The sequence below is a fragment of the Cricetulus griseus genome, chromosome 2, assembly GCF_003668045.3.
Source record: "Cricetulus griseus strain 17A/GY chromosome 2, alternate assembly CriGri-PICRH-1.0, whole genome shotgun sequence".
NCBI lineage: Eukaryota > Metazoa > Chordata > Mammalia > Rodentia > Cricetidae > Cricetulus > Cricetulus griseus.
The window spans coordinates 380,140,392-380,212,140 of record NC_048595.1 but is presented as its reverse complement, the minus strand read 5'-3'; the positions used below and the strand labels follow the sequence as shown (position 1 = coordinate 380,212,140).

At 46.9% G+C, this 71,749-nt stretch overlaps 1 protein-coding gene and 1 long non-coding RNA gene across 3 annotated transcripts in view; one reads left to right on the top strand and one right to left on the bottom strand.

Annotated features, from left to right (window-relative positions):
- The window catches only part of Arfgap3 (ADP ribosylation factor GTPase activating protein 3), a 44,952-nt gene extending 30,991 nt beyond the window's left edge, over positions 1-13,961 (top strand). Inside the window, exons 10-16 of one of the 2 annotated variants that reach the window (XM_027396113.2) lie at positions 639-767; positions 1,534-1,656; positions 4,574-4,705; positions 5,831-5,954; positions 6,894-6,984; positions 10,896-11,017; positions 12,927-13,961. In XM_027396113.2, coding sequence (XP_027251914.1) covers positions 639-767; positions 1,534-1,656; positions 4,574-4,705; positions 5,831-5,954; positions 6,894-6,984; positions 10,896-11,017; positions 12,927-12,944 — 739 coding nt within the window. In that variant the 3' untranslated portion in view covers positions 12,945-13,961. Of the gene's footprint in view, positions 1-638; positions 768-1,533; positions 1,657-4,570; positions 4,706-5,830; positions 5,955-6,893; positions 6,985-10,895; positions 11,018-12,926 lie in introns of both variants that reach the window. The other variant, XM_027396112.2, reaches the window with a different exon arrangement.
- Positions 13,962-64,676: 50,715 nt separating this feature from the next.
- Positions 64,677-69,856, bottom strand: LOC118238412. Its single transcript, XR_004768618.1, has 2 exons — positions 69,605-69,856; positions 64,677-65,421 (listed from the first exon to the last, which is right to left on the bottom strand). It is a non-coding gene; the product is annotated as an uncharacterized LOC118238412 (long non-coding RNA).
- Positions 69,857-71,749: the final 1,893 nt, after the last annotated feature.

Genomic DNA, 71,749 nt, shown 5'->3' with positions numbered 1-71,749 from the left:
CATAAGTTGTCCTCTGACCTCCACATACATACATGTCATATGCATGTCACCCATCCCACACACATCGGGTTATATACACCCGATAACAAGAAAATGGTTTTAAAGCTCATTTCAAATGTTCTCAGTGGCCCGATACATAAAGAGACACTACAGGAAATTATTCGAAATACTAATGATTTATATCTTTGTGAAATCAATTTTAGATATATATTCATCTTTTTAAGTTAAAAATTAATTGCATGTATGCTGTCTCTGCATGTGGGAGTTTGCATGTTTGTGCAGGTGCCTGCAGAGGTCAGAAGAGGGCATCAGATCGCCTGGAGTAGTCATATTCCTCTTAAATGACACAGACAAGTTTACTAACCTCATAGTCTGGTATGTCCCAGGGAAGTATAATCAGACGTCAGTCAAAGGGAGGCATTTGCTATGGCAGCAGACAATCAGAAGAACAGCCAGGAAGTCCTGAGTTTGTATTTGAGAAAGACTGATGGCAGCACTCTGTCAAGTGTGTCAACTAGAGAAGAACAGGGAGATGCCTGGGGCTGAAGGGGGAATTCCATGGCTCTCGTCTGCCTATGATTTTAACCTAGAATTGTGGTTTTAAAGCTGAACTAATGAGCGTATGCTTTTCCCCATAGTGTTTCCTCATTACGACTGGCCTACAAGGATCTTGAAATTCACACAAAGAAAGATGAAAAACTGAACCTGAGCGGCCAGAAGAAGGTGGAAGCCGAGAGACTGGGCATGGGCTTTGGAAGCTCCAGGAGGTGGGATCTGCTTGGTTGGCTCAGCCCGGTGCAGTTTGCTCATGGTGCAGGGGTCTAAGGGCTCGTTTCAACCTCAGACCATTTCCTTGGTGCTCTTCCCTTCCTGGTTGTTTGGCTTTGATTTGGTATTTAGTGTATTATGGTTGGGGCTGAGCTTCCTGGGTAGAGTGTGCACAGAGCCCTGGTTTGGATCCTCAGCACCATATGGTTTGGGGCTTCACTCAAGGTCATTCTGAGCACAGGAGCCCCTGTCTGTCTCAAAACAAAAAACAAATACAAAATAGTCAGGGTAAAGCTAAGTATAGTGGTGTGTGTCTCTAATCTTAGGAGCTCGATCCAGAAAGATCAGCAACTTCAAGGCTAGCCTGGGCTATATAGCAAGTTCCAAGACAACCTGGACTACATGAGAAAGTGTGTGTGTATGTGTGTGTGTGTGTGTGTGTGTGTGTGTGTGTGTGTGTGTGTGTGTGTGATGACAGATGGCAGGCATGGTTCTTAGAGAGAAGGAAATGGGTCTGAGTTTCCATGAAGTTGCACTGGAGTGGATGCCTCAGGCACACCCCACCATGTCATGGCTATCTTCTTCCCAGTCCTGCCCTCAGAATGACTTCTAGCTTCCAGAGCTCACATTGGGTTTCCCAGCCCTCCTGGTCAGCTTGTGTTTGTTCAGAGGACGGCTTAAAGCATTCCTTTGTTTGGTTAGACAGAAGGAAGCCTTTAGGAAGCCAGTGATGTAATATTTCCTTTTTTATTTTGTCCTCTCAAGTGGCATCTCCCATTCCGTGACTTCAGACATGCAGACCATCGAGCAGGAGTCACCCACACTGGCAAAGCCAAGGAGGAAGTACCAGGAGGACCCAGAGGAGTCATACTTCACCTCCAGCTCCAGGTGGTCTGAGCCTGGCCAAGGCCACGGCTGCATTAGGGGTTGGCATTAGGAGCCAGTACAGATCAATACCCGTTACCGTTTGAAAGCTCTAGCTGATGCGAGTCTGCATGGGACCGAAGGCTGGGGACACAGTATAAGGGGCAGTGTTTACAACTAGGAAAACATTTGTTGATACAGTCAGCAGCTGAGGATTAAAGTCAGAGGCTGATGAGATGTTTCTGTACTGTGAGGAGTAGAGAGGGGCAGAGACTGTCTCCAAGGCGAGGGCTGGAGCATGCACACACCTTCAGTGGCTTCTGTGTTTGAACACTGGCTTCTGAAAACTGCCAGAAGAGTCCAGAGTGAAATAGTGTTTGTGTATGTATTTATTCATGAAAGCCATGACTGTTCTCTGAGGGGATCCCATGGTACTAGCACAGCCTGGTTCTGTCCTTTTGTGTCTACTGTCTGCTGGGGCCTAACATGTGACTGGCATAAAGCTGAATGTGGTGAGGACAAGTGTCATCTTGAATAGTTAGGGTCACCCAGAAGCTGACTTCACTGGAACTTGGGATGGCTTTGACATAACATGTGGGTACAGAAACCGAGTAGCCTGGGTTGAGTGCTGGCTGTGCCACGTAAGAACTGCATAGCAATGGCCAGGTTATTAAAATGCTCCATACTGCAGCCTCCTCTTTTGTAAATGAAGGATCCTGATGGTGCCTGCCTCCAAGGGTCCATAGGAAAAGCTGCGGCACTACCAACAGTGTACGTGGCCCTACTGTGGCTAGTTTCTACTTTAGCCTAGGAACTCGTCCAAAGACATATGGCTCAGTGAGTGGCCAGTTGGGCAGCTGCATTAGCCATCTGGAGTTGGTAAGGATGGGACACATCTGTCAGTGTTAGTGCTGCCACAGTCCCACAGGCTTCCTGGTGTCCCATGGCCACAGACAAGGTTATCATGAGCAGAACAGGCATAGGTTATGCTATCTTTTATTTTGTTTTGTTTTGTTTTTGGTGGGTTTTTTTTTGCAGGGGGGGGCAGTTTCAAAGCAGGGTTTCTCTGTGACTTTGGAGTCTGTCTTGGAACTAGCTCTTGTAGACCAGGCTGGTCTCGAACTCACAGAGATCCACCTGCCTTTGCCTCCCGAGTGCTGGGGTTAAAGGCGTGTGTCACCAGCGCCTGGAAGGTTACGTTATCTAAAATCTACTGAAATTGTTGATTTCCCTACCCAAGCACTAGGGTAAGGAGTTGTGCAAACAGCTCTTTCCTTTTCTTTAAGAACAGCTCTGAGTTACTTGAGTCCCAGTATTTTAGAAAGAGAGCTGGCTTCTTCGTGGCTCCTTGTTGGCATAGTCAGAGGCTTCCTGCTTCTCTGCCTGCCCCCTCCAGCCTCCATAGGCTTCAGCAGCATGTGTGGGTCTGTCTATACTGTGCCACTTGAGAAAACTGAAATACATCTTACACACGAGAAATTCAAATTTGTGACTGAACCTGGAAACTACACATCGGGTCATTCCACATACAGTTTTAATGAGGGTTGGGCTGGGGTCTGAGGACTCTTGCTTTCTCCTCACCTGTTGGTGACTTCCTGCTCATCAGTGATATAGGAAAGGACAGAATTACTTTCATGGAGCGCTAGTTCTGTGCTTGGGTAGCAGTGTTGGTGAGAGAAAAGGTTCTGGAAAGGTCACCTTTCCCATCCCCACAGCCTCAGGTCATGGAGGAATTGTGTGGGGCTTATGTGTGCCTTGGAGCCTTCCAGAAACACCTCTTCCTTGGCTCAATCAGAAGGGTCAGCCCCAGAGATCTCTGTGCCAGGGACTAATTTTGGTTTAAAATCTGGGAGTAAATGGTGTTTAGATGTAGAGCAGAGACTTGCAGGTGACTTGCAGGTTATTTAGGGACACTGTAGTTCACTTGATGACTACAGTGACAGAGCAGGATTGCATTAGGTGCTTTGGCACCAGAGGTGAGGTGAACACACTCTGAAAGCCAGCATGTCAGTGCCACAGAGTCCTTTTACTGCCTCCAAATTATTCATTAGCCATTAGAACTTGCATATTATGAATTATGGAAGAGTGCTGTTTCTATTAAGCAAGAGGGACATATCCTTGCATGGCTTTTTTAATAGTAAATTCCATTATTTCCAGACTATAAATGATGCATTATTATAATACTGAATTCAGAATAATGAAACTGGCCTGTTTGCTGAGCCCCATGGAGTCCAAATGGCCTTTGTTGGGGGATGTGACTGACAGACGAGAAGACAGTGTGCTAGGTGTTAAAGGCTTTTCCCAGGGACCTGCAGTGATGTGTTCAGAAGGGAGGAAGGTGCAGTGTAAGGGCCAGGATGAAGGAACAGCTCATGGAGAAATAGGACCCAGAAATCAAAGCCCACGCTGGGTGAAGGTCAGGTGGCATCTTCTTTTGCAGTTTAAAGGCACCCTGATGCCCCTCCAGTCCAGATAATGTTTTGACTCAAGTAGATGTAGAATGTTCATGTCTTGGTGATCTCCAGAATACGGGGTGGGGGGGCATTGTTGAGAAGGACCTGAGTGTCCCAGCCCCTCCCATCTAGTGCTGACACTGCACCCCCTACCCCCATCATGTGCTTCTGAGGGGCCAACCTCTGTGCTCTGCCTTACGGCATCACAGCTGTCCAAGGTGGCGGCAGTCTCAGCAACAGAAAAGGGCCCACCTCTTCCTGAAGCCCTCACAGTGAGGTGATCTGGAACACAGTTAGTTGCGGGGAAGATCTTGGAAATGGACACTTCATGTCAGCTCATGTTCACTGGCCACATTTAATGTCATGGCTACCCTTCATCTCAGAACATGACTGGGCAGGGATGTCAGGGCCCCAATCCCAGAAGAGGCCCTGAAAGGAGAGAACATCCGTAAGTACTCCCTGGTCACTGTTTCCTCCTGTTACAGCAGGTACTTTGATGACCCTATGGAGTTACGAGGCAATTCCTTCTCTAGCTGGGATGACAGTGCTGATTCCTACTGGAAGAAGGACAGCAGCAGAGACCCTGAGCCTGCCATGAAAAGCACAGGCTCCTCAGACAGGTGGGAGCTGCAGGCTGGGAGACAGATGCCTCTGCCATAGGACTACTGGGTGATATCTGTGTCATGAGTGTCCTGTGCTGCTTTAGGAAGTGGCTGTGCACTGGGGGTACATGCCAGAAACACCTGTGGCTGTTAGAAAGCAGGTGTGAGAGCTGATTCCCTGGGGATTCTCAGTCCATTGGTCAGGGTGACCTCATGAATTAGGCACCTTACCCCATTTGAAGACTATTTGCAAACTGTAAAAGAGTCCCTATTTCCTAAGAAACAGTTCTGCAGTTTGGTCTCGTGTGTGTGTGTGTGTGTGTGTGTGTGTGTGTGTGTGTGTGTGTGTGTTTGTGTGCTGGGATATGTTTCTGGTTATATATGTGTGTGTGTATGTGGAGGGGGGAGTGCTGTCTGTGTGTGGGTGTGTATACATATATGTATGTGTGGTTCTAGGGATATGTCGGCAGTGTGCACACATATGTGAGTGTGGGTGGGAGTGTGGTGCTGGGGATTAAACCCATGCCTGAAACACGCTTGGCAAAGCCCACTGCATTGACCTACACATGTGCCCTTCTGAATTTAATTTTGTTGTTTTATTTTGAGATGGTGCTTCACTGAGTTAACCCAGGCTAGCCCCAAACTTGAGACCCTCCTGCCTCTGCCTCAGATTACTGCTCATGCCACCACACTTGGCACAGTTCTCACACATCATTTTGACTAACACACAGTCTGGTAATGACCACTAAGGACAAGGCACAGGACATCCTGGTACCATGTGGACTGGTCATTCAGTAACTGGCCTTGCCTCTGAACTCTGAACCCCACTGTCCCCTGACTGCAGCCATTCAGGCTGAGGTGGCCTCCCCGTCACAGCTCTCCTGTTAAGTACTTGCTCTACAGTTAAAACAGGAGCCCATCATTTCATTTATTGTCTACACCAAGGAGCTTTACACATGTAACCCAAGGTCACCCCGTAACTGGGATGTCCTGTTACCCCATGCATTTTATACACACTGTGTGATGGACAGTGTTGTCCTTCTGCATCCACAGTGTAGGCAGTGTTGTCTAACACAGCTGAGATGGGAGACTCCACATAAGTGGAAGTGTAAACTGACCAACTCTGGATGTTTTTCATTGTAGGTCAAGTGCTCGCTGGAAGCCAGACTATGAGCCTGTTGGCAATACGGATGAAGCCCAGAAGAAGTTTGGCAACGTCAAGGCCATTTCCTCAGACATGTACTTTGGAAGACAAGCTCAGGCAGATGTAAGGGTGCAGAGAGTGACTCCAGGAACCCTGAGAACCAGGAAAGAAGCTTAGCTGTGGGGACCATGAGAAGATGGGGCACTGAGGGAGAAGGGACCTGGCCAGAGGCTCCCAGACAATAACCCTGGAGCCAGGACCACAGCCCTGGTCTGTCTGAGCACCCTAAGTAGCTGTGGAGTCAGTGACCCAGCCTCATTGCTCCTCACCCCTTTGGGAAAGTGGCCATCAGTCAGTAGCTTTTAAGTAAATGTAGGTTTTTATGTAGCATCATTTGCTTTTGACAAGTTTAACATAGTTAAATGAAGCCTGGAAATGTTTATGGGTGGATGTTTCATTAGCCAGCTGTTCCCTGCCTCAGAAATGAACACATTCATTCTGGAATCTGGCTAAGCTGGGGCTAAGCCCACTTCCCTCTACTCAGGGCAGAGGGGCTGGTGGGGATAGAACTCTGAGGAGGGATTCCTGGAGGTACTGATTGGTCTCATTGCGGAGGCCTCATTGCCAGAGGGGCCTCCAGCTCTTCAACTTGATTTACCTTTAAATTTGTTTGTGGGCTGGGGTGCAGCTTTTGGAGGAGGCTTGCAAGGTATACTTGAGGCCCTAGGTTCTATCTTCAGTACTAGACACACACACACACACACACACACACACACACACACACACACACACACACACACACACACACATTTGAAGGCCTTTAAGTGGTGCACCATGCACTGAGGGGTTTCCTGGAGTGGCTGAGCTCTGGCTGCCCCTCATACTGACCACATTGGCAGTGATGTGGGACCACTGCCCCACCCACCCGTGACCTATGTCATTTCAGAACATACACTTTCTTCCATCTCCAGGGCCTGGCTAGGGGTGACATAGGAGGTAGAGAGCCCAGGGGAGCAAACCCATTCCAGTTTTTGGAGTCTAACTCTGCCTTTTTCTGTCTAGTTTGAGACCCGGGCACGGCTGGAGAGGCTCTCTACCAGCTCCTCCATAAGCTCTGCAGATCTTTTCGATGAGCAGAGGAAACAGGCAGCAGGTGAGAGGCCCATGGGGCTCCCTGGCACATGCGTCTCCATTCCCAAGATTCCATACCCATCACCCTACACCCTTGCCCCTATGTGAGCAGCGAGTGTCCCATGAGAGGAGACCAAGTCATGAAGTTTATGCCCCAGCACCCTTGTCACCTGGAAATTTAGTATCCAGAACATTGTTCATACAGGAGGCAGGGGGCTCCTGGGAGATGCCAGCCATGTACTAGCTGGGGTCATGGCATGGTTAGCTTCTATCTCCTGTCTGTGGAGTAGTTGGCCCTGAGATACTGTGTAAGGTACCAGCCAGAAAGGGTCCTGCACCCAGGAGTCCCCTCACAGGCCCCCGAGCCCACAGGATCACACAGCACTAAGGAGTGAGATCCAACACAGCTTGGAAATGGGCAGGTAGAGAGGAAGAGCCAGTCTCTGCTGCCCCTCTACACCCTGCCCAAGGTGTCTGATCATCCCAGAGCTGGAGTCTGTGTGAGCCCCAGGGTAGACCCTTCACTGTCCACTCAGAACTATGCCATCTGCTTTTACCTGTGACTCCCTATTCCAGAAGCCAGAAGCGTCCCCCCCACCCCACTCCACAGGCTACAGGGAGAGTGTGAAATGGTAGCAGCCTCTGCAGTCGTTTCAGAGAAAGAACCAATAGGTCTTTTACTGGTCTCAGGAGCCAGTGCTGCAGGCAGAGAGCTCTGCACCCTGGTTTGCAGTGTTTACTTCACAACCTGACTGGCTTTTAGCCTATAGAAGGCCTGAGCATTTGTGTGGGATGACCATCCTGGCAGTCACACACATATGGAGTGGATGCAGCTTCAACAGAGAAGGTGTAGGGTAGTCTCAACTGCCTGGAACTTTCTGTGTACAGGTTCAGGCGGGCATGCGTAGCCATTATGGCCCTCAGATACAGTGGCACTGCCAGTTTACTGGCTTAAGTGGAGAAAGCCATTCTAGGCTGGCGTGTGCTGGCACAGTGGCTGGCAGGTAGGCAACTGTGTTCAGAGAGACAGGTGAGCCAGCCTTTCAGTTGTGCTGCCTGACATGGCTGGGCAAGGCCATGGCTCCCATGGCTCTCATCCTTCCTGACCACAGATGCAGGGACTGTTATTCTCGGGCAGTCACTGCTTGGGGAGGCTCTAGCCAACAGTCTGTTACTTTTTCACATCCAACTTCCACATCCTGGCCTTTTGTCAGGCTGGCTTGTGTTGTGTTGTGTCCTGTTGTGTTGTGACACACCCTTGGCACAAAGGCACTGAGGTCTCCCAGCAGTGCTCCTACCCGGCCAGTCCTGGCTTGTCATGTCAGAGCCAGTCCCAAGACTGTTGGGCAGGTCAGTTCCAAGACAGGTTGTTGAAATATCCATATGCTTTTTTGATTCAATTTCTTGGAACATTTACTCTGAAGTATTGTTTGTTTAACACACACACACACACACACACACACACACACACACACACACACACACAAGGAAAGAGCTCTTTGAAGCAAACACACCCTTCCGTCCTTCACGTTGTCACAGAGCTCTGACTGGCTCAAGCTTGCCTCCTGCCTCACAACAAAACAAAGGTTCATTGAACTCTGATACTGGGGCCATAACAACTGGGGGTGTGTGAAATACCCAACAGTTGGGACTGTTGTGGCTGCCCATCTAGAACCCCACCACTCCCCTGGGACACCTGCAGCCACCGGGCTGAGCTGGCTGGGCAGCCTTGTGAAGGACTCTGCAAAGAGCCCAGGCACTATAGTACTAGAAGCAATTGTGTTGCCTCATCCTGACTGGCATGTGTCAGATCAGGCGACCTGGAGTTGATGGTCCCTGCACCTCCTGTGAAATAGATCTTTGATGGGGTGTTTCTAAACATCTCGTGAGTGGCACTCAGGGCTGATCCCTGCTAGAAGAGGTTGAGGATTGTGTGAGAAACATATGTGAGTGCCAAAGCTACCCCATCACAGTAGGACCACTTCTATGAGCAGGGCCAGTGAGTATGTGGACTGGGCCATCTGAGAAGGGATGTGTGCTTAGGACCCCAGATGGCAGGAGAGAGGGAGGTATGTGACAGCCATGTTAGAAAAAAATCTCAGTGCCCAGCTTATTTCTTGGTGTTTTTAGCATGTATGCATGTGTGTGTGTGTGAGTGTGTGTGTGGTGTGTGAGTGTGTGTGTGGTGTGTGTGTGAGTGTGTGTGGTGTGTGTGTGTGTGAGTGAGTGGTGTGTGAATGTGGTGTGTGTTTGTGAGTGTGCTGTGTGTGTGGGGTGTGTGAGTGTGTGTGAGTGTGCGTGTGTGGTGTGTGTGTGTGAGTGTGGTATGTGAGTGTGTGGTGTGTGTGTGTGTGTGTGTGTGAGAGAGCGTGTGTGGTGTGTGTGTGAGTGTGTGTGATGTGTGTGTGAGTGAGTGGTGTGTGTGTGTGGTGTGTGAGTGTGTGTGAGAGTGCGTGTGTGGTGTGTGTGTGAGTGTGGTGTGTGAGTGTGTGTGGTGTGTGTGTGTGTGTGTGTGTGTGTGTGTGTGTGTGTGTGTGTGCTCACATGTGCATGCACTTGCTTGTGCATGCCTGCTTGTGGAGGATGGAGACTAACGAAATCTTCCCTCATCACTCTCCACTCCATTCTATGAGGCAGGGTCTCTTAATTGAACCCAGAGCTCACAGATTGGACTAGTCTAACCAGCAGGTTGTGCTGGAATTACATGTGGACTGCCACACCTGTAACATTTATGTGGGTTCTGGGGATCTGGACGGTCCTCACACTTGATGAACACTTCATCCACAGCACCATCTCTCCAGCCCCTCAGTGTCCCTTTCAAGAACAGACTGAAGGTTCCAGTAGAGTGTAGCCTGTGGCTCCTATACCTTTAACCACCCTTGTGCTGAGCTGCCTCCATGTAAAGTTGGCCCAGGGGCCGAAAGCACAGCCTACACAGGAGTGCAGCCTACATGGGCATGCAGGCCTGCAAACACAGACCCAGTGTGCTCTCAGGCCTGCTCAGTTGTTACCCACATCCCTCAGGCAGCACTGCCTTGAGACCCAGGTTCTGGCTCTGCTAGATGTCACCATGATGTCAACACGGTGGCTACAGTGCCTGCCTCAGAGAAGTAGCTGGCCAAGTGTTTTGATCCTTGTTAGAGTCATTATTCTTAGAACCTTGGACTTTTCTCTTGATTTGTCTCCATTTCTGAGAATTTGGTTCCTAATACCCCATTAAAGGAGATCCATGACTCCCCTGGAGGATGAGAGGGACAGAGCTCTGAATCTGGGTGTCCCCCGGGCTCCTTTGTCTGTAGCCCCACTCATGGTCCAGGCCTTTATGTCTGTATGCATCTGTCCATCCTTCATCCCAGCTGCCCCCGCCCTGTCTTCTCTGTCTCTGCACACTGGAGTACTGGAGCCCTTGCCCTTGGGCTGATGTGCTGCGCTCGTGCCCAGTCACCAGCTTTCAGCCTGGCTCCTGTGACCTCCCCAGCTCTCCATCCCTGCAGCTGCCCTGGGCCTGTGGAGACTCCTCCGGCCTCCACATGCTTGTGCCTTACCCACATCAGGAGAGAGGCAACTGATGACTGGGCTACAGCGGGACCCATCTTCTCTTCTCTGTGCCACTGGCATTTGACAAAGCCCTTGTCACGGGTTTTTTGAATGAATGATTAGATATATGGAGAATGAATTATGGAGAATAAATGAACAAGAGCCTGGCCATAATATGTCTGATTCCAGCTTGAGCCTTGAGAACCACTGTCCAGAGTTCTGTGTCCACCTTGCTGAGGTGACTGAAGGAACTGTGGTGGGACCAGTACTTCCCCACTGCATGGCCATCTCTCTGGACACAGCTGTTGCTTGGGAGGGGGCAGGCGAGGCAGAGTGGGTTCACAGAGCTACACATGTCCTTAAAAGAGAGGCGAGCTGACATCTCTCTGTGTGCAGGAAACTACAACCTCTCGAATGTGCTGCCCAATGCCCCAGATATGGCGCAGTTCAAGCAAGGTGTGCGATCTGTTGCTGGAAAACTCTCTGTCTTTGCCAATGGAGTCATGACGTCCATTCAGGTGAGTGAAGCTGTGCTGGAGCTCCCAGGGGACTGGGCTGTACCTGTGAGCTGGAAGCTGTGCTGCAGACTAGCCCAGACATCATGAAAGCCTGCAGCTGCAAAGTCTGTTGTAATATTGCCTGTCATCTCAGCCACTGGGGCTGCCTGCCTGGGCTGAGACCCTGCCTCTGGACAGCATTTTCTAAGTCCTTACTGGGATTCATACAGTTCCCCAGTTCTGAGTTTAGAATGGAGAATTCTTTTTGAAAAAAATGTAATTATTTTATGGATATGAATGTTTTGCATATATATATGTGTATATATATATACATATATATATATATATATATTTATAAAATCTGGCCCCATAGAAGGGGTTGGATCCTCAGAATTGTAGTTACAGATGGTTATGAGCTGCCATGTGGGTGCTGGGAATTGAGCCCAGGTCTCCTGTAAGAGTGACAAGTGCTGTAAACTGCAGAGCCATCTCCCAGCCCCACAGAAGAGAGAATTCTTAATATGAAAACCGTCCACCATCTCCCTGTTCTGGGATAACCCTTGTAGTGTTCTGCTGTGTTTTGTTTTAGTTCTAAACTATGTAGTCCTGGCTCTCCTGGCAATGACTTTGTAGACTAGACTAGCCTGGAACTCAGAGATCTACCTGCCTCTGCCTCCAGAGACCTGTGCCTCCCGAGACGTGGGATTAAAGGCGTGTGGCACCACTGCCAGTGGCTGGGTATCTTTTTTTAATGAAAAAAATTGCTGTGTGGCTGCCTGTTCTCCTTTTCTCAGTGGCATGCTCTAAGAGGCTTTCTGGAACTACAAATTCTTCAGAAGCCATTTTTCTGTGGGGTAAAAATACGCATATCTAATTTGCTTGTTCCACATGTTGGGCATTGCACAGTGCTTTACTCTCTCTTTGAGTTTTATGTTTATCAGTGTATACTCTGGTCCTGGGTTACCTAAGGGCATTTCCATAATGTATAGAATTGACTTGATGCATATTTCCCTCCATACCGCTACCCTTTGCTCCTGCCCCCTCAAGTTGGTCCTTGTAGTCTGCTTCTACTTTAGACTGTATATACATACATACTTTTATGTAGCTATAGAAATATTTGTCTTTCTGAGTTGGACTTAATTCATTTAATATTCAGCGAGGCAAAGGTGGAACCTGTTTGTTATGACAATGAGGCCTTCTCAGAGTATGTGAATGGCTTGCTTCTGGAATCTTCTTGCTTTTGTGAAGTCACTTTAGAAGCATCCTATTAGGGTGAAGTAGACTACTACCCGAGGAGTAGACTGAGTTGACATTGTCCCTTATGGATCCATGGAGACTCTTAGTCTGCAGACAGACCCTGCTGTGGCCTCGATGGAAATGTGAAGAAGCCCTTCATGGAGAAAGCCTAAGGCTGCAGAGGCTTGGGGCTCTTCTTCATCAGATCCTCCTGGCCCAAGTCCTCCTAGCAAGCAATATCCCTATTTTGCAGGAGATGGTCCTATTTTTAGAGTATTCCCTCTCATGTCCCCATCTTGTAAGTGAAGAAGCAGAGGCAGAGACAAAACCTCTGTAAAATATTCAGGGACTAAAACCTAGGTTTCAGACTTCAGACAATCCCTCAGTGCTTCCCATCACACATGCTCCCTGGACAGCTCCAGGACATGGCCCTGGCCCTGGCCCTGCCTTTCAGTCCTTAGTATAGCGTGGGAGCTCTAGGCCTTGGGCACCTCATATACAGTGTGATCCCAGGTAGGTCTCCAAACCCTACTCACCCTCCTGGCCATAAAGATGCTGAAGCAGTGCTGGCAATACTCATCTGCTCTTCATGCAGAGACTGGTCAGTGCCAAGAGCGGGGTGCCATCAACAGTGATGGCATGGTGCGTGCATGGGAGGAGACAGATGAGTAAATGTTGGTCTGGTTCTCTCTAGGATCGCTACGGCTCTTAATCCTGGTGTCAGGCTGTGTCCGACCTGGTAAAACTCTACTTCAGATGGACCTGGGACCACATCTGGCTGCACCAAAGCCCCGGCTGCTGTGCAGGCAGGCAGGTTCTACTGTTTAGCAAGGCACCTGCACACTCCTGATTTTTTGTATTTCCTCTGAGGCATCCCCATTTCTCTGTAGTGGAGCTTTGCTTTCATTTCTGGTTTAGGTTAGCTCCTTGTGTCAGTCAAGCGTATCCTTGCTTTATCTTTGTGGAATCTTTGTTCCCAGAGCTGGGAACCTGGGCTGCTAGCTCCTCCCACCTCTCCCTGGCCTGGGAGCCTTCACCTGGAGCACACAGCAGAATCTCCATGGACTGAGGGCTCAAGGCTGCCATAGCTGGCTGACTCTGGATGGGCCAGAGAAATAAAGCCACAGCACACGCTTCTCTCTGCAAAGGAGCTAACAACGAAAACAAGACCAGCTGTGCCCAGCCTCTCACTGAAAGATTGCTTCACGTGTGCCCCCACACAACCAGGAGATTATGCTTAAAGCCATCTGTCACTTTGTAAATTATTTTGTATATTCTCTACTTAAAAATGTTCTCCACTTCTTTTAACAAACCTGAGCTTCCATGATGCCAAGGGAGTTCATTGCAACTTGGGAACAGGTGTTGCAGGGCCAGCTGAGGCTCCCAAGTACACCTGGAAATGAGCAGAGTGCACAAGCCCCAGCTGAGTGAGGCCACAATGCGATGTGGCTTCAGGACACAACTCAGATTCGGGGAAATGGCGATTATAAGTGGGTGGTTTCCTTAATATTTTTTATCTTGACCTTGGTGTTCCAAAAGTTACAGGATAGATGTAAATCAATAAAGTCATTTGGCTGTGTTTTAGACAGCACCAGAATATATTGTTCAGCACAGTAAAATATATTTGAAATTTGATGAACCAAAAATATGATTTCAGATGAATATTTTGTGAATCTTTCTTAAAAGATCCAATTTGTAGACTTCTAAATATAATGGACAGCACAGCAGACCCTGTTGCCTGTGTTGTCATTTCATAAGAGCCTTTGTAATGACTCATTGTAAACTGGACATTGGGTGACTCTGGCACCTGTCACACCCGTGTTATGAATGGGACTGGCAGATGTCATCGTCACAGTACAGTGGGCAAGTGGGTGCCTCTGAGAGGGGAGTGGGCTTCCACACATGGTAGTCCAGCATGGCCAGCACATACCTGCAGCCACAGCACATGGATCTTAGTGTAGTGAAATGACAGGATCAAGGTCCTCTCAGGGTGGGTTTTCCCAGAGGGCTGGATTACTGACGTGGGAAAGAAGTGCTGCTGGTGTGTTACCCCCTTTCCTCTTTATTGTTTCAGTGTTGGGATGGGAGCCGGGCCTTAAGCACACTGAGCACTGAGAAGTCAGCCTATCTTTTGACAGGGATGCCCCGAGGACCATCGGTCCATGAGGAACTCTGCAGCTATCCACCTTCTGAACGTTCGTGTGGACCATCAAACACTAACAGCCCACAGGGAGTTCAGTAGTGGGGAGAGCTCTATCCAAACCCCAGTGCACAGTGAACTCTGTGCTTATCCCCATGTGCCCCATGAGTTCTGTGCCTATTTTATCCCCAGGCCACTGGGCCCTGCCCTGGCTTGGTCTTCTCATTGCTCCCTGACCACAGGGCCTCCTTATGTATGGGGCAGCGGCAAACCATCTAGTCAGTGTGTGAGGACACAGGGCTGAGTGCTTTGCTGTGTAGGGCCAGTCCACTGGCCTGATGGCCAACACTCTCCTCTATAGTCCCTGTCTGAGGTCTCTGTTGTGGGGAGGGGAAGAGGGAGAAGGAGAGAGGATGTGGCTGTGTAGTATACCCCCTTAGGTTTCATGGCCAGTACCAAAAGCTAGTTCTTCATGTTTGCTGCATGAAACGCGTTTGGATCTTTTCTTTTTAAAGGGGGGGGGGGCAGCTGGAGAGCAGCTCAAGGGTTAAGAGCACTGACCACTCTTCCTGAAGACTTGGGTTCAATTCCTAGTACCCACATGGTGGCTACAGTTCCAAGGAATCCAGCGCCCTCTTCTGGCTTCTTTGGGCACTGCATGCACTTGATACACAGACATACATGTAGGCAAAACACCCACAGAATTAAAAAAAAAAAATCTCAAAAAATAAAATGGGGATGTGGCCCAACAGAGAACACTTGCCTGTGATACACAAGGCCTAGAAAAGACAGGAGACTCCGGTGGGGCCGGTGCAGCCGGGAACTGTGCAGATGAGCCTGGAGCTGTGGGAGGTGTTTCTGAGCTTTCACTGTTATGAAGCCAGGAAAGCCAGGGGACTACTCTTGGAGCCTTTGTGCAGAGTGGGCTGGTAGAAAAAGCCCTGGAGACGGGACCTTTGCTAAGCAACAATTTCTTCAGAAGAAATTCAGGGTTAAAATGCAGCATTTTAAAGTAAACCCTGGAGACTAGAGAGATGGCCCTGCTGGTGAGAACTTCTCTAGCGCTTGCTGCTCTAGAGAACAAGGAGAGTAAGACTAAGATCTACAGAAGTAAGAGAACAGGAAAAGCCCAGAGGCAAAAAGGTAGATGGGTTAATTTAAGAAATGCTAGCTAGAAACTAAGGCTGGGCATTCATAAGTAATAAGACTCCGTGTGGGAGTTTTTACTACATTTTACTACAGTTGGGAAAGGCTCGGGGTTGGGGGGGATCCAGAGGGAGTTAAAGGGGTGAATAAAATTGAAATACATTTTATGCATGTATTAACCTTGCAATAAACAGGAAATACATTTTTTTATAAAATGACCTTCCTAGCTGCCAGCAGAACCTGCTGGAAAGTCCCCCTGCAGAGCCAGCAGTGACACGGTCCCCCTGGGGCTTTTCAGAGCATCACTGGGTCACTTCCTCATCAGTCCATCCAAGGACAAACAGCTGGAAACCTGATCAGGCAATTAGCTCTGGGGCCCTGTACTAACTAGATTTTTGTCACCTTGTTACTAGCTGGGGTCATCTGGGAAGAGGGAACTTCAAGTAAGAAAATGTGTAGGCAAGTCTGTGGGAGCATTTTCTTGATTGATGTGAAGGGACGCAGCCCATTGTGAGCAGTGCCAGCCATTGGCTGGTAGTCCTGGGTTGTATAAGAAAACTGATTAAGGACTGGAGTGATGGCTCAATGGTTAAGAGCACTGGCTGCTCTTCCGGAGGACCCAGGTTAGATTCCCAGCACCCACATGATAGCTCATCACTGTCTGTAACTTCAGGGGAGCCAATGTCCTTTCTGGCCTCCATGGCAATGCACACATGTGATGCACATTCATGTAGGCAAAACACCATAGCATAAAATAATAATGGTGATAGTAATGAAGACTTTAAAAAGACCAGCTGAGTGCATCACCTGGAACAAGCCAGTAAACAGCACCTTTCCATGACCTCTGCTTTAGTGCCTGCCCTGACTTCCCTTCATGGGGGACTTCAAGAAAGAGACCCTTCTGTTCCCAGGTTGCTTTTGGTCATGATGTTTATACAGTGACAAAAAGCAAACTAGGACAGCCAGCATCACCATTGGTTCTAGGAAGTGAGTCTGTAGCCAGGCAGGCCTTCCAGGGCAAGGTTGTCAGGGCTGGTGAAGCCAGGTTCGTGGCTGAGCTGAGTTTTAGTTCTTGGATAGCATCCCACTGGACCTGGGTTAAACCAAGCAAAGACTTCCTGTGACTTTCCAGATGGTGACAGACCCCACTTGACCACAAAGGGGAACAAACGTACCCTGGGCATGGGTGACGCTGCTACTCATGCTTCCCCAGGAAGGCATTCTATGAGACTGTAGGAAAAAGCAAAAGCAGGCTGTGGTCCCTGTGTATCCCCCAACACACAAATAAAATGTAAAATAATAAATTCTAAAAATGAAATCAAAACAAATTGCACAGTCTAAAAGCCTGGTGTGTGGTATCCTGCATGGCCCCTACATGTATGTGCACAGGGACATGCACACAGCTGATGTCTCTGTTATTTCAAAATTCAAGTTTGGGGACTTTACAAACTTCTTATCACACCCACATCCACCATCCCCCACCCCCACTCAGTTATGTGTCACAGCACTTGATCAGGAAATCTTAAAACTTTTCTCTGGAACTGTGGGCAGAGGTTATGCCTGGAAAGTGTGGCTTAGACTTGAAGAGAAAGGAGGTCAAAGGGGCACAGGCCCATGATCCAGGCCCCCACTGTGTGATTCAGAACCATGAGCAGCGGAGCTCAGAGCCTGTGGCAAGGCCTCAGATACAGACTGTGGTATGCAGCAGAGTGAAAGAAAGAAAGACACACACACATACACACACACACACACACACACACACACACACACACACACAGACACAGAGTGGTAGGTTGAGCAGACACAGAGCTGCCTCTTATGATTTATCTCTGGGTTCACAGAGGACAAAGCTTCGGTGAGGCTCAGGACACAGGCACTCAGTGGAGACTAAGCCCAGTGGCCCTCCAGAGAAACAGCAATCTGAGAGTTACTGTGATGTGTGACATCCCTCAGATAGAAGCAACATCTGCCTGATGCACTGCACAGCTGGAGGGGGGAATGTGGTGGTCTGGTCTGAATGAGGATTGACCTCATAGGCTCATGTTTGGTCCCCCATTGGAGAAACTGTTTGGGAAGGATTAAGAGGGGTGGCCTTGTTGAAGGAGTGTGTCATTAGGGGTGGGCTTTGAGATTTCAAAAACCCACAACATTCCCAGTCTCTCTGACTCCTCTTTCTCCTCTCCCATCCATCCATCCATCCATCCATCCATCATCCATCATCCATCATCCTTCTGTGTCTATATCTATCTGTCAATCTATCATCTATCTTATACTTGCAGATAAAGTGGTAAGCTCTCAGCTGCTGTTCCTGTATCATGCCTGCCTGCCTGCTGCCATACTCGCCAACATGACAATAATCATAGACTTGAAAACTCTGGAACTTATAAGCCCCAATAAGCTCTCTCTCCTGTAAGTTGTCTTGTTCATGGCATCTCTTCACAGCAATAGGACAGTAACTAACACAGGGATGGAGCCTAGAAGGAAATGGGGGCAGTTCAGACAGAACTGAAGGAACATGGGAGCACTGTATGCTTTCCACTCGTAACTTTTTGCAGATTAAAAATGTTTAAGAAAGGGAAATGAGGGGCTGGAGAGATGGCTCAGAGGTTAAGATCATTGACTGCTCTTCCAGAGGACCCGAGTTCAGTTCCCAAAAACCACATGGTGGCTCACAACCATCCGTAATGAGATCTGGTGCCCTCTTCTGGTGTGCAAGCATGCAGATAACTGTATACATAATAAATACATAAAATCTTAAAAAAAAAAAAAAAAAAGGAAATGAGCTGGGTGGTGGTGGCGCACACCTTTTATCCCAGCACTTGGGAGGCAGAGGCAGGGGGATCTCTGAGTTTGAGACCAGTCTGGTCTACAAGAGCTAGTTCCAGGACAGCCTCCAAAGTCACAGAGAAACCCTGTCTCAAAAAACCAAGAAAGAAATTTTAAAAAGGAAAGAAAAAAGAAAAGGAAGGAAGGAAGGAAGGAAGGAAGGAAGGAAGGAAGGAAGGGAAGTGGGAAGGAGGCCCTCCAGAACAAAGCTGCAATTCAGGGTGTGACTGATGGTTCCAAATGGTTCTGTAACAGGCTAACTTGACCCAGAGACTGTCCCCACCCCTCAGATATTTTAGTCAGCTCTGTCCCGACCTGCAGGACTTCAACCTGGGGCAAGAGAGTCAGGGATAGGGAATGGGGACAAGAGACGAAGAAAGAACAACCACAAGACAGGATTCTGATCAAGTGACAAACTTTATTTTTCTCAGGCTAGCTTATATAGTCAGTAGAGCAGGACATGGGGAGGGGTAGAATGGGTTGTTTATGCACCAGGTGTTAGTGTAGGCAGGATATTAGGAAGCCACAAAGAGGATGTTTGGCAGAGTAAAGAGTTCATGAGTAAGAGGTCCAGGAAGGGTTGCCTAGGTGACTAAGCCTGTGGGTGGAGAACTGGGTCAAGTTGTTTCTTTTCTTGAGCTGAGGTTCTAAGGAGCTGCTATGTAAAGGTTAATATACAACTATGTGGCCAGCCAAGAATGGCCTAGGATCTCATGCCAAGCCCTGAGATCTTTGGCTCCCAACAAGCTCAGGCAGTATGACCAGTGTTTGAAACAGCTGGGGCTAGTCCCAGGGTCCAATGCATCCACAGAGCATCACCTGGAGATAATTGCTGAGTCTCCACGGGCCCTTGCTGTAGGAGACAAATACAGGGACAGATGGGTCCCTAGAGTCTGAGAAAAGCACATGGCCTATGCCACTCCTGATGAAGGGCAGTCACCCTAGGCAGCTTCACCCCACGGGGAAACAAGAGCCTTGGAGGAGAAGCCAGAGACAGAATTAAGGAACCATACATGGGACTAAAGACAATGGGCAGGGCTGACCTGACTGTGTTAACCCCTTAGAAACAAGGTCTCAGCCCTTGAAGTTTCTCTGAGATCTAGTTCTGGGGTGGTACCTCCAGCTACAACCTTCCCCAACTGGCCATGGCTGGACTGCAGTGATAAGGTCCCTAAAGACAATACACTGCAACTATACCTGACACCCCAACTTAAGATTGGGTACCAAGTACCTGTTGCAGAAATCGAGTGATTCCTGTTGAGGAGGAGAAAGCTCAGGTACTGCCTGGCATTCATGTCTTAGGGTCAGAGAGGGTGCCAGCAAGGTGGCCTCTGGAGAGCCACCGTACCGGCTAACATGTTTTATGCACACCAAATGCGGGGATGGAATTGGTAAGAGGTTGCCATGGCTCCTTCCAGGCCCCATGGGACAGCCACACTGTGACCTTAAAGCCCAGAAGAGACATCTACAGGAGCTTCCTCCCCAGGGATACGGGGTTGGGTAGGGAGGCTGCCCCCAGTGCCCAGCTCCATGTTGTCTCTTGAATGTCACACTTGTTGTCATCATCCTCCACTTGAGCCTTGCAGATGCCCAAGCTGAGGTTCAGGATGGCACAGCTTGTAAATGAACCCTGAAGGGAGGCTTAGGATTCAGGTCTTTGGTACAAAGCCTGGCCTCACCATGTGTCCTGGTTGGCTTTGAATTGCTATAATTAAACATGCTAACCAAAAACAACTTGGGAAGAAATGGTTTATTTGGTTTACATGTCCCGGTCCCAGGCCATCACTGAGGGAACTCCCAACAGAGACCGTGGGGGAGTGCTGCTTACTGGCTTGCTTAGCCTGCTTTTTTTTCTTCATGAATGGGTTTCTCTGTGTATCCCTGGCTGTCCTGGAACTCACTCTGTAAACCAGGCTGGCCTCGAACTCCTAGAGATCTGCGTGCCTCTGACTCCCGAGTGCTGGGATTAAAGAGTTCATCTCCACCTGCTTCAGCCTGCTTTCTTATACAACACAGGACCACAACCCACAGTGGGTTGGTCCCTCTCACATCAGTCATTAATCAAAAAAAAAAAAATACCCCTATAGACTTCTCTACAAGCCAGTCTAATGGAAGCCTTTTATCAATTATGGTTCACTCTTCCCAGGTGTCTCTAGCTTAAGGTGACAAAAAACTAACCAGTGCACCATACCATACAGCCTGGTTTGGTTCCCAGAACCCACAGGGTAGCTCACAACTGTGTGTAGCTCAAGATCCAAAGGACATGATGGCTTTGCCTGGCCTTCGAGAAAATCAGGCACATACCCAAGGCACAATACACAAAATTCACAAATACACAAAATAAAAATAAATAAATCTAAAGAAATGAAAAATAAAACACATTTATTACCTGAATTTCCATAAACTGGGTGTGGAGTACACACCTTTAACTGCAGCGTTCGGGAGGCAGAGGCAGATAGAGCTCTGTGAGTTTTAGGCTAGCCTGATTTACATAGTGAAATTCAGGCTAGCCAGGGCTACTTAATGAGACCCTTTCACAAAACAAAACAACAACCTCAATATAAAATAGACAGCAATGAGTCACATCTTTTAGTTGGGGTTAGGCTATGTTGCCCATTCTGGCTTTGAGTTTGAAATCCTCCTGCCTCAGCTTCCTGAGAGGCTGGGGTTACAGGTGCTGGCCCCACACCTGTGTCTCCACTTTTGCTTTGATTCACAGCATTGTGTATCTCAGGCTGCCTCCAAGTCCCACATGTAGCTGAGGGTGACTTTGAACTCCTGGTGCTCCTGCCACCACACTTGGTTTAAGCCATGCTAGATATCAGACAAGGCCTCCTGCACACTAAACATTCTACCACCTGAGCCTCATCTCTCACCCTGACTCCGGTCTCTCTCTGACCAGTGTGACTTCCAAGGTCCAGAAGGAACAACCAGCTCAGCTGACACTATGAAAATGTGTCACATGTCACTTTGCATGGCCCCTTGTTATTTTGGTATTGTATTATGTCCCCAAACCTGGTTTGAGGATAACGTGGCTCAGAGCAACCCATGCGGCTGCAAATGAGTCACGTGAATTCCACAGCTCAGAATGATGCTATGAACACAAACACAGGCAGGACAATGCAAACTCAAGGCAAACTAGGAGTTCCTGGCCAGCTAACCTGCAATCACAACACTGTGAGGAGCCAGGAGGCTGTGACAGGAGGTCCACACTGACCTTGCAGGGTCAACCCAGGCCTGGCTCAGTGTTGACTATAGATGTGGGTGTGGTAAGGAACTCTGTTGTCTGGGCTCTAATGTGTCATACACATTTCCCATAACTCAAGGTTCCTCTGTCCTGGAGTCTGAAGATAGGTAGCTGTTATTTGTTATTTATGTCAACGTTATATGATGATGAGAACTTTATCTGCTCACAGAGCAATGGGATTGGTTATCAAGGCAGTGATTCCCTCACACAGATGAGCTTTCTTTGACACACTGTTTTGCCACATGGTGAAAGACTTAAAAATTAGCAAAGAAATATAGCCCAGATAAGGAAACTCTCCAAACTGAATGTAGGGCAGCCTAACCCAGAAACTGAGGCCACTACTATGACTTGGGGCCTGGAATTTACCAGCTTACAAGGCCATAAGATAACTGGGTACCAAGAATTCCCAGATGGCCACCCTCCCAGAGGGGCTCTTGAAGGAAACAGATTGCCCCACTGGCCAATGTGTCAATAGTTAACAATTAAGGATCCCTATGAAACAAAGAGATAGCTACCATTTGCTCAGGCAAGATAAGCACATCCTGAGGTCTGCAGGTTTTACAACTGGTGGGTCAGGAGGCCATCTGATTCCCAGCCCTCTCCTCAAGACAAAGGGCCTCCTAGGAACCCATGACTCTGGTCATGCCCCTCCCTAAGCTTGTGGTTTTTGCCTTTAAAAACGCCTGTGCCTGGGGGACGGGGCTGCTCTCTAGCCTGCATGCTGAGAGAGCCGGTTTGTACAAACGTCCACCTTTCATTAAAGCCTCTTGCTGTTTGCATCAAGTTTCTGCTTCCTCATGGTGATTGGGGTGGCCACGGTCCTGGGAAAAGATTCTGGAGGCCTGAGCTTCTGGGGGTTCTTACAGTCCTTCCATATCCAATCTGTGGAGGGGCCCCTGATGAGATGGCATGAGTGACAGCTCCATGGCCCAGGACTCTCAGCCTCCAGAACCATGAGGCAAGCAAATTTCTTTTTATAAATCACTGCCATCTTTGATTTATAAAACAATCAAACAGCTGGGTGGTGGTGGCACATGCCTTTAATCCCAGCACTCGGGAGGCAGAGGCAGGCAGATCTCTGTGAGTTCAAGACCAGCCTGGTCTACAAGAGCTAGTTCCAGGACAGTCTCCAAAGCCACAGAGAAACCCTGTCTTGAAAAACCAAAACCAAAATCAAAACCAAAAACAAAAACAAACAAACAAAAAAACCAAGCAAGCAATAATAATAGCAACAATATTTCTTTCAGGTACAAAATGCTGATAAACTGTTAAGATATCATTCCTGCCCCATCTCTCCAGAACAGCAGTATGACAGCCACACTGTGGCAGGAAGCTATGGTTAGAAGCTAACCTTTGCGTTGGTGGTGCACGCCTTTAATCCCAGCACTTAGGAGGTAGAGGCAGGTGGATCTCTGTGAGTTCGAGACCAGCCTGGTCTACAAGAGCTAGTTCCAGGACGGCCTCCAAAGCCACAGAGAAACCCTGTCTTGAAAAAAAAAAATAGAAGCTAACCTTTGTCTGCTGGGAAGCCAGGAGTTGGGAGACAATTGCTAAAAGTTTACCTCTGTACACAGTGGCTGCCAGGATGTCTGCTCTTAAGGCAGAAAGTGGTTGTTAACAGTGGCTTCCAGCTTTATTTTTTTCCAAAATGTGTTTGGGCTTACAATTCTATATATCTATATTCCTGGACCCTTCACCAGAAACAAACCAAAGTGAGATGCTACCAAAGTTCACTCTGAGGCCTGTAAGTTTAGCAGGAGTAATACTTACAGAGCAGTAGGTGAGAGGTTCCATGCAGCAGTGGACAGGACCTGAGAGTAGCCACCCTGGAAGGTCTGCACCCAGCATAGAGGATGGCCTTCCCAGGGCCATGTAGATTGAGCCTCTGCTCCCCTGGTCTTTCCCACTCTGGTGGTTTGAATGATAAATACATCCCATAGGCTCAGGCACAACGGAGGAAGTACATCAGTAGGGGTGGGCTTTGAGATTACATGGTCTTGCCCTTTGTCTTAGTTAGGGTTTCTATTGCTGTGAAGAGACACCATGGCTGTAGCAACATTTATAAAGGAAAACATTTAATTGAGGTGGCTTATAGTTCAGAGGTCCAGTCCATTGTCATCATGGTGGGACAGGAAGGCATGCAGGCAGACATGGTGCTGGAGAAAGAGCTGAGAATTCTACATCTTAAGCTGAAGGAAACAGGAAGTGAACTGAGACACTGGGTGTGACTTGAGCATATATGAGACTCAAAGCCCCCCCCCACAGTCACACACTTTCTCCAATAAGACCATACCTACTCCAACAAAGCCACACCTCCTAATAGTACCACTCCCTGAGAGCTTATGGGGGCCGATTACATTCAAACTACCATACCCTTCCTCCTGTTTTCTTTCTCTGCTTCATGAATTTGAAGATGTGAGCCCTCAGCTTCCTGCTTCTGCCTCCATGCTTCAATGCCTGCGGCCAGGGCTACCCACTATGATGGACTGTACTAATCTCTATAGAACCATAAGCCCAAATAAACCCTTCCTTCTAGAAGATGCCTTGGTCATGGTGTTTATCACAGCAAAAGAAAAATAACTAAGACACCCCTATATCCTCAAGCCCCTCCCCAAGGCCACATACAATTAGGGCAGAATTGCTTACAGCTAGTTGGGAGATACTCAAGCAGGAGTCCTATGGTCCTTCCCACACCCCTTCTGTGAGAGAAAGCCACAAGCCCAGCTGTAATGAGTCATTCTCTGTCCAGCCAGCCAGCTCCCAAATAATAACACAGAGACTTATTATTAATTATTAAAGCTTGGCCTTTAGCTTAGGCTTGTTTTCTACTAGTTCTTATAACTTAAATTAACACATATTTTTATTAATGTACATTCTTACCACGTAGCTTTTTCCTCTCTACCATTCTCTGTGTCCAGCTCATTCTAAATCTGGCTGTTGCCTCCCATGTGCCTAGATTCATCTGGAATTTCCTCTCTCTGCCTGGAAGTCCCACCTATCTCTCCTGCTTAGTTATTGGCCATTTAGCTCTTTATTAATTGAATCAGAAGGCGCCTTAGGCAGAGGCACATCTTTACAGTGTAGACAAATATTCTGCAGCATCCAGCTGTAATGATCAAGCCTGCTGATCTGATAAAGATGTTAGCACTTTAGATCACAGGATAGCCCCAAACAACACTGGATCACATGACAAGAGGCTAGCTCGAAAACATTATAACCTAGGGGCACATGGAATGGACATGAAGACACAAAGAGAAGCTAGTATCTACAAACTAGGAATGCTATGCCAAGTTCAGGGGACCCCAAAAAGACCACCACCAAGGAGATGACTTACCGAATGCAAAAACAAAGGTTTCCTTTATTGGCAAGCTGCAGCAAGGATTTTGCCCACTTGAGAGCAAGCAGAATACTGCTTACAACTAAGGGGGGTTTTTAAAGGGAAAGTCCACAAGACTGAAAGTCTCAAGATTACAAAGCTTCTGTGGTTACATGGGACAAAACAATAACTATGTTTCAGCAGGATACAATTAAGCAGGATATTGTAGGGGAAATAAATTCATTAATTATCTACTGGGCCAGGGATTTTTACAACCGTGAGTTGATGGCTGTCTGGTCTTCTTTAGGACAGAGAAATGTTGATACAGCAGGGGTGTGTTATCTGGTCTCAGGCCTCTAGTCATGTACACAGTCCTTTGTTTAGCCTTATCTGTCCGGCTACAGTTTGGGAGCTCAAAGGAGCTTGAAAGTTTTCTTTTTCCTATGTGGGCTTTGAAGTCTAAGTTTTTAGACTTTTATTAATTTTTCCTATTTCAGGAAGACACCACCCTGCTAACTCTTTCAACTTGGATTTTTGGCCACCACAGCTGTGAGAAAATTTCTGTTTACTTGAGAAGTCAGGCTTGGGTGTTACAATGGGCCAGACAAAAATGGCCCAGAATTAATATCAGATTATACGTTCAGAATATACAGTGTGCTGTTAGCAAAATCCCTTCATAAAAAGTCTAAATTGATCTGGGCCTGATAGCCAGGCTTTCCTAGCATCCAGGGAAGCTGAGGGAGGAAAATCACAAGTTCAAGGCTTTCCCAGGCTACAGAGTGAAGTCAGTCTCGGCAATTTAGTAAGGCCCCTGTCTCAATATAAAAGTTTTTTTTTGTGGGGGTAAGGGGGAAGGAGAGATGACACAGCAGTCATGGGCTGCCTTCCAGAGGACCCAGGTTCAATCCTCAGCACCCACATGTCAGCTCACAACTGTAACTCCAGTTCCAGCAGACCTGACATCCTTACACCAATGCACATAAAAAAAAAAAATACATTATTTTTTTACTGTTGTGCCCAAGTTTCAAAGATCCCCAAAGACCACCAGGGAGACAGACCCACCAAACTGTAAAAGCAAGGTTTATTGTTCATCCAACCATGACAGGGACTTCGTCCAGTGGAAGTGGAGTTCCCTGTCTACTGCTAGGTTTTAAAGACAAAAATCACAGGATTACATCAGTAGATACGGGTTGGTTTCTGATTGGTTGGCATTTGGGAACAATTAGGGGAATTTCTCAAAGTCATATTTTGGCATGAAATACCTGTGTACCAATTATTCTCATTGGTCAGTACTGAGATGGAATATTCTGTGATTTCTATGGCTTTTTGTCTTGATACTTACAGGTGTGATGAGCGAAGTCCTTCTGTGTATATTTTTGTCTTATTGGTTGATCAATAAAGCACTGTTGGCCAATAGGGTAGGTGGGACTAGGAGAGAAGGAGGATTCTGGGAAATGTAGTAAAAAGTGTCGCCATGCGATCCCTGGAAGAGAGGATGCATGCCTCTGGTTTCCTCCATAAGATAAGTCTTTATAAAATATATAGATTAATGGTTTTGGTTGATACTTGAGATAGAGCTAGCAAATAAGAAATCGTAGTCACTGGCCAGCAGTATTGTAACTAAGATAAGACTCTATGTGTTATTTGGGGGCCCTAACGTGGCGTCAGAACTCAGGCGGCTGGCAGAAAGAGTTATCATTACACAGGTTGTACATTGATACCAATAGTTTTTAGAACTGTATCCTGGAGTTTCTTTTGTGGCCAAACATTCCCAGGAACCAAGTATCTAGGAGGCGGGAGGTTGGGGGTGGGTCTGAAGTTTCTTTGTGTTTTTAGTTTTGGTCCTAGGCTCCAGAAGGCTAGGGGATCTGGAGTTTCTTTGTGTCATATACTGAGTCAGAGGCCTACATGTCTTTTCTGTAGCCTGTCATGGCTGCTAAAGTAGGGGGCTGAGTGAGGGTCTGGTACCTTCATTTTTAAGAGTACAGAATATAGCTCAGTGGTAGAGCATTAGCCTGGCATGTGTAAGTAAAGCTCTGGATTTAATCCCAGCACTGCCTGAAGGGACCAGCTTCCCTTTCGGCAGCCATAACGGCTGAACACATGCTTCTATGACCTTGTCCTAGACACTAGAAAGTCAGATGCCTGCCTCATGACAAGGAACCAATCAGAAGTTAGCTAGTGACGCTATGCTTTACGACCCTGGGTGTGCTTTACGGACAAGCACACAGCAATGACGCACAAAGCATAGCAACCACCCTGGGAGGGCCTATGGGCCATAACAACCAGTTGGCCAATCAACACAGGACAAGCCCTCCAAGCCTGGAGGCACACCAATCGTGAGCCTGTGCGTACCCCTAGACACTCCCCTTACGCTGTCCTATAAGATCTCTTGGGAGGCACTAGGAGCTGTCTTTTCTAGCCATCCACGATGGCGGGTGGGTGAAAGACCTGAGCTAACATGGGGTTAGCTCGTTAAATTACAATAAAGCCTCGTGCAGTTTGCATCAAGCTCTCGAATCTGCCTGGTGATTGGAGTGACCGAAGTCATGGCCTGGGACCCCAGATACCTGAGTTTTCCGGGGGTCTAACACTGCCAAGACAGAAAAAATAAGATGGCACACATCTTTAATCCCAGCACTCATGGAGGCAGGCACAGGCAGATCTCTGAGTTTGAGGCCAGCCTAATCTACAGAGGAAGATTGTATGGGGGGCAGCGGGGGACAGGGTGTCAGTGAGGGAAAAAATTCTCCACTGTTACCCACACTGCTACTCTCCAGGCATGGATTCAAGGCTGTGGGGTTCTGGCCACGGGGAATCTTTGCCAAGGACTCACTCCTATCAGAGGCTTCTGTGAACTGCAATTCTCTGAAGTAGCTACATCTGTCTGTATTAAAGGCACTGCAGACTGCCTGGCCTTGACCTGGGGGGCGGTGTGGGGGGGAGTCACTCACAATCCTGAATCAGTTATCTATAGTATCTAACTAAACTTTGTGCCTTACTTATCTGTCTCCTGGAAAGTAGATATGCATCACAGAATGCGTCCCTAGTGTGGCTGACCTTCAGCCTCCACCAGCCCTGAAAATGTCCTGATGGTCCACAGTTCTGTGACTATCACAGTTTCATACTTGCCTTTAAAGCAGTTTTTTGGGTTTTGCGTATTACTTTTTTTGTGTGAGGACGCCCCTGTGCTGGAGCAGGTGTCTTCCTTGATTGCACTCTCCTTGAATCATGTGATGATGCTGGATTACTAAAATGCAGCTGTGGAGATACTGAAAGCAGAAAAAAGGAGCCTTGATCTGACCTTAAACAGAACCATGTTTAGTAATGGGGGGGGGGGCATTTTGTCAACCATTGGCCAAAATGCCTACAGAAGAAAATGGGATGCAGCCCCCTAATAAGGGTGGAAACAACTTCCATACTCTGCAAGGGACACTGGGAAATGTAGTCCTTCAGAAGGAAACTACCAGACTAGTTTTCTCATGGAAGCTGAATCTTGTGTATTCTCTTAGACTGTCTGGCCAGCAGTCCTCCTGTCCTCACCACCCAGGGCTGGGGTTACAGGGGAGTGTTACCACACCAGTTTTCTTCGTGAGTACTGGGGACACAAACTCAGGTCTTTATTTTGTTTTCTATTTTATTTTCTGTATATGAGTGTTTTGCCTGCATTTATGCTTGTGAACCACCTGCACGATTAGTGTCCACAGAGACCAGAAGAGGGAATTGGATCCCCTGAACTGTAAGACCCCAGGAAGCTCAGGCCTCCAGAATCTTTTCCCAGGACCTAGGCCACCCCAACCACCACGAGGAGGCAGAAACTTGATGCAAACAGCAAGAGGCTTTAATGAAAGGTGGACGTTTGTACAAACCGGCTCTCTCAGCATGCAGGCTAGAGAGCAGCCCCGTCCCCCAGGCACAGGCGTTTTTAAAGGCAAAAACCACAAGCTTAGGGAGGGGCATGACCAGAGTCATGGGTTCCTAGGAGGCCCTTTGTCTTGAGGAGAGGGCTGGGAATCAGATGGCCTCCTGACCCACCAGTTGTAAAACCTGCAGCCCTCAGGATGTGCTTATCTTGCCTGAGCAAATGGTAGCTATCTCTTTGTTTCATAGGGACCCTTAATTGTTAACTATTGACACATTGGCCAGTGGGGCAATCTGTTTCCTTCAAGAGCCCCTCTGGGAGGGTGGCCATCTGGGAATTCTTGGTACCCAGTTATCTTATGGCCTTGTAAGCTGGTAAATTCCAGTCCCTAAGTCATAGTAGTGGCCTCAGTTTCTGGGTTAGGCTGCCCTACATTCAGTTTGGAGAGTTTCCTTATCTGGGCTATATTTCTTTGCTAATTTTTAAGTCTTTCAATACTACCATGTGGGTCCTCTTAACCACTAAGCCATCTCTCCAGCCCCTGAACTCAGGTCCATTTTGTTTTGTTTTGTTTTGTTGATACAGGGTCTCACTATGCAGTCCTAGCTGTTCTGGAACTCACTGTGTCTCCAGGCTGGCCTCAAACTCACAAGAGATCCACGGACCTCTGCCTCCTGAGTGCTGAGATTAAAGGCGTGTGCCACTACCGCCCCGCCCAAACTCAGGTCTTAATGCTTGTGTAACAAGTTCTTTGTGACTGGGATGCACTTTGACTTGTTTTTTCTTTTGTTGTTGGCTTTGGTTTTTTTGATTAAGTGGCTCATCTAGTCCAGGATGGCTCAAAGTCAGTGTAGGTAAACATGGCTGTGAACTCCTGACTTGCTGCCTCCACCTCCAGAGCACTGAAATTCCTGACATGGTTCACTCATGCTGACACTTCTAGTGTCATTTGGCCACATCACAGGGCCCTGTTCTTTTTCAGTGCTGTCAGAAGCTCCACAGGGATAACTTTCATTGCTGGGCACAGCCGGGCTGTCTCAGCTGTATTCGTTGCCTTCTTTGGTCACTGGCTCAGAACTGTCTGAACCCAGCTCCCAAACTGCCACTCCCAAGCATCCACACACGCCTTTCACTCTTGCAATTTGGAGTCAGGTAATGTCTATCTATCCCAGAAAACACACACTGGGAGGAGGACTGGGGGGGAGCTGGGGGGTGCATTGTGTACATGTTCCTGCTGTGTTTGTCAATTGTCTGGTTCTGTTTTATGGAGGCAGAGAAAAACACACTTAAAAAATTTTAGTATCTATTCATGTGCCTGGGTGTATGTACAAATACCTGTGGTTATGTATAAATAACCTGAGGTTAGAGGAGGGCATTGGATTCCCTGGGGATGGAGTTACAGTCAGTTGTGAAACACCTACCACACTCATGCTGGGATCCAAACTCAGACCATATGCAAGAATAGCAAATGCTTTTGCCTGCTGAGCCATCACTTCAGCTCCAGAAAACAGTTTTCTTTTTACACTTTAGCTTGGAGGAAACAACCATATGCCCAGCTTACATGTGGCAGGAAACCTCTTGTGGAAGGGGGTTCTTTCTCTTTCTGGTCTTCACAGAGACCTCTGAACAGTAACATGGCCCTCTCTTTGATATGGTGGTTTAAAAAGTAAAAAGGCCAGCAGTCTTGGCTACATTGTGGTGAAGGACATACTCCTCAGCGTGCTGAAACAGCCCATGACTTTTTTTTTTTTTATTCTTTTATTAGTTCAAATTAGGAACAAGCTTGCTTCACATGTCAATCCCTTCTCCCTCTCCCTCCCCTCCCCCCCAACATCCCACCTGCCCCTAGCCATCCCCCCTCCACTCCCCAGGCAGGGTAAGGCCCTCAAAAGGGGCTCCCCAAAGTCTACCACATCATCCTGGGCCAGGCCTAGGCCCTTCCCCAGCCCATGACTTTTATATTGTGTGTCACCTTAGTTTTTGCTGTGTGTGTGTGTGTGTGTGTGTGTGTGTGTGTGTGTGTGTGTGTTTTAAACTTGTTTATTGTATGACTTACATGGATATATGTGTACCATATGTGCCCCCAGAGGTCAGAATGACATCGGATCCCTTGGAACTGGAGTTAATGAATGGCTGTGGGCCATCCTGTGGGTGCTGGAAGCAAACTGAGACCTTCTCCAGGAGCAACAAGTGCTCCTATCCACTCTCTAGCCCCAGGGGCTCTCTTTTCCTTAAGAGCTGCCTAGATACCCACCATGGTGGCACAGGCCTTAAATCCCAGCATTTAGGAGGCAGGCCTAAATTCCAGGTCAGTCAAGGCTATGTAGAGAGACTTTGTCTCAATAAATAAATAAATAATAAATAAATAAATATTGATTAATTCAAATTAAGAGTTTCCTAGACAGCTGGTAAACACTATTTCCAGGTGAGATTGTGAGAGTGTTTGGAAGAGATAATATGAGTAGAGAAGTTAAACACACACACACACACACCTCACCACCATGGTGAGAGGCATTATTCAACCTGTCCAAGGTCCAAATGGAACCACAAGTTATGGGAAAGGCATGCCTGGCTGATGGTAGTGTTACTTTCAACAGGAAATTTTAGAGTGGACAGGCAGGGTTTTATTTAGATGACCTCATTTTATATCCAAATACACAGTCCATGTGAAGGCCACCTACGAGCATAGTTAGTCCACATGCTGGGGGTCTCACGGCCCTGAATTTTCTCTGCATGTGGCACTGGGGACTGAACCCAGGGCCTCACAAATGTTACCACTGCCGGGCAGTGGTGGTGCACACCTTTGATCCCAGCACTCGGGAGGCAGAGGCAGGTGGATCTCTGTGAGTTTGAGGCTAACCTGGTCTACAAAACTATGCACAGAAACCCTATCTCAAGAGACAGAAAAACAAATGAAAAGAATGTCAGCACTGAGCTGCACCCCAGACCCCTTTGCAATTTTCAACACAGAGCTTCTAGGTTACCCAGGTTGGCCTTGAACTCACGCTGTGGCCCATGTCCCAAGACTATAATCCTCTTACCTCTGCTCCCAAAGAGCTTGATGACAGGCCTGTGTCACCAGGCCCAGCTGACACCCTATTTTACGATAAATATTTCTGCCAAAAGCTGCCTGAGCCCTACCGCCACGTGTGTGCTTTACGCCAGCCGCCTGCCCGAGTTAGGCCCAAATGAATACACAGAAACTTGTATTAGGTTCAATGCTGCTTGGCCAATGCTTAGGATTCCTCATCTGTTTGCTAAGTCTCAATTATCATAATCTATATATTTTATAAGACTTATCTTATTGGACGCCTTATTGGCGTCCCTCCTTGTTGGTGGATCACATTGTGCCGCTTGAGCAGGCGAACAGGAAAAAAGGGCCCTTCCTGGTTCTCCTTCGCTTAAATATGAGTCTCCTTGCTATGTCACTTCCTGCCTGGATCAGCACTTCTTTACTACATTTCCCAGAATCCTCTTTGACTCCTAGTCCTGTCTACTTGCTATCTCATAGGCCAAACAGTATTTTATTTAACAATCAATAAGATAAACATACACAGTACATTCCCCATCACCCTATAATTATAATCAAATAAGACCCTATAGAGGGAGAGTATTGCAGCCCAGATACACAAAAGAGGGCCTAGGCCCTCCCCTAAAGGATGTGACAGACTGATGATTCCCCCTTGGAAGGCCTCACTATTCTTGGAGAGTGGGTGGGAGGGTGATTTGGGGTCTGTGGCAGGCATGGGAAGATGGGAGGGAGAGGGAACTGGGATTGATATGTAAAATAAGATTGTTTCTAAAATTAAAATAAATAAATTTAGAAAAAAAATCAAATAAGTACTTATATGTGGGAGCTTGTGTAAGAAAGCTGTTCACGGGGGCTAGAGAGATGGCTCAGAGGTTAAGAGCAGTGGCTGCTCTTCCTGAGGTCCTGAGTTCAATTCCCAGCAGCCACATGGTGGCTCACAACCATCCGTTATACATAATAAATAAATAAATTCTTTAAAAAAAAAAAGAGTTAAAGAAAGCTGTTCACTCAGAGGGCAGAGGCAGGTGGATCTCTGGGTTCAAGGCCAGCCTGATCTACAGCGCAAGTTCCAGGGCAGCCAGAGCTACACAGAGAATCCCTGTCTTAAAAAAAAAACAAATATAATAAAATAAATGTACATGAAAGTAAAGACATGAAATCCCTGGCTTGTCTATATTATCTCTGTAGGAAAGACAAAAGCCTGGGACAAAGGTCACGGCTCTTTTTGTATGACCACAGATGGTAAGACAGAACACCAGCTGTATCACCTTGCTGTACTTGTATTTGCTTAAGCTAACTGTAAACATCACCTGTGTTTTAATAAGAAAAATGAGAAGTGCTTTGTTTGTACTAGCCTTGAACGCAAACACTTGGAGTACCTTGGTTAGGTTACCAAATGTAGATCTTTTGACATGTCCCTTTATCCTCAGACACGTAGTCTCACTAGCAGGGGCCGGTCTACACTTGTAGGAATCTGTGGGGATGGGAGGAGGAAGAAGAGAAGTAACAGTAGATGAATATGATCAAAATATATTTAAAACACGTGTGAGCCAGGAGTAGTAGTGCATGCACGTCTTTAATCCCAGCATTTGGCAGGCAGAGGCAGAGGATCTCTGAGAGTTCAAGGCAGCCTGTATAGAGAGTTCCAGGACAGCCAGGGCTACAAAGAGAGACCCTGTCTGATAAAAAACAAAAACAAAAAAACAAAAAAGAAACCTGCCTTAACAGAATTCACCAAAACATTTTGAAGCAAAGCCAAAGGCCACCATAGGCATGGAGATGTCGGCTTGCCAGAGACATCCCAAGACACAGGGACATAGGTACCATGTACTAGCAATGTGACACTGAGAGTCATGCCACACAACATCTGCTGAGAAAATGGCTGAGCCTAGGTACGGCCCCACATCCCCAGAGGGACCCTGATCTGCCGGCCGGAGCGGGCAACAGCAAAAGGTGTCCTCGATAAGATAAGTCTTATAAAATATGTAGATTTATGATAATTAAGACTGAGCTAGCAGATGAGAATCCTGGCTAAGCAGCATTTGTACCTAATACAAGTCTCTCTGTGTTACTTGGGACCTTAACGTGGTGGCAGGCAGAACTTGGGCGGCCTGGCGGAAAGACTTATTGTTACAGGACCCTATTCAGCCTGTCCCAGTGCTATGACAGCATGTCACAGACTCAGTAACTGTAAGCAATATCAGTAAAGCCAGGCATGGAAGCACACAGCTGTAATTCCAACCCTTGGGAGGCTGAGGCAGGATGGTCAAGGGCAGGTGATAATAGGGCTTATGATGGTGGTGGTGGTGGTGCTGATTTTGGTGATAATGGTGGTAGTGGTGGTAACAAGGATAATAGTGATGATGGTGAGGATGGTGGTGGTACTAAAGATGTGATGAGGGTGGTGGTGTGTGGTGTGTGGTGTGTAGTGTAGTGTGTGGTGATGTGGTGCGTGGTGTGTAGTGTGGTGTGTGGTGATGTGGTGTGTGGTGGTGTAGGACCTCCAGGGTCTCAGCCCAGGACCGTGGTCACCCCAATCACCAAGCAGATTTGAAAGCTTGATGCAAACAGCATGAGGCTTTATTGTTGTTTAACGAGCTAACCCCATGTTAGCTCGGGTCTTTCACCCACCGGCCATGGCGGATGGCTAGCAAAGACAGCAGAGAGAGATCTTGTAGGGCAGCGTAAGGGGAGTATCTAGGGGTACACACAGGCTCAGGATTGGTGTGCCTCCAAGCTTGGAGGGCTTGCCCTGTGTTGATTGGCCAACTGGTTGTTATGGCCCATAGGCCCTCCCAGGGTGGTTGCTATGCTTTGTGCGTCATTGCTGTGTGCTTGTCCGTAAAGCACACCCAGAGCCATAAAGCATAGCGCTACCAGCTAACTTCTGATTGGTTCCTTGCCATGAGGCAGGCATCTGACTTTTTAGTGACTAGGACAAGGTCATGCAAGCACGTGTTACTGTCGTGGCTGCCAAAATGGGGACTGGTCCCTTCATTGGTGTGGTTGTGTGTGGTGGTAGTGGTGTAGCAGTGGCCGTGGTGATGCATGGGTTTGCTCTGCAATTCTGAGCAGCTCTATTCAGAGAGTAAGCTGGTGACTCCCGTCCTTTGTTTCTTACTGCTCTGGGGCAGAGGACAGAAGCCCAAAGCAATCTGAAAGGGAAGACATAACTTACTTAAGGAGGGGAGAGCCATTTCACTCCCAGAGCGGTGAGGATGCAGCCCCTCTGCAGACCTGGGGCAGGGGTGCAGAGCATAAGGGCACATTGGCAGTAGAAGGACTGGCCTCTCACTGCTTGGTTCCCTTAGAAAAATTCTGTGTCAGACCAGGAAAACCCAGCCATGCGTCATGAGGACATAATCAGCATCAATCAGCCAGCCTTACCCATGTGGAGAGCAGGGAAACAGCAAGAGAACCTGCCAGAACTGGAGCCAGATGCCCAGATAATCCAGTTAGGGCTGAAGCTGAGCAGACATGGACAGCCTGACCCATGTCCATTAGGGAGTTCACTGGCTCCCAGAACCACAGCTCATGACTGAAAGGGTTCTGCCCAGGATGCTGCTAACAGTGTGCTACCCCAAACATGAGGGAAGGATGTTCCTTCTTCCTAGTTAGCAAATAAAACAAAAAACACTGAGTGTCTGGATGCTAGCCCATAGTCCCACAGAGAGTAAATTGCTGCCTCTGCCAACTGGGTGCTGGGATTAAAGGCATGTGCCACCATGCCAGACCAAATAAAAAGTTTTTAAAAGAAAAAAAAATGATAAAGGAAGACTGGACATAGCAGACAGACACCAAGTATGTTGGCATTCCAACCTTCCTGCATCTAGAGGTAGGTGTACCTGGGCTAGTACTGATATTAAATGATCCTGGCTGCCCCTGACCAATCCCTTTCCCATGAGACCTTGAATCCCACCCCCCCACCCCCCAAGTTCAGAGGTACACTTTGATTCCTTTGTAGGCCTCCTTGGAAACATCTATCTTGCCAGGTCATTTTCTAGGGACTTGCTTTAGGTTACAGAGGAGCCCTGTCTCAAAAACACAAGCAAAAAAACCCAGCCTCCCCAAAAGATGTCCTCTGGCCTCCACACATGTGCCACCTGTCCCACAATAATAATAAATAATAAGTGTTTTTGTTGTTTGGTGTGTGTGTGTGTGTGTGTGTGTGTGTGTGTGTGTGTGTGTGGTTTTTCAAGACAGGGTTTCTCTATATAACAGCCTTGGCTGTACTGGAACTCATTCTATAGACTAGGCTGGCTTCAAACTCTGCCTCCAGAGTGCTGAGATTAAAGGTGTGAGCCACCATGCCTGACCAAATAAAAAGTTTTTAAAAGAAAATAAACTGCCGGGCAGTGGTGGTGCACACCTTTGATCCCAGCACTTGGGAGGCAGAGGCAGGCAGATCTCTGTGAGTTCGAGACCAGCCTGGTCTACAAGAGCTAGTTCCAGGACAGCCTCCAAAGCCACAGAAAAGCCCTGTCTCCAAACCACCCCCCACCCCAGAAAAAAAAAGAAAAAGAAAATAAACCAACGATAAAGGAAGACTGGACATAGCAGACAGACAACAGACAGACATGCATGGCTAGCTACATGTAACAAAACAGCATACATAAGAAACAGACCCTTGCTCTCCAAATGAGAGAGAGGCAGGTGCCTCATGAATATGTAAATGATGTGCAGGCTCAGATCCAGCTCTCCAGCCCACTCCTGTTCTCAGGAGTTCCTTTTCCTTCATGAAGAAACCGTCTGTTTCAATTATCAGCCATGTGGCCTCAGTCCAAATCTTCGTATGGAACTCAAGAACTCGGACATCTCAGTGGGTTCATTCCTTTAGCATCAGCCAGACAAGACTCATTGTGCACCCACTGATCCAGCTGAAGAGACACTGAAATGAAACTGGAGTATTGATTGCACAGATGGGTTTCACTGTCCAGTGGATGCCACCTCCACGTGGGATCATCAGAAATGACAAGTACAGGGAATGTCTGGAGAACACTTCTGCTGCCAGTGTGGGAAATAAGATACTCCAGCCGGGCCAGGCGGTGGTGGCGCATGCCTTTAATCCCAGCACTCGGGAGGCAGAGGCAGGTGGATCTCTGTGAGTGGAGGCGAGCCTGGTCTCCAGATCGAGTGCTAGGCTAGGCTCCAAAGCTACACAGAGAAACCCTATCTTGGGGGAAAAAAAAAAAAAAAGAGATCATCCAGCCGGGCATAGTAGCACACACCTTCAGTCCCGGCACTTGGGAGGCAGAGGCAACTGCCTGAGTTTGAGGCCAGTCTGATCTACAAAGTAAGTTCCAGGACAGCCAGGGATCCATAGTGAGTCCTTATCTTAAACATACATACATACATACATACATAATACATTCCTCACTCTATAATAATAAAGTCAAAAGACTAGAGAAAACAAAGCTGTGTTTAACATGCCATCCTACAGAAAGGGATGACAGCAAAAATAGTTGTTATAGTGATTTGGTGCCAGGCAGTGGCTTTTTAATCTCCAACCCTCGTTTTCTAACAGGGCAGGACTTCAGGGATGCACAATCTAGCATGGGCCTCTTCAAAGATCCTCCACCCTATTGGTTTAGGAACCAACCGAGGCTTTATCTAAGGACTATTCTGGGCGATTCTGATCATGGCTTCAGGTCATATAACAGATTGCCTACCACTTTCCAGTCTCAGAGTGTTAAGACAGACCCATCCCAGCTTCCAGCTAGAGGACAGGGACCTGACGGCTCCTGTTCACCTGTCGGGAAGAGGGGACACATCTCCCATTGAGCTGGAAGCAGCACAGAGGACTGGAGACTAGGCCTGCAAAGGGAGGAAGGAGAGAGGCCTCATCACCTGCCCTCCCCACCCAGGCAGCAGGGCAGGAAGGGAGGGGTTTCAAGCCCCAAGGGAAAGCTCACAAATTGAAATCTGAATCTTTTGGGCCACACCCTGCAGCTGCCCCAACACTGGCAGAAGGGCAGGCAGGGAGCTAATTCCATTTTCCTCTGTGGATACACAGCTTTGAAAGCCATATAGTCAGCTCAAGAACCAAACTGGTCTGAATGTGTGCACTCAAACAACAAGTGAAAGACAGTGGTTGAAGAAAAGGTTTCCTCTTGTTCTGAAAAAGTCACATTATTCCCCTGGGCATTTCTCCTGAGCAACGCAGTATCACATCTGTTTGCCTTGTTTCAGGCCTAATGAGTAATCCAGAAATGATGGGAAATGTGTGGATAGCCAGGCATGATGATGAAGACCTATCATCCAAGCGCCAGGGAGGCTGAGACAGGAGGATCGAATGCTTTTGCTTTTCGAGACAGGGTTTCTCTGTATTGTTTTGGAGCTTGTCCTGAAACTCACTCTGTAGACCAGGCTGGCCTCAAACTCACAGAGACCCGCCTGCCTCTGCCTCCCAGCAAGGATAGAGTGTTTGAGGCCAGTATGGGTTACTCCCCCACCCCACCCCACCCCCATTTTAAGAAAGGCAGGATCTCATATAGCCCAGGGTGACTATAAATTTGCACACAGCCAAGGCTGGCCTTGAACTTCTGATCCTTCTGTCTTGACCTCTCAAGTGCTGGGATCACAGTATAACAGCACACTGGCAGACATTATACCTGAAGGGATCCTAAAAATATCCCCACAATCCCTATGGATATGGGGGATAAATGATAATAATGTTATCATTATTACTGAGTTATATAGCCCTGGGTGGCCAAGAACTCACAGAGATCCACCTGCCTCTGCCTCTGAAGTACTGGGATTAAAGGTATGTGCCTCCACAACTAGCAGGATAATTTATTATTAATAGTTATCCAGAACATTTTACTGCATCTAAAGTACAATACCATAGCCCTTCCCCAACATTCTATAGACTGAAGCAGTCATTCAGATGGCGTCCCTGACACTACCCTCCTTGTTCATATTCTCTAGTGTCTTGGTTCTCTTCTTTTAGTGGCTTTGGAGGCTGTCCTGGAACTAGCTCTTGTAGACCAGGCTGGTCTCGAACTCACTGAGATCCACCTGCCTCTGCCTCCCGAGTGCTGGGATTAAAGGAATGTGCCACCACCACCCGGCCTTCTTCTTTCAGTTTAATTTAACATTTTAAAGTTCTTTTACTGTATGTGTATGGGTATTTTGCCCAAGTGGATGCCTGTTGTATAATATTAAAGATGTGTTTACATTTGTTTATGCTGTGGAACATTTGTTTAATGATGCAAAGATGTGTTGCATTCTTTTATGTTGCATTTGTTTAACTCTATGAATCTGTGTTACTGTGCCTGTCTAAAGCACCTGATTGGTCTAATAAAGAGCTGAATGACCAATAGCAAGACAGGAGAAAGGATGGGTGGGACTGGCAGGCAGAGAAGATAAATGGGAGGAGAAATCTAGGCTCGGGAGAGGAGCAAGAGAAGGAGGAAGACTCCAGGGATCAGCCACCCGGTTATAAAGCAAGCCACAGAGTAAGAAGTAAAGAAAGGTACATAGGACAAAGATAAAAGCCCAGAGGTAATAGGTAGATGGGATAATTTAAGTTAAGAAAAGCTGGCTAGAAATAAGCCAAGCTAAGGCTGGGCATTCATAAGAAAGCATAAGCCTCTGTTAGACCCCCGGAAAACTCAGGTATCCAGGGTCCCAGGCCACGACCGCAGTCACCCCAATCACTAGGCAGATTCGAGAGCTTGCTGCAAACTACATGAGGCTTTAATGTAATTTAACGAGCTAACCCCATGTTAGCTCGGGTCTTTTGTCCACCCACCATGGCGGTTGGCTACAAAAAACAGTTTGAACCGGCTGCCGAGAGATCTTGTAGGGCAGCATAAGGGGAGTGTCTAGGGGTACACACAGGCTCACGATTGGTGTGCCTCTAGGCTTGGAGGGCTTGCCCTGTGTTGATTGGTCAACTGGTTGTTATGGCCCATAGGCCCTCCCAGGGTGATTGCTATGCTCTGTGCGTCATTGCTGTGGGCTTGTCCGTAAAGTACACCCAGGGCCGTAAAGCATAGCGCCACCAGCTAACTTCTGATTGGTTCCTTGTCACAAGGCAGGCACCTAACCTCTAGTGACTAAGACAAGGTCATAGCGAGCACATGTTACTGTCATGGCTGCCGAGATGGGGGGCTGGTCCCTTCACCTCATGTGATTTATTTTGGAATTGGGTGGTGGGCCCCCAAAGAACTAAAAGTAAAGAATAATAAAACAACCAACTACAGGTGTCTTTGTACCATGTGTGAACCTACTGCCTGTGGAAACCAGAAGAATCCATTAGATTTCCTGGGACAGACAGTTGTTAGCCACCACATGGGTGCTGGAATTGAACTTGTAGCTCTGGAAGAACCTTTTAACTGCTGAGCCAGCTTTTCATCCCTTTAATTTTATGTGTGTGTGTGTGTGTGTGTGTGTGTGTGTGTGTGTGTGTACACTGATGAACCAGCCCCCCTCCATCTTGGGCTTAGAAGCCATCTCATAGTAAAGACAAACTAAGCTCTTTCCTCTTTACGATTTCTCAAGGATTGGGCTAGGCTTCACCTATAATCTTAACTAAAAAATAGTTCTGTACTGCCTGTTCCAGGACACAGCAACCATGTCTTTGTTCCAAAAACTGGAATAACCATCTTGCAACCCTACCTTTGTTTTAGAAGGTAATCTTGACCACCTATGACTACTTTGTTATGATTGCCCGTTGTTATGATTAACTAAAAGGTTCAGGCATTACGCTGGCCTGCCCCTGTTACCTGGTAGAATCCACTCAGGCAGTACCCTGGTCAGCCCAGGGTTCCATGGGAACTGAGTCTGCACGCAAGTGCAAAGGACTCCTTTAAAAGACAGACCCCTGCCCACTTACTCTCTCTTCTCTTGTCCCATTTATGCTCTCTCTGCCCCTCTTCTGCTCTCTCTGCATCTTCTTCACTCTCTCTGCCCCTCTTCTCTCTGCCTCTTCTCTATGCTCTCTCTGCCTCTTTATGGTGACTGGCCATGGCGGTCAGCCATTAACCCTGTTCCTCTTCTCTCTTAGTCTCCCTGCCGGCCTCTAATAAACTGCTTAATATGTCTCTTAGTCTCACGTCTCATCTCGAGCCCTCTTCTTTTATTTCTAATTATACAAAAGAATAACACAAACTCCTCATAGCCTCCTTGCAACCATGTCTTTGTTTCAGGAGGTTGTTATGACTAACTTTTTTGTTTTTGTTTGTTTTTTCAAGATAGGGTTTCTCCGTGTAGCTCTGGCTGTCCTGAAACTCACTCTGTAGACCAACTTGGCCTCAAATACAAAGATCCGCCTGCCCCTACCTCCTGAGTGCTGGGGTTAAAGGCACGTCCCACCACTGCCTAGCTATAACTAACTTCTTATGCTCCTGTAACCCCACCTATTTTGCCCCTCAAATCCCCCATTTGGAAACCCCTAATCCTGAGTTATAAAAATCTTGTCTTCCTCACATCAATGCTGACCTCTCAAACCTTACCTTAGGTGCAGCCGGTGTACAGGAATAAAAAAGCTTGCGGTAATCAATTGCTTGCTTTAATTTGGCCATGAATTTGAATCACTGGTCTTTCTCCCATCTTTGGGATTAGGCCCGGCTGAGCAGGACCATACCAGTCTCATCCATCCTTGCGGGGGGGGGGGGACCTTACTTCTGAGTAACTTCTGAGTAACTTCTGAGTAAGCCCCCCGCAAGGGAAGATCCTCACTCAAGTCTTGGGATGACACGACCCCTGAAGAACTCATGAGAGACTGTCCTTGCTGCAGTTGCACGAGGTTTATTGACAGGAGCCAGCGCGCTGGGGCCGAGACTAATATCCCACGTAGGGGTAGAGGAGTTTCGACCCCGAATGGCTGGGAATAGAGGTTTTTAAAGGAAGAAACCTCAACCCAAAATACCAAGAATACCAGTTGAGGGAAGAAATCCCAAGGCAAAATACCAAGAATACCAGTGAAGGGTCCTGAGGGAAATCACTAGGGGGAACTCCCTATTTCTTAAGATTGTTTGTAACATTCTAATCTAACTTTTTATGGCTAGTCTTTTCCTGGAACAGAGTTGCTGAACCAGCTAGCCACCCTATATCCTAGGCCTTATTTTGTCTGCTGAGGGGATCTTCTATATCCTGGCCTTTCACTTCAAACTGAAGCTCAGATGAAGTTAGTTTGCATCATTTCTCTTAGAAACCAGATAGAGGTGGAAACTGCTTACAGGTGGGAAAGTACCTGCGAGCTGTTGTTGAAAACTCATTCATTCACTCAGTCATTCAAGGTTTTTCCCCTTGAGAAAGGGACTCGTGATTGTGTGGTCTTGGCTGGCCTTGAACTTTGGCTTTTCTGTTTTGAGAAAGTTTTAAATAATAACACTTGTTTTAAATAATGCAGATTCTTTTTAGGGTCAATAGAGAAACACTGAGACCGGATTTCAGGTGAAATACCCTCTAGTTACCCAGGTCACCCACAAAGGAGAACTGGACTGTAGATGACAGTAATGCTCATCTTGAAGGAATTTCCTTTTACAGACAGTAGTGGGGGAACATTTCTGACTGCAGAGATAAGGCATTATAGCGATTGAGGAACAAGCCTGAGGGTTTTTGCCAGCTCTTTCTGGCTTTCAAAGGAAGATAAAATGCTGAGCAGTAAATCAGGTTGCTTTGGAACCAGGCAGCCAGAAGCAGATCCGGTTTTCCTGACCTCCCAGTGATAATGGTCTCAGCAGGGAACCTAATTGGGTGGGGTAGGGGGGAGCAGCTAGGGGATGTGACTAATCCCAAAACCAGTCCAGTGCTGTGATCTCACCCCTCAAGTCCAAGTTGGTCTCAGCTTCCTAAATGCTGGGATTACAAACATGAGCCACCACACTCAGATTCAGCCTTCAGAACTTTTATTTTTGCTTTTTGTTTTCAAGACAGTATTTCTCTGTGTAGTCCTGCCTGTCCTGGAACTCGCTCTGTAGATCAAGCTGTCAGTAGAGATCACAGATTTCTGATTCTCTCGAAAAAGAATACACATTTATCCTGTAAGACCCCCGGAAGCTCAGGCCCCCAGGATCTCAGCCCAGGACGGCGGTCACCCCAATCACCATACGGAGGCGGAAACTTGATGCAAACTGAATGAGGCTTTATTTTTGTTTAACGAGCTAACCCCATGTTAGCTCAGGTCTTTCATCCACCCACCATGGTGGATAGCTACAAAGACAGCTCGAAGCGTCTGCATAGAGATCTTATAGGGCAGCATAAGGGGAGTGTCTAGGGGTACACACAGGCTCACCATTGGTGTGCCTCCAGGCTTGGAGGGCTTGCCCTGTGTTGATTGGTCAACTGGTTGTTATGGCCCATAGGCCCTTCCAGGGTGGTTGCTATGCTGTGTGTCATTGCTGTGCACTTGTCCGTAAAGCACACCCAGAGCATAGCACCAGCAGCTAACTTCTGATTGGTTCCTTTCCACGAGGCAGGCAATTAACCTCCTAGTGACTAAGACAAGGCCAGACAAGCATGTGTTTGGCTGTTATGGCTGCCAAAATGGGGAGCTGGTCCCTTCAATCCAACCACAGTGGGGCTAGGTTTTCTTCTTCACTAAGACTTCCATCTTTGGCTGGGCGTTGGTGGCACAGGCCTTTAATCCCAGCACTCAGGAGGCAGAGGCAGCCAGATCTCTGAGTTCGAGGCTAGCCTGGTCTACAGAGCGAGTGCCAGGATAGGCTCCAAAGCTACACAGAGAAACACTGTCTTGAAAAACCAAAATAATAAAAAAAAAAGACTTCCATCTTTGAATTCTTCCTTTTTTAGAAATAATTTTGATGACTTAAGTTTTATTATTTATTTTTTATTTGTTGAGAGGGAGTCTCACTATATAGCTCTGCCTGGCCTTGAGTTCACAAAGTAGACCAGGCTGGCCTCAAACTCATAGCAATCCTCCTGGCTCTGCCTCCCAAGAACTGGGATGCCCCAACATGCCTGGTCTGATTATAAAAATTGCTAGTTTTTATGTGTGTGTGCGCACATGTGTATGATCACGGAGGTCTGTGTAAGAATAAATGTGTTGAAATCTAGTAATGAGTCTATCATGTGGGATTGAACTCAGGTTGTTTGATTTGGAAGCAAGCACTTTTCACCCCTAAATCATCTTGCCAGTCTTTGTTTCCTTTAGTTTTAGATTTATTTTTATTTATGAGTGTGCTCGTGTGTCTGTGTGAAGAGTATGCTGTAAATGTGCTGTTCCACAGTAGCCAAAAGAGGGCATGGGATTCTCTGGAGCTAGAGTGGTGGGAGTTGCCTGACATAGGTGCTAGGAACTGAACTTGGGTCCTCTGGAAGAGTAGTGGACGCAGCTGATAAAGGCCCAATCAGACCAATAACTACCAGTAAGGTTAAGGCTACCCCTAGCCGTTTAACCAATGATACTCATGTGACCACTGAAGTAGAATCTAGAGCATTTACAAGAACACAGCTGCAGCCAATAAGACAAGATTTTGCACACAAAGAGGAGAGAAGCCTGCTTATGGGAAAAGGGAGCTGACACAGTTATGTTAACCACAAAAGAAATGAAGTGAGTCAATGGGACTTGGGGAAATCCCCACATAATTTGTTTGTATTTGTTTGTTTTTCGAGTCAGGGTTTCTCTATGTAGCTTTCGAGCCTGTCCTGGAATTTGAGTTCAATCCCACATGATAGACTCATTACTAGATTTCAACACATTTACTCTTACACAGACCTCCATGAGCACACACATGTGTGCACACACACATAAATAAAAACTAGCAATTTGAAGAATTGAAGGATCAAAAATTGGTGAAGGTTGGAAAGACTTGGGCTCTAAATGGAAGAGAGAGGGGGAGCTTCTGATGGCTGGGAATGCCATGGCTGGCGCCTGAGCCCTGCTCTCAGAGAAGCAGAGGTGACTGCCCACCACTCCTGTTAACATTCCTTTGCTAATTGCTGGTTGTAAAGGTGCCCTGATGGTTGTAAAGATTCCCCAGCCCAGGAGATAATTGACAGACCCTGTAACCCCCCCCAACCCCATGCCCTGTCTTATCTCAGTCAAATGTATCTCCCTTAAAATGTATAGTGACTAACTCTGTTCTATGTATGACCTTAAGTAACCATAGAAACTCTGTAATTTGTGGCCTTCAACTAAAGGACCCCAGCCTAAGATGTTTTCTTTGCAGATTGCAGTCAGCCACCTGAAACAAGCCAATCAGAACTGTTACCCTCACTCACCCCAGACCCTATCCCATTTGCAGTTTTTGCCTTTAAGAAGCCCCTAGCCCTCAGCTCGGGGTCCAACTCCTCTGCTCCTGTGTGAGTAACAAGTTGGGCCCCAGTGCCGGTAACTGAATAATATAGCCTCTTGCTGTTTGCATCAAGTTCTTGTCTCTGCCTGGTGACTACCACTCCTGAGTATTCACCCCAGGGTCCCACCCCGTGGGGGTCTTTCAGAATCAGACCTGTAAACTAGGCTGGCCTTGAACTCACAGAGATCCATCTGCCTCTGCCTCTGCCTCCCAAGTGCTGGGATTAAAGATATGAACCACCACTGCTCGGCAATCCCCACATAATTTGAAGGCCTGGAACGAACCTTAGATATAGCTAGAGGGGAAATCCACTCTATTGGATTGGATAACAGCTGCATGGAGGCAGGCTTTCCTCATACTTGATCTAACTCAATTTGAGGCAAAAGGACAATGGGAAAATGTGAAAGAAGCAGTTGAACTACCTTACTTTATTCTAATAGTAGTTTGAATGTAATTGGCCCCCATAAGCTTATAGGGAGTGGCACTATTAGGAAGTGTGGCCTTGCTGAAGGAAGTGTGTCACTGTGAGAGTGGGCTTTGAGGTCTTTTTAGCTTAAGCTTCACTCACTGTTAGAGCCCATTTCCTGTTGCCTTCTGATCAAGATGTAACCAACACCATGTCTGCCTGCACGCCGCCATACTCCCAGCTACCATGTTCCCCACCATGATGATAATGGACTAAACCTCTTGAAACTGTGAGCCACCACCTCAACTGTTTTCCTTTATAAGAGTTGCCGAGGCAAGTGGATCTCTGTGAGTTGGAGGTCAGCCTGGTCTACAGAGCAAGTTCCAGGACAACCTCCAAAGCAATATAGAGAAACCCTGTCTCTAAAAACAACAACAAAACAAAAACAAACAAACAAAAAGAGTTGACGTGGTCAGGAATAGAAAGCCTAACTAAGACACAGCCCAACACCACAGGTGACACCACTGCTCCCCAGCATGAGGAAAATTCTAATTAAAGACAGAATAACATTGAAATCAACTCTGGCCAATTGCCAAACTGGAGAAGCCATCTACTACTTCCAGCAGACTAGAAAACTGGAGACAGAAAAGAGAGTAACCCTCTGGTCTAAAGAACCAAACCAGCACTATGGAAAAGCTCACCTAAAAGGTAGCCCTTATCAGGCAAAGGCCAGGCAAGACCACCACCCATACCCAACCCTCCATTCTTTCAAAAAACCAGGGATAGATTAGGAAGATGAGATCAGATACCAATAAGACAGCTCCAAGGAGAATTCAGAAACAAATTTCTAGGCAGACCAAAGAATGGATGGAATTGACAACCCCAGAATCAAGGAAGGACCCTGGACCTTTCATGCAGATCCCAGCAAAGATAAGGAGAATGGTCCAACAAATAAATTGGCTGATAGATACAAGGAGTAAGGCGAAAGCTTGAAACCTCTACTCACCCCTGCCAAACCACTACAATTATGTAATTATTAAAGGAGTAGCAGAAAAACTATTAAAGCAATAATAGAATATGTAGAATTATTAGTTTATAACTTACCTTTAAAAATTCCCACAATATTTACACCAGCACCCAACTGTGTGTTGAGGAGGAATGTCATACTCAAATTATTTACCCAATGGCATCACATTAAAAGACTTAAGCCAGGCTGGGTGGTGGTGGTGCATGTTTTTAATCCCAATACTCTTGAGGCAGAGGCAGGTGGATCTCTGTGAATTTGAGGCCAACCTGGTCTACAGAGTGAGTTCCAGGAGAAACTATAGAGAAACCCTGTCTCGAAAAAAAAAAAAACAAAAGAATAAATGAATAAATAGGGGGGCTGTACTTCTCTTCCAGAGGACCTGAGTTCAATTCCCAGCACCCGTGTCAGATAGCTCACAACCTGTAACTCCAGCTTCATAGAATCTGAGGCCTCTGGCCTCCTTAAACACCTGCACCCATGTGAATATCCCTCAACCCACATATACATATAATTTAAAAATAAATACATAATTTGGGGGGGTGGTTTCGAGACAGGCTTTCCTCTGTATAATAGCACTAGCTGTTCTGGAACTTGAGCTGTAGACCAGGCTGGCCTCGAACTCACAGAGATCCACCTTCGTCTGCCTCCTAAGTGCTGGGATTAAAGGCATGGTGTCGGAATCCGCTCCAACGAGTCAGCTGAGTTACCTGAGTAGGGGCGTGTGGATTGAGAAATCGCAGATAAAGAAACAGAAACACAAGATAGATTCTGGAGGACTGCCCGGTCCATGCCTGTCAGCACACCAGACAGCCCCAAGTTTAATTTAGACCCTGCTTATATACAGACTAGAGGCAAAGCAGAACAAAGAGCAGCATAATCAGTTAACCAGCTCCCTGCACTGTCCTTGAGTCAAGGAGCAGCCAGGTTCACTATCTAAAATGTGGGTCCTTCTAGCAGTAAGCAGCTACATTATCTGTGTGCCTACTGCTGGCATCAGTAGCTCATTGGACAGATAATATACTCTATCCCATAGGCTTAATCAGAACTTTCTCATGGCTCTCAAGGAGACTAGAACAAGCAAGCTTGAACTCTAATGTCTTATAAGTCAGAATAGACTTCAGGTGGAAACTGAGTCACTTGTGGGCTCCCATAGCATGACCCACCACTGCCCAACCAAAGAGGAGGCTTTTGAGACAGCCTGTAAGCTCATCTCTGAGCATGCAACCTGAACAACATTGAATTAGATGACACCCTAATTATGAATACCATATTTATTAGGGAATATGACAATACGACTCTTCATAAAGCAAAAGGGAGTCCACCAGCATTTGCCTGTTGGCTTCTCTTGCAAGTGTTTCCCATACATGGAGAATAAATACTCATTCTTTGAAAAACAAATCTGGACATTTTATGAGACATGGAGAACCCTACACTCCGTCATTGCCAATCACCCTGTGATCATAAGGGAGCCCATTTTAATGATGGACCGGATCCACTTGAAGGCAGAACATCCTTCAAAGGCTCAGCCATGAAAAGAAAGGTATTACAGTGGAACTGGTACCTATCTGAATTCCTTTGTGACCAGGAAGTGATAGCAAAGGGATCTGTGCCTTCCCACACGATTGCCTATAATTCCCCATCCCTAAACCACTCACTCCAATGGAATGGTCATGACATTTGTTTGGCTAATGCATGGTTCACTGATGGCTCATCAAAACTGATGGAACTAAAATCAAATGGAAAGCGGCAGCCTGTAGACCGGGGGATGGAATGGCTATTACTGAGGAAGGAACCACTAAATCAGCTCAACACACTGAAGTGATAACAGCACTACTGGCTATTAGACAAACAGCTAAGGAAAGCAAAAGGAAAATAATCTATCTATATCTTCTCCAATTCATAGTGAGTGTGCAATGGTGGCAAAACTTAGCAAAGACATCAACATTTATGTAGCCCATGTGGATCCCCACACAGACAAGACAGAGAAGACATCTTAACATAATGGAACGGTGGACAAACTGGCATCATGGTCAAGTAAGACTAGAATAGTACAACTTGCTAGATGACAAACAGTACAAACAAGCAAGGACGGTAGATCACACAGTTGGCAACTAAAAACTAAGGGGAAATGGAGAAGCAAACTGAATCAGGACAATCTGTGAGAATAATTATTAAAAGGAGCACAGGTTCTAGGATTAAGACATTGGGACACACAGGTATACACACTGTTTCAATAGTTTGATAAAAGGAGCCTCAATGTATCCTGGCAGACCTGGAAACAGGCCACTAGAGACTGCCACCTTTGTTCAACACTTAAAACCAGATTGAGACATCAAGTACCAGCTGGAACATGGTATCCTAAACAATTTAATTAAAAACTACAAATAGATTTAATTGGATTCTTGAATACTCACAGGGACCTGTGTAACGATAAATCTTTCCACCAAAGCCGCCTGAGCCCTGCCACCACGTGGGTGCTTTCCACCAAGCCACCCAAGTTCCGCCCGCTGCATTAGGACCCCAAATAACACAGAGAGATTTATATTGGTTTCAAATGCTGCTTGGCCAATGACTAGGATTCCTTATATGCTTGCTCTGTCTTAAGTATCAACCATAGCCATAATCTATATATTTATAAGGACTTATCTGATTGAGGATGCCGGCGGCATGCATCCTCTCTTGTCAGGCTCACGTGGCGGTTCCAGAGAAGAGAGCAGGAGGAAGAGCAAGAGAATGATGTCCTTCTTGTCCCTGCTTATATTCTGAGTCTGCCTGCTATGTCACTTCCTGCCTGGATCTCTTTACTACATTTCCCAGAATCCTCCTTGACTCCTAGTTCTGCCTAACTTACTTCCCTATTGGCCAAACAGTGCTTTATTCATCATCCAATAAGATAAACATACACAGAAGTACGTCCCCCATCAGACCTGTATACCTGTACCTTTAAAGATGTAAGCATAGGGCCTGGACTAGCCAAAGAAAGTCATAGACCAGACCAGTTGGCAACATTATATATCCTCTGGTGTTAGATAGCCAGATACAGGTGCCCAATAAATATTGAGTCAGATCAAGGAACTTTACTGGATCTGAAGTCCAGAAGTGGTCCCAGACTCTGGACATACAATGAGAATTCCATCTAGCTAACAACCCAACTGCAGCTGGCAATATAGAATGATGGAATGGATTGCTCAAAACTAAGTTATTACAACTCAAGGATACCCGTTAGGGAAGGTTATTGCAATTGCATGCTATGAGTTAAATACTAGACCAAGATTGAATTGAGCTTCTCCCTTAGAAGAAGCTATTAAATTAGACTTAGAACAACCACCAGCTGTTTCCAGACCACACAGAATAATTCCCTGTAAGTGTGTTTACAGGGACAGAAATACTCAAGACTTAAAGGAGACAGAAGTCCTGGCACCCAGAAGAGACAATGCAGTCTAAACCACAGATGAGAAGGAAAATCAGAACCTTAGAGAATTAGATGATCTACAAGTATAATGTGCCTAGGACCTAATCTAATATCTTGGACTTGTTCTTTCATAAGGATAGTAATTGTTTTAGGATTAATTTACTCAGCACTGATGCTAACTGGGCATTATACCTTCTGCTTGGACAGAGATGGAAATAGCACATGGCAAGGTAAAGCCATAACAAAGAAACTTTAGTAGGAAATAAAAGAGAACACACGATGGAGCAACACTATGGCATAAATATGCTGGGCCATGGCACCCAGGACATTGCTTCTGGGACTCCTCCTGTTGAATTCTATAAGTTTAACATTACCCAACTAGTTAAGCTCTTGTCCACTTCACCATCACCAACACCATTGAACTCATCGGAATTAGTGACATGATCACCTTTGTCAAAAACCACATCTACAGCAACAGGGACAACGAATGAAGCTATGGTGGAGGCAACCACCATACCAACAGCTACAGAACAAGTAAACCAAGAATCAAGTATGATATCGGTGACTTACCCTACTACACCTTGGATGGATTCCTAGCGGCATACTGGGATCATGAACACTTCATCTTAAACCTCATGTACACCAGGAATCCATTCTATGCTCAACAGGCTCCTTGTGAAGCTATTGAGAATACAGATTGGTGCAGCCATTGTGAGGATAATGCCCACTTTGCACTGATTTTGAGAGACATAGTCAGCAATGACCAAGAGGAAGCAGAAAACAACAATTTTAAGGAAAGAAATCCACTGAAATTGAAACACAGATTTGGGGAAATAACACAGTTGCATTAGCCATTTACAACTTCCACTGGGGAGAAATACCTCTTAAATCATCTTTCCATCTTATGGTGAAGAATAGGGGGAGAAAAAGACAAGATACCAGACAGAGAAGACTCCATATTTGACTGAGAAATAGCAGCAAACACCAAATTTCTCTCAGCATTCTTCACCCCATATGTATGGCAGATGAACCCCATTTGGCTACCAATACAATAAAGCTACCCGGATCGAAAATGAAAACTATATGATTACATCAACCCAAGAGTGAGCATGATACAATTTACAACCAGAGGATGCCCTAGATCCTATGACTCCTTTGTGCCAAAGTATTATGTCAAAAAGTCAGACCACAGAAACTTACACTGGTGGAAAAGTGCAGGTATGGATCTTTCCAAACTGGAACCCTGGAAAGATACACGCCCAGGACTTCCCTGCTATTTCTACATGATGTTTCAAGGAATGGGGAACTGGAGAGTTTTCATGGTCCATAAGCCCACACTCAATATAGCACATGCAGGAACTCCACATGGGGGACCTCAATTTGATGAGGTATATGCCTTCCCTGTAATGTGGAAATCTTGTGGAATCAAAGAAGGGGCAGCCTAACTGGGCATCATTGATAGAGGAAGTTGATAGAGGAAGAATGGACGAGAACAACAAATTCTTCACAGTCCACTATAAGGCAGCATTTGTCACCCCCTGCTTCCCCACCAATGGTTACCGGTGAGCCCATGATAATACCCGACCTCAGCCTGCCTGCAAGACTTATAATTGCACCTAGGATCCAAAAGATCTCACTTACCTTCAACCTCCAGTCATGGCTCCCACCTGAAGAACTCTGCTCTGAGCCTGAATTTAGGAGAATAGCGGTCTTCTACTCCTTGGGAAAGAGGTTTGCTGCAAGAAAGCCTTTGCAGTTGATGCTGTTGGTTGGCTCCTTTCTCAGAGCTGCCAGAGCATCTTCTCTTCTTTCATACACCAATGCAAATGTTACAGACATAAATCTTACTGAACAACAAACACTGGCTATTACCTTGTCTGATGGGTTAACTACAACTCACAAATTCCAAGCCTTCATTTGGAACTAAATGTATTAAAGCAATTGTTGGTGGATACTAACAATATACAGCTGAAAATTTGAAGGGACTAGCTGTAGCCAACCAGATCTCTCAGAATTTCCTGCTACAACTTATTCAGAGAGACAGACAGAGAGAACAATGTATCCAAGCAAGACTGGCTTTTCAAAGAGTAGATACAGACTTGTCTCAGCTCTTTTCTATTGGGTTTGGAACAGAAACAGCAGTCTACAAGACTCTACTAGAACCAAGGCAAACCTCTTGATGTAAGCATGCATTCTGCAACATACATTTACTCTTAGTCTATGCAGACAATGTGGGACCTGGTTATCACACACACCCATTGTCTAGGAAACTTGGGCATGGATTGTTATACCCACTGATTCTTTCCTATGGACTAGTTGGACTAATACAGAGGACTTCTGCTCACTTGGGGCCAAGTACCTTTGTGGCCACCCACCCTCTGTCCAGTGAGCTCCAAATATCAGAACTGACCCCTTCTGACCAACTCACAGACCATGGCAATGGAGTCCTCACTGCCTGCTCCATGAAAGCCTTCAACCTCACAGCTGACATCTGTAACATCCCCATGGACATCCTGGACTCCACTTTTTATTCTGTAGCACCTGATTGTGGGGCTATATACAATGCTAATAGAGTTATATAGCACATTTCTTAGGACAGGTAAACATGTCCAAGCTATCTAACCTAACCTTTAAACAGCGACACACTTTTGACTCAGGTATATATATATATATATATATATATATATATATGTATGTATGTATCACAATACATACAATATAAGAGCACAAAGACGACTCACTAGGAAAGGCCAGGAAAGCCATTATTGACATTTCCATTGTTAGCTCCTTTAGCATACCACAATTACAGTCAATGGAGATTACTAGGAATATTAAGACCCTGGGAGGACAGACAGACAGAGTCCAACATTTATCAGCTGCACTCAAAGCAGACACTATTTGATGGGGGATGTCCTCCTGTATATATGTTTCTCTTTTTGGTTGATGAATAAAACACTGTTTGGCCAATAGAGGCAGGAAGATAGGTGGGACTAGGAGATGAGGAGAATTCTGGGAAAGGTAGACAGAGAGACATGAAAAAGAGAGGCCATGTAGAGATCAGGAAGACAGGACGTGCCAGGTGTTCTCTGGTAAGAAGGCAATGTATAAATACGTAGATTAGTAGTTATGGGTTAATAATTAAGACAGAGATAGCCAATAAGAAGCCCTAGCCATTGGCCAACAATTTTATAACTAATATAGCATCTGTGTATTTATTTGGGGCTGACCAGGCAGCACAAGAAATCTCCAGCAACAACAATTGTCTACACCCATAAAGTTATCAAGCTTAAAAAATGCTCTTTATTTGATGTGATGTGATTGGTAGGATGCCTCGATTTGACTATTCTTGTGTTCTCACGTGGAACTTACTCCATCTGGTAAACAAGAGCTTTTGGCTTTCTGTATACATTATATTGGCCCTTTGGGCATGTAAATTCCTTATGATTATTTTAGGCTTGTTAAATAAACTTCATTTCAGGAAGAACTATGACAACGAGCTCCAGAGACTATTGCACCGGAAGGAACAAACTAGCTATGTATGATTCCAGCTGACACATCTGTGCAAACCATGATCGGAGAAACTTCTTCAGGAGATGTTTAGTCTCTATGGTGACACTAGGAATATTGTATTTCACATTCTTGGTTCTACCCCACCAAATAAATGCCATTGTTTTTCAGAAGAGACAATCTGTATAATTGGTCTCAGACCCAAGACAGATGCCTCCAGAGACTTACCAGACTTCCTGATATTCTATGCCCACCACTTGCTTTTCCATAAACTGAAAAGCAACACTGGAAGCTAATTATGAACCTCACTGCCTCTTAGTTGCTCTTTTCATGAATAAAAGAAGAAATACGTGGCACACAGCCATGACCCACATGTTCCTACTTGACCCTGATCAAGTTAGGATGATGCTCTACTATGACTGGCTCATCCCAGAGTCCTACAGTGCTAACCCTACTATGCACCCTTTACTATACAACATTTCTGATTGAAAGTGATTGCACTACCTTTTATTTCTGAATATGTTTTTCAGCTCGGCACATAGCAAACTTGGAGGAAGTACAAATTTTGGAAGATACACCTATGCTATAGGGATTACTACAATGTCCTGTGATGTGCCACTGGGCACTTGTGTCACCATATTTTGACCATTTTCTCAACAGTTGTATGTTTCATTGCCTAAGATTCATCTAATATTTATTTGTCTCTCAGTGACTAGGATGTTCACTGTACGTAATGCAGGGCTCTGCACATCTGGGAAGATGCCACTTTGATCTGCCCAGCAGTGCAAGAGTCTCCCCCAGAATCCTGACCCTCCAATTGGAGACTTCTGTTATAGACCTGACCTTCAACTAAGATACATCACAAAGGTGAGCATCGGTGGACAGATAGGCTTAGGACTGTAGTCAGGAATTTAGAGTGTGAACCTTGTGTGATGACCCTCAGCATAATAAAATATAACTTTTGTTGTACCAGCTACATGTATCTACCTTCTTGCTTGTGAAAAGTAGCAAATGCTCTTGCCTAAGCCATCTCTCTAGCTCTGTTTTGTTCTTCTGAGATAGAGTTTTATGTGATCCAGGCTGGACTGAAATCCACTATGTAGCCCAGGATGGCCTTTAATTTCTTATTCTCTGCCTCCATTCCTCAGGTGCTGAGTTTAAAGGCATTCACCACTGCCAGGGTGGTAGGGTGGGGAGGTGGGGGGTAGTAGTGGCACACAACTTTAATCCCAGCATTCGGGAGGCAGAGGCAGGTGGATCTGTGAGTTTGAGGCCAGCACGGTCTACAAAGCAAGTTCCAGTGCTGTTACATAAAGAAACCTGTCTCAAACCTGTCAAAAACAAAACAAACAAACCAAAGATGTGTACCTCCATACCTGTTTCCTGTTTTATATGGGGCTGGGGACTGGACCCGGGACTCAGCCTGCTAGGAGAGCTCTCTGCTCTGGGACCCATCCCTATTGCAGGGTGAAACATTTTTGAAGTGTTTCCAAATGGCTTGTTTTTCCCTCCCTCTGCCTCGTGTGCAGGAGCACTTCCTCCTTGGTGAGAACTGTTTGGCTCTTGTAGATCAGACTCCTGAGAATATGCCTCCCCCCAACTAGAGATCTTACCTAACTTCCTTTTCTCTTCTGCAGTGCAGAGAGCTGGAACTCAGTGCTTCACCTTTGCTCCTGCTAAGCAAGCTCCACCAGCAAAGGCTCTGACTTCAGCCCTTGGATCTTTTCAAAACTGGTTCACTTCCTTCTCTGCCTCAGAGAAACCTTCCCCAGGTCCCCATGTGAGTACAAATGTAACTCTGGACCATTCCCACAACCAAGGTTTCAGCACCTCTACACCAGTTCTCTTCCGGTTCCTCTCAGTTCCCAGTGTCTCTCAGAAAGTGTCCATTCTGGTCCTCTTGTTCACCCTGGAGAAACTTGGGCAGGTGAGGGGTTTATTCCAGGAGGAGGCATCACCTGCCCTCAGACCCGCATGCTTCCAGGCTTGCTAAGATGGTATCACCTCTAGGCCTTCCCAGGCCTCCCAAAGCCTGTTCACTGGTAAACTTTAACCACTCACCCTCTGGGTGTTAGATTACAGACCCTGTGGCTGCCTATGCACACACACCCCCACCCCCACCCGCAGCTCTCTAGTAAAGGAGAAAATTGTTAAGTCAGCTATTGTGGCCTCAAAGTCTACTTCCCAACCCTTTTCCACCTTCAACCAAGGCCCAAGGCAATCTTGAATTATAAGTTGACTTTAGCTAGTGCCTTTCTGCCTGGTGACTCCTGGCATTGTAACAGGCATGGCAGCTATGCAGCCTTCCCAAAGGGACACTTCAGCAATCAGACTATTGAAACAGTGAACCCCAAGGAACTAATTCCTTCCAGGAAACTTGTGCTGGGAGAGGGGAAAGTCTCAAACCAGGGTCAGCAACAGAAGAAACTTTTTCCAAGAAAGAGTCACCACTTGTTGGTGTAGTGACTCACCATACTAAGGAGACAAGAATGGTCAGCAGTAGGCGGGACCACACCTTGACTGACAATTGCTGAGATAGGCTTGACTCTAGTTTTTACTTAAACCTCAACTTCACCTCAGGGGACATGGTGCATGGATAACTGCATCTCTTTAAAATAATAATAAAAAACCCTTTTCTTAATTAATGTATGTGTGTATGTGTATGTGTATGTGTATGTGTATGTGTATGTGTATGTGTGTGCATATGGGTGTAGGTGCCCATGGAGGCCAGTAGAGGGCATAGTATTCCCTAGAGTTGGAGTTATAGGAAGCTGTGAGTTGCTAATGTGGGGGATGGAAACAGACAACTAAACTCTGGTCTGCAAGAGCAGTACTCACGTTTTTGAAGTAACTTACTTCTGTAACTTACTTTATGTGAATTGGTGTTTTGCGTGGATGTCTGTGTGAATGTATTGCATCATCTAGAACTGGAATTACAGACAGATGCCATGTGGGTGCTGGGAATTGAACACAGGTCCTCTGGAAGTGGTCTCAGTGATCTTAACCACTGAGCCACCTCTTCGGCCCTCAGGTACTTACTTTTAACTGTTTAGTTATCTCTCTAGAGCAGCGGTTTTCATCCTTCCTATTGCTATAGCTCTTTAATACAGTTCCTCATGTTGTGGTGACTCCAACCATAAAATTATTTTGTTGTGAATTCATAACTAATTTTGCTACTGTTATGAATCATAATGTAAATATCTGATATATAGGATATATCTGTTATGTGAACCTCCCAAGGAGTCATGACCCATAGGTTGAAAACCACTGCTCTAGACCTATTTTGGCTGTTTTACTTGGCTTATGGGGGATGGATAGCTGAACCTGGCTTGTTGGTGCACAGACTGTGACCTCAAGTCATATAACAATAGTATGTAGTCTAAGTCAGACCTTCTCCAACCCAAAAGAACAAGAAACTCCCTTTGAGGACTGAAAGATGGCTCAGTGGTTATGTTACTTGCTGTTCTTACAGAGGACCTGGGTTTAGTTTCCAGCACCTATGTGGTAGCTTACAACCATCTATAATCCTAGTTCCAAGTGATTTGATGTTCTCTTCTGGCCTCTGCAGGAATGAGGTATACACACAGTACACAGGCACACAGGCAGACAAAACACTCACACACAAAAAATAAAAATAAATGTCAAAAAGAAGAAGAAATGTTGTTCCCTGGAATTGAAGGCTGTCTTCCCTCAAGGCCCTATCATGCTGCCTGTGGTCCTGATGCTGAAACTGAAGGGCAGTGTGTCTCAGCACCTGTCTACAGCAAACCAACAGCCTTAAGATTTTTTTTTTTTTAAATTATGTGTACAGGTGTGGGTGCAGGTGTAGTCAGAATCCAGAAGAGGGCACCAGATTCCCTGGAGCTAGAGGTATAGCCAGCTGTAACACACCTGGTGTGATCTCTAGAAATCAAGCTTTGCTCCTTATGAGAAACAGCAGACACTTGACTGCTGAAGGGATCTTCAACATCTCTGCCTGCTTTCCCCTCACTGCATAGCCCTGGCTTGGCCTGGGAAGTTCTATATAGACCAGGCTGGCCTCAGTAGAGATCTGTCTGCCTCTGCCTCCAGAGTGCTGGAATTAAAATAAGGGGCTTTTCATGTTAATGTTTGAGACATAATGTCACTGAACCTATAGAGTTAGATGCCACTGAGTTAGATGACTGCCAAATGCTGAGATTATAGACACACCCTACTGGGACTTTTTTTTAAAACATGGATAGAAAGACTCGAACTCAATCTCATGCTTGTCTGACAAACACTTTATTCAAGCTAGCCATCTTCCAAACCCTTGTCTGAGGGTCTGCTTGTATGTGCAGTTGTTTTTGAGACAGGTCTCACTGTGTAACTCTAGCTGTCTTGGAACTTAGTATGTAGACCAGGCTGGCCTTGAACTCAGAGACCTGCCTGCCTCTGCCTCCCAAGTGCTGAGATTAAAAGTATGCAGTGCTGTGTGCAGTGTTTTGAATTTTCTCGTGGGAGAAGCCTGTCATCCCAGGATTTGGGAGGCGGGGGCAAGAGGGTTGTCACAAGTTTGAGGCCACTGTGGTTTACATATATATCCATCACCAAGAAAGCCCTGGGCTAAAATGGAACCCAGCCTGAAAAACCTAAAACAAAACCTGGGTGTAATGAGCGGTAATGGGAATGAGAGGGGTGGGATCGTCAGATGGCTGTCAGCTGAAGGCTGGGGATCTCCTGGAAAAGTAGGGGTGGGATAACCAAGAGTTGGGTAGTGTCAGAACGAGGGTGGGGGATGAGAATTTTCTACCGATTGGCTTATTCAAAACCTCTTTATCCAGAGTGTTCTCAGGATTGGGATAGGGTGTTTGCATTTTCTGAGTCCTGGACACCGGTTTGTGTGGTGAGAGTGACGAATGGGGGCGGGCAGCTAGGACGCACCGACATCCAGCAGGGGAGGAGAGCTGGCTGGGAAACTGCCACTAAGGGGCATCATGCACTGAGTTTGCCCGGCCCTTCCTTGGATCGCAGCACTCGCAGCAGGCCCGGGCCAGAGAGTGGAGTGTTTTCAATAGACGCTGGGAAGTGGCGTCAGGCTGACTCCGGTTCAGACTCTTCCCTTCGCAACTGCAGAACATTCAAGTAATTAACCAAACCGCTTTGAGCCTGGGTCTCCCCCCACCCCCCATCTGTAAAAATGAGAAAAAGTTGCCACGGGTTGGGGACTCATTCCTGTCTTCCCAGCGCTTGGGAGGCTGAGGCAGGAGGATTGCTAGAAGCTGGGGGAGGGGGGGCGAGGGCAGCGCCAGCTGGAGAGAGAAACCGAATAGGATTTTGAGCTGCCTAGTGTGCGTGGCCGGGAAGCTTAGAAGGCAGTTCACACCTGTTGGTTACCAGCTAGCGATGACTCAGGTGGTGGCCCTCCTCCCGCCAGTCGTGAACACCCCACCCCCACCCCCAGCTCCGGCCCAGGGGGACGGGCCTCAGACGAAAGGGTTGGACAGGGACCCCGCAGGCCGAGAGGGACCCGCGGGCAGGGCGGGCTGACCCCGCCCAGGGCTGGAGGGGCGGCGCTCTGTCCGCTGCGCTCTCGCCACCGCCCTCCAGGGCCACAGTAGCTGCCCGCCGCCGCGGGAGCCAGAGGTACTTGGGGATAGGGGACAATGCAGCGGGAGTGGGGGGTCCTCGTTGGGATCCAGGGCTCCCTTGGTCTAGTCCTGGCGGGGAGGTGAGCTTCGAGACCCCAGAGGCCCGGGTCCGCACCTGGCCACCTGTTCCACAGGTGACAACTGCCTGCGCACCAGTTCCGTGCCATGGTCCCTCGGTCGCCGCCTGTACTCGAGCTGCGCTCCGAAGTTGAGCGCGGCACCGGCTAGTCTGGGCCGGCTAAGGTTCCGAAATTCCCGCTGCAGCCCAGTAGCCTTTGGAGGGTGAGGTCCACCGGGGAGGGGAACGACAGCGGATCCGAAGCCCTGATGCCAAAGCGCTGCTCGCGACCTTGGGCGTGCAGGAGACCTGGGAGGCCGCGGCAGGGCGCGTCCTGGAGAGGACTGGACCACCGCGCGCTGTAGGGAGGACTGCGGGCCGGGAGTTGCCGCTAGCCTTTCCGGATGCTTCGGCTTCGGGCCCGCCGCACGGGGAAGGGTCTTCAGGTGGAAGGGGTAGCCTGGGAAAGAGCTGGATGGAGAACAGGGAAAGCTAGCTTGGAGCTGCTGGTCCCAGCATCAGCACACTCTCGCCTCTCTTCTCCAGATGAGAACAATTAAGGTGAGATTGGAAGCCTGATGGGCTCGGAAGAGGCTGCGGCTGGGAGATTTATCCTATCCACGCCTCTTCACTGTTAGGGCTAGCCCTCTTGCCTCAGTTTCCTTGAATGTCATATAGGACTAGAAGTTCTCATCTCCTTGGCTGATTACACTAAGCCTCTCGCCCTCTGGAGATTAAAAATCTCTCCATGGACTCTCTGCTCTCTCACATTGACAGCAATCAAACTGCTGCAACCCCACCCGGCTCTGAAGTGCCCGCCTCTCCCCCAACACCGCTCCGACCTTTCTGCTCTCTCATCCCAAAGGATGGGGAATCCGATACAGCAGGGCTGCCCCCGAACTGCATCTGCAATCACCCCAACCTTTGACCTTCTGCGGGTCCCCAAACCCACCTATGCACTTCTTAAGCAGAAATCCCACAAAGGAAGAGCCCTCAAATACCAAAATGCGCTAGAACTGGGAGGAGGAGAGGGAGTCCTGGCCTCCAGGTTTGTTTTTGTTTGTTTGTTTGTTTGTTTGTTTTTTGATACAGGGTTTCTCTGTGTAGCTTTGGAGCCTATCCTGGCGCTCGCTCTGGAGAACAGGCTGGCCTCGAATTCACAGAGATTCGCCTGCCTCTGCCTCTCAAGTGCTGGGATTAAAGGCGTGCGCCACCTACGCCCGGCTCCTCCTGGGTTTTTTTGTTTGTTTGTTTGTCTTATTGTTTTTGAAAACAATTGTTTCTCCAGTACCTCAGGTGCTAGTCCCTGCCTGGACCCCTCAGTATGAGGGGACCTACTTGGAAATTCTGTAAAAAGAGTTTGCTTGTTTCATTGCGTCAGTTATAGCCCTATAGCTGTCTAGGTTAGCAGGATTAGCCCCAGAGAGAGGTTGTACACTCCTGGGAGGAGTGATGAATGTCCCAGAGTGTGGGCAGGGTTGGTTGAAACTCTAGCTAGCAGTGACCGGTGATTACCACATCAGCCCAAATCAGCCTGGTCTTTTTTTTTTTTGTGTGTGTGTGTGTGTGTGTGTGTGTGTGTGTGTGTGTGTGTGTGTCTCTGTTGTGTGTGTGTGTGTCTCTGTGTGTGTGTGTGTGTGTGTGTGTGTGTGTGTGTCTGTCTGTCTGTGTGTGTGTGTGTGTGTGTGTCTGTGTGTGTGTGTGTGTGTGTGTGTGTGTGTCCCAGTCCAGACTTTCAAGGACCCAAAGTAACACCTTGTTGACTGAGCCACCTCAACTGCCCTGGTTTTTGTTTAGTAATGTATTTGTTTCTTTTAGCTACTGTTACTTTTTGTTTTGTTTTGAAATGGAGTCTCACTGTGTAGCCCTGGCTGCCCTGGAACTCTATGGAGATGAAGCTGACCTCCAGCTCAGAGATCTGTCTATCTCTGCCTTGGGAGTGCTAGAATTAAAGCCCCTCACTCACCCCCACCTGGATTCTGTTACATTTCAATAAATGCATACATTCATACATTGCTGGATTTTCCCGGAAAAGAATTAACTGGTCAACGTGTGAGACTAAGAATGTCTCACAGCTGGCTCTGCTGCAGGCCCCAGCCTTGGCACACTTCCTCAGGCTGTGGGTGTATCTCTATTTTCCCTAGAAATGAAACCGAGGAGTCAAACACTGAGCAGCCGGTGTGAGCTTTTCAGTGAGGGGTTTGTTTGCCCCTTGTCTGGTCTTCCGAAAAGGGGTCCTCCCCAATTGTCATTTAGCTTTCTACTCCTGCGGATACATGGACATGTTTGAAGAGCTGGGGTTTTTTTTGTTGTTGTTGTGGTAGTTTGGTTTGGTTTTAGATTTATTTTGCTTTCTGTGTATGAGCATTTTGCTTGTATATGTGGGCACCCCACTGGTGCCTGGCGTCCTTGGAGTTCAAAAAGGGAGGCTGATTCCCTGGAACTGGAGTTGAGTCATCACCCTGTGGTTCATGGGAGTCGAACCTGGGTCCTCTGAAAGCACAAGTGCTCTTAACTGCTGAACTGCCACCAGCCCCTGGAGCTGAGTTTTATGGCTTTGTTTGTTTTGAGATAGAGTCTCAGGTAGCACACCCAGGCTCCTAAAATGCTATTTAGCCTTAAGGCTGGCCTTAAGCTTCCAATTCTTCCGCCTCCCAGAATGTTGGGACCATAGACCACAGTGTCCAGTTTTATGGGGTGCTAGGGATCAAACTTAGGGCTTCATGCAATTTAGCAGTCTAACAACTGGGCTGCACCCCTGCCCCCACTCGGAACAGGTTTTTAATTTTAATTTGTCTTGGTGGGGTGGGGGTGGGAGTGTGTGTTTACTGTGAGACTTGGCTGCATTTAGGAGCTGAGTGGGAAAAGCCAGAAAAGGGCTCTACAGAGGCCTAGGGTGAAGGAAGGGGGCCAGTCAATAGACTGAGGCCCCATGGGACCCAGGAAGTAGGAGGAAGTCAACCTACACTGAAGGGAAGTAAGGACATAAATTGAGAGAAGGCGCTGAGAGCCCTCTTTGAACTAGCTTTGAGCACCTTTGGGGAGGGGATGAGACACCTCAAGGGAGGACAGAGCTTCTGCACCCCAGCTGAAGGATATCAGGGCTCCCTTGGTGACAGCTGCCAGGGTTGGACTGGCTGTTTGAGTTCCCAGCCTCTGGAGTCCTCACATGAGGTAGCAGGTGTTGACATCCCCCACTGACACACTCCAGACATGGAGAAATACTCCAGGTGGCTGTTTCTCTTTGGGAGCCTGTGTCTGATAGATTTCAAGAAGCTGAGCCCAACAGTCCCAGTGTGAGTGAGTATCCCTTTTCTCTCTCCCTGGGGACCTTCATTTCCATTTGGGTAGAGAGCCCTACCTGCAGGGCTGGGAGAATGGCCTTTCTTTCCATTCTGGAGCCTGCACCTCTCCCCTGGGCCCAGGTTCTCCCACAGGCAGGCTCAGTCAATCTGACAGTGCAGCCTCTGAGGCCACACCGGCTAGTGTAAGCTGGCAAAGGGAGAGCTTGGGCTACTCACTCAGGCTGAAACTTCTGTACTCTCCCCTCGCCTCCCAAACCACTCTATTCTGGAGGCTGGGCTTCACATCCCTTACTCCAGCTTCTCATTGGTTTTTCTCTTCCCTTGGCCATAGGTCTGTCTTGATCCGCTTGGCCTCTTTCCCCCCTCTCTCTTCTCTTCCTCTCTCCTCTCGTTGCCCTGTTCAGTCTGGACTCTACCAGATGTCTCTGGCTGTATTTTCTCAGATCTACAATAAAAACCTTTACCTCAGCCATACCTAGTAGTGATCATGTCCTCAATTTCATTCATGGGTGATAAGTATGTGCCCTGCCACCGAGCTAACCAACCCTTCCATATATATGGGGGGGATTGTTTGTTTGCCTTTTGTTTTGTTTTGTTTTGTTTTGAGAGAGACAGGGAGACAGGGTTTCTCCGTATAGCCCTGGCTGGCCTTGAGCTCACAGAGATCTGATTACTTCTGGCTCCCAAGTACTGGGATTAAAGGCATATTTGAGTACCACCCAGCTATATTTTTAAAAGTTGTTGTTGCATGTGTGTATGATGTTTGTGTGTAGGCATTCCTGTGTGGAGATCAGAGGACAAAGCTATAGAGTTGGTTTTCCACCATGGGTATCAAGGACTTAACTCAGGTTTCTAGAGTTTCACAGCAAGTGAAATGGTGGGCTGTTTCTCTGCCCTGCTGCCTATTAATTTTATTTTAATTATGCACAAGCTAGGTAAAGAAGCATTCTACCACAGTTAGATATATTTTAATTAATTTGTATGTGTGGGATGGAGAGATTGAAACAGTCTTGCTATGTGGTCCAGCTTGGTCTCCAGCTTGAGTCAGTCAGTCCTCTTGTCTCAGCCTCCCGAATGATAGGATTACAGGTGTGTGTTACCATGTCCAGCTTAATATATTTTTAACATTAAAAGAATTGTATATGAGTGTTTTGACTGCATATATGTATGTTTACCACATGTGTGCCCACTGTATTCGGGTCTAGAGAGGGGCCACAGCCCCTGGAACAGACCCTTGTAAGCATCCAAGTGGGTGCAGAAAATCAAATCAAGTTCCTCTGCAGGAGTAGCCAGTGTTCTTAACCGCTGAGTCATCTCTCCAGCCCCATTCGTTTTGATCTTCCTATTTCATTTTTGAGACAGGCTCTCATGACATCCAGGCTGGCCTTGAACTCACCTGAGGATAACCTTGAGGTTTTTAATCTTCCTGCCTCTACCTCCCAAATGTTGGGATCAAGATGAGCACCACCATGTCCAATGTCTACAGCACTGTGGATGGGACCCAAGTTTATCCACTCTAGGCAACCGTTCTACCCACTGAGCTAGATCCCAGACCGTGTTGTTTGTTTTTGTTTTTTTGAAGTCAGGTCTCTTTTTGTAGTTCTAGCTCTCCTGCAACTCCCAATGTAGACCAGGCAGGCCCGGAACTCACAGAAATCTGCCTGCCTCTGCCTCCCAAGTATTAGGATTAAAGACGTGTGCCACCATTGCCTGGTGCAAGGTGTTCTTGGGAAATCTAAAATATTTGTCCTTATTTGTACCCTCAGGTGGTGAGATGGGTTATGGTAGTTACAATTGTGACTTAATCCTTAAATCCCAGCACTGGGGAGGCAGAGGCAGGGGGATCTCTATGAGTTCCAGGCCAGCCAAGGCTACATAGTGAGACCTTGTCTCAAAAACAGTTTTGAGCAGACAAAGTTTTTGTCTTTGGATGGGGGGGGTCAATAATTAAAAGCAACACTCCCCTGAATTAGTTACCACATTTGATGCTGAAGAACAGACGGGTGACGCACTCATCACCTGGGGACTCTATAGGCCCACGTGTCACCTGCAGTACTTCTGGGCTGCCTTAGGGGGAGTGACTGTCCTGAGTCAGTCCCCTCAAGAAGGACCATGGGGTTTTCTTACTCTGATTGCAAACAAATCTGTGACCTATGAACTTGCACATTGACCCGTCCCTCGAGTCCAGTCATTCAGGGTTGGGGGGGGGGGAGCTGCCTGAAAGTGTCATGGGCGAGAGAAAGGAAGGAGACCCTGTGGCGCAAAAGAGGGGACCAGAGTCCATCTATGCGATTGTCAAGGTCCCGATTTATTGGGGCTCAGAGTGGGCTTATATAGCCCTGCAACAAGGAAATTGGGTAAGCGGGGGAATAACAGGAAGAACATCTGGTGTATGCTGGGGCAGGAGCATTCTTCTTATCAGCCGGAACATCTTGTGGTCTTCCCTGGAACATCGAACAGGAAAGCCCCAGGCCCTTTCTCGGAACAGAAGCAGTTAGCAGTTCCGTTTGGCCAAACCTTCTAATTACAGGTTATAGGAGGCTCACAGAGCTGGCTTTAAGCCGAAAACTTAAAGGTCATAAAAGGACTTACAAAAAGTGGGCTTTAAACAGCATAGCTTTGGGCCCATAGCCCTTTACATCTTCCCCTTATTTTTTCCTTAACAAAGGAGGGAGGTGAGGACTAGGCCACACATTCTTAGGGGGTCTTTGTTCATGATCGTCTCTGTCTTAGGTTAGTTCGACCTTGCCACCTCACTGACTTTACCCGTCTTCGGGTGATAAAAACCCGCCATCCAGGTGTCCCATGCCTTAGGTTAGTCTAGGAGGGAAGGAAGTTGCCCGTCTTGGAGGCGGCCATTTGTACCCGGGGCTACCAGTGTTGCATGCCTAGGGATGGCAAGTATGACTCTAAAGCCTGTGACTAGACCTTTAACAGTTTAGAAAAATTAAGCCTCTCTTGATGGCCCAAGGGGTTGCCTGGATTCTCTGCCCGTCACGCTGCTCATCACCTGGGTTCTGGATCCGGTGATACTGTACGGAGACAAAAATCTTTAGGGAGAAGTGAATCTATATGACCTTTTATAAAGCGAGTCATTCTTTGGAAGGCCCACGGGCCAAAAGAAATCAGCAGCAATAATCCTATAAGAGGTCCCAGGAGGGAAAGCCAGGGGGAGGTTGAAAACCAATTTTTATACCAGGACTCTTGTTGCTCTCTTTGTTTCTTTCTATCCTCCAGATTTTTCTTTATTTTTTCTATACTATCTTGTACTAACTCAGTTTTATCTTTATAAAAACAGCATTCCTCTTTAAGAGCTGCACAGAGGCCGCCTTCTTTAAGAAAGACCAGGTCAAGACCTCTCCTATTTTGCAACACCACCTCAGATAGGGAGACCAGAGAGTCCTTTAGATTTTGGAGTCCTGTCTGTAGTTCTTTTATATCTTTATCTACTGCTTGGGACAATTGAGTCAAATGTGCGTATTGCTGTAGGGAAGCTATTCCTGTCCCAGCTCCAGCTGCCCCTAGGCCCAGCACGACAGCTAAGGTGATGGCTGTAATGGGCTCTCTCTTGTGGCGGGGCTTTCCTCCCAGCTAGGGAGCAGCTCCTCCTGGTCATGTACCGTTAGGCAGGGCAAAAGCCGTACCAAAACTCAATAATCTTTAGAAACTGAGGGGTGGAAATAAAGGTGGTGAGTCTCAGAGAGCAAGCAAAATAAGTTCCATCAGGTGCAGCTACATATGTAGATGACTAGCTAATAATGATAGTTTGGTTGCACATTGGCTGTAAGGCTTCTGGGAAACGGAGTTCCGGTCCTCTAATACAGAGGCTTTTGCCTGAGACCTGATTTAAGGTCAAGCCCACATGATTCATGGAATGCCATCTTAGTGAGGAAGTCTCATAAGTGAAGATAAGATTTTCGAAAGTCAGCATGCCCTCATAGAAGGGCGACCGAGGGGAAAAGCAAATCCAGTATTCCTGATAGCGAGAATTATTAAGGGACTGTAAGGCTAAAGCAGAAGCATTTACCATGGATTTTAAGGCCTGAGAATTCCAGTCCTTTAGGACTGTGGGGGTTTTTATAGTCCTCAGGCAGCTCAGAATCTAATGCCTCTAGGCGATGGTAGTGGACCAAAACTGGTTTCTCGAGGATGGCGTCAATCTGAGACTTAATGAATCTGATTAGTTTTTGAAAAGGTAGAGGTGACAATTTAAGTAGTCAATCTAGTAGAACAGGTAAGGTAGGAATTAAATGCCTGCAATTCCCTGATAAAGGGGAGGGGTGGAAGAATAGCAGACCCAACCGTCCTCTATAAGGGAGTGGCTGGCTTGATGAGGGGCCTGAACAGTAGGGTTAATTAAGAATAAAATAAGGTCAGCGGAGGAGGGAGGTCCTGGGGGGAAAAATGGTCAGGGGTTCCCTAGTCTGGAGACCCCCTAAGGCTAAAGCACATAAGTCAACTATCAGGGGGGAATAGGAGGGGGTGGTCACAATAGTTGTGGAAGCAGCATCTCTGGCTCGGTTGACAATCATCCAGGTGTAGTTGTAGATCTGATAAGGGCTTCCAGAGGCAACGGCAATCGAAGGTGATAAACGCCCAAGTAGCCAGAAAGACAGCATTTTTTATCTTAAATTAAGCAGAATTAGAAAGCTTCTCAGGGGCTTCCCCTGGGTGGATTATATAATTTTAAAAGGCGTTTAGGCAACCATCTAGCATTATTGGCCTGAGTATCAAAAATCCATGCATGTCCTTTTCCCCAAATGAGGACCGGATGTGGTCTGTGCCATTTGTAAAGTAGGGGATCTTTCCATAAGGCTTGAGCATAATTTTGAGCCGTTCATGGATGCCAGAGGCGATCCGAGGCTGATTTTTCTGTAGCATCATACATGAGGAAATTTAGCACAGACAATGCATGGTATAGAACTCCTCCTCCTTAGGCAACCTGGTGGCCGCCCGCTCTCTGGAGGTCACCGTATTGATGCCAAATTTAGTGAGGACACCCGATCGGCATAGCACACTACAGCCCAAAACTCCTGGACTCAAGCGATTCTCCTGTCTCAGCCTCCCGAATAGCTGGGACTACAGGCATGCGCCACTGCGCCTGGCCCGTGTGTCCTGCCAGCTCAGGAGCGGCCGCTGCCCGAGCTGCGGGCTTGCCTCATGTCTTGCCGCCGCTACAGAAGCGCGGAGGCAGGCGTTTCACTCCCCCAAGTCAGCAGCATGCTGCATCCCCAAAGGCCCAAAGGCCCAAAGGCCCAGCCGTCCCTGCTGCTACGGGCTTGGCAGGCAGGTCCACGTGTGCTGGGCGGGACTAGGCCACATGGGCTGTTCAGGTAGCACCGGTCTCGGGAATTAAGCACAAAATTGCTGGAAAGCTTTGCTAGTATATCCAGACCCATTATCTGTTTTTATAACTTTTGGCACTCCCATGCAAGCAAAACATCTTAAACAGTGACTTATAACATGCCTGGTGGCTTCTCCTGTTTGTGGAGCCGCACATTTTTAGCTTGCCAAACTCTGTAATGTGAGTCACATCCATTCACCATAAATGGTTGGGGAGCAGGCCTTGAGGATTCATCCTTAAATTAGCCATAGCCATATTGTGGACATATTCCACATTGTTTGATGATTTGACCAGCAATCTCTCTGGTTAAGCCAAATTTCTTTCTTAGACTTTTGTTATCAGGATGAAGAAAGTTACAAGCCTGTCGAGCTTTTTCTATTTGAGGCAAATCAACCAATTTTGCTAATCAGTTAATTTATTTCCTTTGGCCAGTAATCAGGGAAAGGCCTATTTAATAGGTTCCCATTGTGACCCATAGACATGATAATTCTCTTAGGTGAATAACATTTTGAATTTGCTCAAATTAATCTAATATTGGATCCTATGTATGGAATTGTCTCTATTACCATAAGATCCTTGAAGACATAGTGACTGTCAGTATATAAACTAAATGAATTATTTACCAGGATTTAAAAGACCATTGTAACAGCTTGTTTGATTATTTGAGCTGAAGCCAGAACTGTCTGCTCTATTTCTTTCTATTAAAACCTATGTAAGTAATTCTCCCAATAGAACTATTGGTAAAAATTAACATAGCATATTTTTATAGGACTGCTTTTTACAATTTTGGAAATACAAAAGATGCATTGGTGCAAATTGTAACAGTCCATGAGCTAGAAATTGGTTATCAATTTTTCCTGAAAATTGAGCAAAGGCAATCGCCTATGACTCACTTTAATTTTCTGGATTTCCCTTTTTTAACCATAAAATTTTAGTAAGACCTGTAACCTCTCATCTGCCAAATTTTACAGAATCATCCATAGAATCCTCATGCCTCTAAGCTAACGCTATAGGCTTTGCTAACTTTTTAATTGACTGTCTCCTAGGGCTCAAATCATAATTTCTCCTGTTAAGACATTGACTGACTGACTGGATGCTCTTTTTGACCATATTAAAGTGATTTTGATATTTTTTAAACAAAGCTGAGGCAATGTAAATATCTCTAATCATATCGAAGACAATTTAGGCATTTCCATTCATCCACATTCATAAATTCACAAACACATTATGCATCCAGGTGTGGCCACACCGTTCATTCATAACTTGCATACGTCTCACATTTCTCCTTTTGCCTAGGTTATGATCAGTTTGTAGAAAAGAAAAATCCCTAATTGAAATTTTTAACATATTAGCTATAGTCAATCATTGTAATATGAGCATCCAAAATTTGAACAATTCTAAGCTTAAATATGTTGTCCTTTCTTCTTTATAAGTCTCAAAAACAGTTTCTGTCTGGCTGTATCAATAGTATTTATTTATATATATATTAATTAGCCATCAACCAAGGTGGCACCTCCCAAGGCTGTAAGTTGTAGCCCCCAAGTTTGACCGCCTCTAAGAAATGCTGCCAGCAGCATTTCTCGCTGTGGGCGACTTGCAAGTCCCCCTGCTGTGGGGGAAGTAACTCTCCCAACCTTTTCCCAGGTCTGGGGAGCTATGTCTGGTCCCGTTAAAATCAACCATAGACAAGCTTTATCAATAAAACAGAAAAAATGAACTAAATCTTTCTTTTTGACTCTTATTTCTTTTTATCTTCTCCTTTTTAACTCTTACTCCTTTCTCCCTGAATAGTCTTGAGTTTCCTTATAAATTGCAACTCCTTACTAATGAAAGTACCCATGGCATTTGGACGGCAATGATCGGTACCTTACCTCCACCTGGAGAGAGCTCGAGTCTGGCTGTCTGCAGGATCCTCTTTGTCCCGGGCTGTCTTTCCACTGTCCGACAACTTAACCGTACTTCGGGTTCCCTGTTCTGGCGCCATTTGATCCATCCCCGAGTCCAGTCATTCAGGGTTCCGAAGGGGGGGGCTGCCTGAAAGAGTCATGGGCGAGAGAAAGGAAGGAGACCCTGTGGCGCAAAAGAGGGGACCAGAGTCCATCTATGCGATTGTCAAGGTCTCGATTTATTGGGGCTCAGAGTGGGCTTATATAGCCCTGCAACAAGGAAATTGGGTAAGCGGGGGAATAACAGGAAGAACATCTGGTGTATGCTGGGGCAGGAGCATTCTTCTTATCAGCCGGAACATCTTGTGGTCTTCCCTGGAACATCGAACAGGAAAGCCCCAGGCCCTTTCTCGGAACAGAAGCAGTTAGCAGTTCCGTTTGGCCAAACCTTCTAATTACAGGTTATAGGAGGCTCACAGAGCTGGCTTTAAGCCGAAAACTTAAAGGTCATAAAAGGACTTACAAAAAGTGGGCTTTAAACAGCATAGCTTTGGGCCCATGGCCCTTTACAGCACATTGGTCGCCTTTCTACAGAGAGGTGTAGGATAAATCCCCAGACAGGTTAGCTGCTACAGGGATTTGTGTGTGTTTGCGTGTGTGTGTGTGTGACTGAGGCTGGTTTCCAGTGTGTCCTGGGGAGTTCTCCCCCTTGGGTTTTGTTGTTGTTGAGACCAGCACTGGCCTGCAGGCACCACATAGGTCAGACTAGATGGCAAGGGAGCCCAGGGATCCTCCTATCTCTGTTTCCCAAGCTCTAGGATTACAAGCACACCCTACCACACTTAGCTCCTTTTATGTGGGTTCTGAGGATCGAACTCAGGTCCTGGTGCTTGGGCAAGCACTTAATGCCTGAGCCTTCTCCCCAGCCCATGCCTTGGAGATTTATTTTGTTGTTGTTGTTTTTTAAATAATTTATTTATTTTTATTTCATGTGTATCGGTGGTTTTGCTTGCATGCATGTCTGTGTGAGGGTGTCAGATCCCCTGCAACCAGAGTTACAGACAGTTTGAGCTGCCATGTGGATGCTGGGAATTGAACCTGGGTACTCTGGAAGAGCAGCCAGTGCTCTTAACTGCTGAGCCATCTGTCCAACCCTCTTCCTGGGAGTTTTGACAACTGTCTGGATGCTGTCTGCAGCTGAGCAGCGCTGTTTGGGATACATACCATATGAAATGTCTACTTAGCCTACTAAAAGCCAGTGTTTGGGGGTGTTGCCAGTCTGATTAGGTGAGACATTATCAGTTTGCATTTCTCCTCCATTGAAAAGTATCCTTGGAGGCAGAAGATTTGGCCCCGTTGGTGGACTGCTTGACTAGCATACATTAAGCCCTTGGTTTGGTGAAACTGGATTTGTGGTGGTGCACATGTGTGATCTCAACACTCAGGAGGCCTTCCTCAGCTGCTTAGTGAGTTTGAGGCCAACAGAGCAACTTGAGACACTGTCTCAAAAGCTACAACAAAATAACTATTCTTGGTCTTGTCTAATTATTATTATTATTATTGGTTCTTTCGAGACAGAGTTTCTCTGTGGCTTTTGAGCCTGTTCTGGAACTAGCTCTTGTAGACCAGGCTGGTCTCGAACTCACAGAGATCTGCCTGCCTCTGTCTCCTGAGTGCTGGGATTAAAGGCATGCACCACCAACACCAGGCGGTGGTGCATGCCTTCCTTCCTTCCTTCCTTCCTTCCTTCCTTCCTTCCTTCCTTCCTTCCTTCCTTCCTTTTGAGATAGGGTTTCTCTGTATAGCCCTGGCTGTCCGTGTAGACCAAGCTGCCATCAAACTCGGAGATCTGCCTGACTCAGCCTCCCGAGTGCTGGGATTAAAGGTGTGCACCACCACCAACCAACCAGAATGGCTCTCTCCCCAGTGCTGGTATTAACAGATGAGTGCCACCATGCCCAGCTTGTCTGTTGACTACAAGACAGGGTTGGGTTTTGCTGAGATCTAACCTAAAAATCCTTTTCTAAGCTGGTCAAATGGCTCAGTGGGTAAAGGTACTTGCCACAAAGCCTGATGGCCTGAGTTCAATCGTGGGGACCACATGGTAGAAGGAGAGAACTGACTCTCATA